Source organism: Sturnus vulgaris, chromosome 8 (genome assembly GCF_052056855.1).
Source record: "Sturnus vulgaris isolate bStuVul1 chromosome 8, bStuVul1.hap1, whole genome shotgun sequence".
NCBI classification, from domain to species: domain Eukaryota; kingdom Metazoa; phylum Chordata; class Aves; order Passeriformes; family Sturnidae; genus Sturnus; species Sturnus vulgaris.
In genome coordinates this window covers 32,187,456-32,259,544 of record NC_142250.1, presented here as the reverse complement: position 1 = coordinate 32,259,544, position 72,089 = coordinate 32,187,456, and the positions used below count along the sequence as shown (strand labels likewise).

Below are 72,089 nucleotides of genomic sequence, written 5' to 3'. Positions count from 1 at the left end.
TGCCACAGTGAAATGAAACCTTTCACGAGAAAGTCCCCAGAGGAAAAATTAATTGCCCTGAACATACCTGCCTGGGACAAAGCATGTGTCCTCCAAGGGACAGAAAAGCCAGACCCTGCATCTGCCCAAGAAGTCTGAATAAAAATCCCTGAAAACGAAAATTAAAAAGTAATTACCTGAATAAGGGTCATAGAATTAATTACTTTGTAGATAGGGCCTATTAGAACAAGAGAATATCAGGCAGACACAACATGTATGACCTGCTATAAACCAACTAAACCACAACTGCATGTCAGAATGTACCATTTTATCTGCCTGGTTTTCAGAGCATTGTTAGTGCTAGCTCTGCTCAATGGCAAACAAGTGATGGCCTCACCTTCTGCATAATTGGCACATAATGGGAACTGTCAACTGGGAAGACTAAACAGCTGGGAGCCAGAATGGACCATTTGCCCCATTGCCAGCTGAAGTTTGGAGAGGGGAGGTTTTAAATATATTTTTGCACATTTTTTCCTATTCAATCAACATTTTTTTCCATAAATGCTTGCAGGTTAGAAGGACTTTTGGACCCTGACCAGACAAAGCTCTTGACTACTTGCAAGTAAAGAGTTTGGAAGTCAACAGGATTGCTGACCTATTTGAGAACTCAAAGGAGCGAGGGAAGCAAGATTTGTAGGCAGAGGTAATGTATTTTATGAGGAAAACTGATATCACTGGAAAAAATGGACAAGCTGTCATGGACACAATTTTTAAGTGCAAGCCCTGTCAAAGGTTTTAGTTTCTGGTGCAGATGAATTATTTGGTTTACCCCTTCTGTTGCTTTGAAACACCTCAGGGCCAGTTTCCTTCCATTTCCAGGCACTTGGCTGTGGTGCCTTTTCTCACAGCCTCATCCATGAGATCTGAGCTGCTTTCTAGGTGTACCTTTATTTTTTCACATGGCACCTGAGGCACCTCCTGAATTATGTGTCTATAATTCAAGGGGATTTAGGACACCTGATGTGTCATGTAATGCTACACAATTACATCCCAGATCCTGGCTTTCAACATCTAAAATCCAGCAAACATAGATGAGGTGATTTCAGGCACAATTCCTTTGTGGTTCCATTATGGATTTTTTTTTTTTTTTTTTTGGACAAAGATTAGCTGTAGCATAAAGCAAATCTAAAAAGAAAGCAAAGTGGCTCTGGATTCTTTATAAACTCAATCCTCTAATCCACCCTCACATAACCTGTTCTGTCACACAGCCCTTGGTGTAGGTGTGTAGATGGGCTCTGATGACTGAACTCCATTGTGTGAACACCCACACAGCACAAGCAGACGGAGCTGCTGCTGCAGCTCTTCCTCCAGCACAGCAATCGAGCTCGACCATCCCTACCCCACCCACCCTCTCACCCCCTCTCTGCTCTCTCCTTTACCACTCTCCAGTGCCAGGGAGCTGCTTCCTGCAGGCCAGAGCAGAGTCTGAGCTGCACTCCCTGTTCTGAATTTCTGAATCTGCTTCAGAGATGGGCAAAGGTCCTCACTGGTCCCAGGATGCCAGCTCTGCAGGTGAGAGTGGAAAATGTGATGTGATATGCTTCATATTGCACAAACCCATGAGCTGACAGCTCTTTTGAAGATGAGCAAAAGAAGAGGGTGGGGATAAAGATTTCAACTGCATGTCCTCCAAATATTCCACTGTGTTTGACATACAAGGTCTTCACTTGGTTCAGCTCATGATGGGGATATTGAAACCCTACTGGAATATATATTATTTCTACGAGTGCTGCAACTTTGCAATCAGATAACCTCCTATACTCATTTTATATGTCTCAGACTTCACAATATGTGCCAAATGCAGAATCTCTGAAAAACAGAGGACTGGTGAACAAATGCTACTGCCTTAATAAAATAACTTGTGCTAAAGAAATTTAACAGGTTGTGTGTTGAATGCTTGAAGAAAAAACAACAATTTCCACCCACCTAAATACAAACAGAAAAATTAGCCAAAAGCTTCATATTCTTACACAAATCTACTTTATCATTAAGAAAAGATACACAAAGAAAGATTCAGTCCCTAACAGGATGCAGCTTATGAAATGAAGAGGTAGCAAAAGGGGGACTAGAAAAAGCAATATGGCACAGGTCAATGGCAATATATCCCTTATATTTGTCTAAAGGAAACCTTATTGGAAATCTAACTAAAAATTGTTGCCAAATATCCCATTAGCTGATTCCAAAACCTGTTTCAACAGCTCAAACATTTTTCATATCACTGTGACTGCACAGGTGCCTACAAAGGTATAATTTGAATTTGTTTCTTATAAAACAGCTCATAAGCAGAAAATACCCTGGTTTAGCCATTATCAGGCATATTTTTCTAGGTGCCCATAATGGCAAAACCAGCATAAGCCACTCACATCGTTAAAGCTTTGGGAGCTGACCAGGCTTAGCACACAGGCTCTGTGAGACCATAAAGAAAATGTCTGCAAGCAAATTCCTATCAAGAATGAATCAGAACTCTGTGTAAAAGGTAATTTCAGCATCTCTGGCCTAGCAAAGTATTGCCAATTTAGGTATATAAGATAGGTATATATACCTATATAAGATAAAAGGCCAACGTCTTTCTACTTAGACAATATTTCCAAGCAGAAAAAAACCCCTTAAATTATGTTGTAGGAAACCTAGGTGGGTATTAGTCCTTTTTGTGGTTGGTTTTTAAACAAAAACTAACAACACACCCTCATTATAAAATTCACAATCGCATCATTTAATAGTTGCTGCTTGTGCCAGCTCTCTGGATTAGTAAATCAAAATAATGAAATTGTGAAATATCTTCCTACTATCAAGAAAAGAAAAAAAAAAGTTTTAGGGTTTTCCCAAGCATTTGCAGTGATGATCTTGCCAATCAATTCTTCTTTGTGAGCAGAAAAGAGCTAATTATATGACTTTTAAAAAAAAATTTCAGAACAAAGAACATATAATAATTATTGGTCCTGGAAACTTAAATATAGAATATGCTGTAATCCTGAGTTCATTATGACTTGAGGGACTGGTAATAATAATAAGGCATTACGCAGCCCTAAGGAGCTTCATATCTAGAAGGTAAATACTTAAAAGCCCTGGTACATCAGCAAATCCAGAGGCAGGAGCAGAGATTATTATGGTTTTAGGTGAGGGTACATTATAATTCTTGTTTTTAAATCAGCTTTAAATCTGATTGCAGAAGAGCTGGATTTCAAAAAAGAGCTTTGGTGTGCAAGAACATGGGAAGGGCCTGTATTTTGCTTTCTACTCATTGTTTGTTGGTACTCTGGGGTTGAAAAAGTGCCTGAAAATCATTAAGAATTGAACAAACTGAAGTTAAAAGCTTTGATCATAGAGTTGAAACAGGCAGCAGATAAGTGTGTTGTGTTTTCCTTCATTGTTTTGCCCTTAGACCACAATATTTGAAATTTAAAGTTGTTGTTTGCTGACTTTTTTGTTTGTTTACACTTTCTGTGGATAATGTTTTGATCAGCTCAGTTCACTTTGTCATAGAGGACTCTCGCTGCAAAATAGCAGCTACAAAGCTTCCTTTGTTTTTGACAAGCTGAAATACCTGTGTGATTAAAGCTATCAAATGACCTCCCTACCCTTAAAGCACTGAATGGCACCTAAGCCATAACTCAGTAATAACATATGATCTATATAATACACCTCCAGTTATAGAGTCCCCCTCTAGTTACTCTGGAACCCTAGTAAATAGAATATTGGTAATTAAGGAAGGGTTGCTCTGGGGTGTTCTGTCTCCTGAAGGGCCAGGCTGCCTGTGCTTTGCTTTGCCCCTGAGCAACACAAATCTTATGGAGAAAAAGGAGAGGAGAAATCACCTTTGGGGCACTCCAGCTTTATTTCTTGAAAGTGTCAGTGATTTCACAGCCCTGCTCCAAATAAAATGCAGTCTGGGGCTGGTTACATGTGCCAGCCACTGGACTACAGGAGAGGGGGACTAGGGGGAGTGTTGCTGAAAATAGAAACTTTGGTTGGAAATGAATCCTAGAGAGCTGATGTTCCTTGGAGTTGTGTTTCTGAAGGGCTGCTTTAGCACGCTTGGCTGCTGTAACTCCTCTCATTAGGATGCCACCTCTCCACAAATGCCTGGAGTAGCACAGGTCACAGAACCCAGCAGTCAGCATAAATACTCTGTTTCCATAATTCCTGACAATCTGCTTTTGGATTTAGCACTGATGAGTGACCAGAACTGACAGGACATCTTCTAGAAATGAGACTGCTCCTGCAGCAAGGGGCTCTTGGAGAAACACTGCAAAGTTAAGGGTGGAAAAGTCAAGAAGTTGAGAAAAAGCATCCCAAAGAAGCCCATGAATTGAGGGAAAGGTAATAGCTGGATTAATGTTCAACTGCTTCATTTTGGGGTTTGCCATGAATAATTAAGTGTAATTAATAAATAGTGCCCTGAAGATAGGATCAAACTGACTTTGGGTGTGGTGCTTAATCCTTCCTGAGTTGGAGAGCAAGGCCAGCAGCCTATAATGGATTTAACTAATTCTCTTAATTGCAGCTTCATTTGCCTGATCTTTCTAAATGGTATTAATCTAGTGATTTGCAGAATAAGCACTTGGAAAAGACTTACCAAAATCACGGTAGGATCTCAAAGATACATTTCTCTTCTTAGATTTTCTTCAGTGAGAGATTTCATTGTCAATGCAAATTCTATTAATTTGGCTAAGCGTTCACAGTCTTTGTTGGCATAAAATAAGAATTTAAAATGTCATTAACAAATTCAACCCTTAGAATCAACATTGGAAATGACAAATTCTGCAAGACTGCTAATTAGTTATTTACAGATTAAATACTTCTAAAAGGCAAAACTGCAGCATTGGACTCTCATTTCTGCGCTGGGTACTGAAGCACTGCACAGATTTCTGTGTCTCACAGAAGGAAACACATCCCACGTGTTGAAAACCACACTGGGAGACAAGTAAATCACATTTCTTTATCACCCTTTGCCTGGACAACAACAAATCTGCATGAGAGGCCTTTAGCTCTGAGCAAATTCCTGCTAAAAGAAATTATAGATCATGTCCTCAGGTTTTCTAGATCTGATCTGCCCTCTGCTCCCATCACACTCCACCACTCAGGTGTTCCCTTCTCTACAGAGCTCACTAAGTTGAGCCCATCAGAGCTAAAACAACAAAACCTAAAGATGCAGAGGTTAAATCCACTGCCAACAGTTTCTGTCCTTGGGCACAACAGAAAATTCGTGTTATTAATAAACTGCATAATAAGCTGCAGTTCATGTGGAAAAAAGTGAAGCTGAGTGAATGGCTTTGACTTGCCAGAGGTGACCAGCTGTGCCAGTTTTGACTCTTGACCCATTCTGGGTTTGATTTCCTCCCTCAGTCCTGCAGAGGTAACTGCTGTCCTGCTTGCCTGAAACTCAACAGCATCATTGGTGTTATCACCCATGAAAATAAATGGCAAAATTCCCACTGGCCCAGTGGTGCAGCATCTGCCAGCTGAGTTCAGTTCTGCTCATGGCAAGGATTCCTCTAGCTTTTAATTACAGACTGTGAATAAGAGAAATGTAAAACTAAATCAAACATAGGCAACATGTGCTGTCCAACCATACACAACACTCTGCTGGTTTAATGTGGGTTCACACCTCCCATCTTTTTCCTCCCCATGATTTGCTGCCTCCATTGCTGTGTTTTGTCTTAAGCTGGACTGTAAATTATTAGGAAAAACATGTTTTGTTTTTTCCCCTGTGTTTGCACAGCATTGAATGCTGAGAATCCAAAGGCCTGTCACCCTACTGTACTATTAATAATTAAGATCAGTAATTATTTCATTCTCATTATCAAATCAAAGAAATAAGGCTGCTTCAAAGCTGCACATGTTGCAAGTAGCAAAGTGCATGTGATATCCATGGCCCTTTTGCTGCTCTTAGCTAGCCACTAACTCACTTAATTTTGTGTAGTTTAGCACATTACAAGATTGTTCAGGAGTGCCATAAATGATGTCAGGCACCATCAGAAACCACTTCAGAAAATCATTGCCTGTAGCCAGATCAAAAGGTGAACACCTGGAAACTTGCAGTTCTGGGAAAGCAGAATAAATCTTTTTTCTTTTCCCCTTTTTTCTCTTTTTTTTTCCTTTCTCTTCCTCTTGGAGATTTGTTTCTTTTTGCCTTAAAGAATTTGAAAGGTTTATTTACAGCTTTTCAAATGACCCCTAATCTATTTAGAAAAACATAGCATGGCAAATTCATCTCGGGTGTAACTCCATTTGTTGACTTAAGCAGACTTGTGCCAGAAGGGAGCCTGGCCCAGGAGTTTCTCTGCAGAGGAAAACAAAGCATTTGAATACAACACTTAATTGGCTCCTTGAGTCCCATCACAGGCTGTCCTGGAATATATTTATTAAAGGTAATTTTTTTATTGTGGTAAGATTGTATCAGTAACTGAAACTCATGGTATTAGTTTTAAACCTTGTTCTTGTTCCCTAGGCTTTGCTGCTCGAGGCTGATAATTTTCACAGCACCTGACAGTGTTTAAGGAGACATTGTATTATGCAGTTGAGTGAAATCTAAGACCATAAATAACTGGGAAAGTTGCTTATTTTGTCAGATATCAGCAGTATAATTAATTACAATCCATCAGGGTCAACTTTCAAGAAGTAATATAAAAAGTTGTTTACTGTGGAACTGTGGAATTTAGAGATGGGCTGGGAGCCTGTTGCAAAGATACACAGAGTCCATAAGTAATATTAAAATGATGTCTGCTATATAATCAAAAGCTAACTGATTTGTTTAGGCCTACAAATTGCTAGCATTCTTCTCTTGACCAGGTTTTTATATTGATTCACTATTTTTACATGAACTTGTTATTTTTCTCAGCAAGTCCCAAAAAAATGAATACTTTTATGAACACATAAACCCCGGAAAAAGAATCTGGGTAACAAGAAGTTTATCAAGCAGTAGCTGCTGCTTTTCTTGCCCTAAGGATAGAGCATGAATCTGCCTGTAAGAACTCTCTCCATATGTTGTATATGGAGCAAGGGGAGAGTGGAAGGCCACTAAAGGGAAAGGATTGGCAAAAAGGATAAGGAAAAGAGGTTAAGGAGAGGGCAGGGAGAAAATTTGGGAGGGGGAAATATATTTCTGAAAGCAGAAATCAGCAAGTGTGACTGGGAGGTTGAGACAGAGCCAAAGCAGCAACAAATTGATCCTCTTCCCTTCTTGGCTGGTGACTGGATATGATGGTCATGTAGCATTAATCCTCCCTGTCCTGTCCCAAGAAACAATCCTTAAAAAATCCAGGGATGAAGCCAGCAGAAAACTGGTGAACAATTAGTGTACATTTTGGATGAATCAGTTGCTTTGCTTTCATTTGGATGCTAATGATGTTGTGATTGCTTTAAAGCTGGGTTTGGGTTTTCTCAAGTACATAAAAAATCTGCACAGTTTTAATTAATTTGCTATGAACAAGCTCACTTTAGAGAGTAGCATTTAGTATATTGTAGAAGATTTCCATCCCTTTTTTCTGTCTTTAATATACCAATTAAAAGTTGTGCTTGCTGCACTGTTTTGGCCTTACACTGTGATTTTGGTCATATAGTTTAACAATTTATAAGAAACTCCTGAGGCCACAGAGCATTTGCAAACATACACCAAGCTGAACTGATGGGGAGAGCACTAGGAGGGGAATTTGTTTCAAAAATAAAAATGACCTTCCATGTGCAAACAAACTCATTTGCAGGAGAAGGACTAATAAAACAGAGCCTTTTAATGAGGCATCCAAATAATATTTTTACAAACCAACTTCTCGCTAAAGAAGCTGTTTGGGTGTATGCACGTGCATTGCTGCTAAAACCAATTACTTTACTACATATGCTAATAATACATATGTATGATTAGCAAATGCATAGGCTAATAATTCAGTCAGGGTAAAAATGTTAAAGGAAGAAAAAAAGAGTAGCATTTTGTAGAATGCTGGTTTGGTTTATCCAAGCAACTTGAATTTATACACTACAAGGAAGAAAATGTTTTCTTTTTCACATATGAAACAGCACATAATTTAAAAGCAACAAATATAAACAGCTCCAATCCCAAGCAATTATTTGAGATAAGAATAAATTAAATGCCAAAATTATTTCTGTATAGATATATATGATCCAGCATCACTGGGATTTTAAAAATCCTTCATAAAAAATGGCCTTATGAGAGCAAGGTCAATCTCTGTAGCAACAATGATATTATAGACATTATTTAGACATAGAATTACCAAGCCAGATAACTTTTGGTTTTGCTGTCCTCTATGCAACACACTTACAATCCTTTCTACAGTTCCAGGTTACAAATGGCAAGCTTAATCTGAAGAGAAACATTTATATATTTGATGTTAACTGCAATAACAACTCTATTCAGTTAGACCTCTTAAACCTTTTAGTAAAGCAGATACTTGACACAAAGTTTTTATTTTATTTTTTAATAGATATATCTCCCAAAAGCTTGAAGTAATAAATCAGACTATGGAGTAATATTTCTCAGTATTTGCCACATAGTTTGTACGTATTAGTGTTGCATAATAAATAGATGTTTAAAATATTTGTTCATAGAGGTCTTTCCTTGAACTTAAGCGTAAGTTATCTAAACAGTTGAAAAAAGATTTATAGTTATGAAGAGGCCTATATGTCAAGCAAAGTTTTATGATATGTTCCATAATAAATTAGCAATAAATGGATACAGGTGACTGTGGAATTTATGGCCTTTAATGTTTTAATGCTTCACTAAAGAAAAACCTATTATTAAGGTCCTAAAGGGTAATACAGGAATACCATCTACAAATTGTCAAATTAAATAGTTGTTGCCAGGTATTTGAACAGTGGAACGTTTCTGCTTGACCAGCAGAAAGGGTGGGTAGCAAAGTAAGAAAAAGGCCAGATAATTTCTGAAGTACAGCTGAAGATTTCACCCTGCAAATGCTACTCACTGGAAATGATGGGTCTGATCCTAAACCATCTCACATTTGAAAAACCTGTCATTATCCAGGTAATCTAAGTCTGCTTGAAGGGCTCCAAATCACTTATACAGGTAAAGGCTGAAGGTTAATGGAAGGCTCAAAGCCAGTGAGTGAAGGTTTGCTTGGCAGAGACCTTTTCAAACGTTTCTGTCCACATGAAAACTATTGCTGAATTCAAGAAATAACGCATTGTGGAAAAGAAATGGATTTCATTGATGTAACACTGTGACCTCAGATAATAGTAGAAAGTGCCCTAAAACACAAACACCAATTTGTTGCTGCAGATGCTTGTGAACCTCTTTTAAGTAATTAGACCCCAGTCAAAGGATAAAAATATGGATAAAATTGATGAGAACCCAACCAGAAAATAAACCAAACCCTTTGAGCAAAAACAGGGATGGTAGCTGGTGAGGTAAAGAGAGAGAGATTTACCTTTGAAGGGAAATCAGACCTGGCAGTAAGGAGTTAAGAGCCCAAAACGACTTGGCAGTGCTGCCCGATCTCGGGAAACAGCCCCCCCAGGGATGTAGCAGAGAGCAACCCCGTCCTCAAAATTGCTTTTTAAGATTAAGCATATCCAAGCCATTAGCAGGATGTCTGCACGTTAACACATCAGCACAAAGATAGGGCCAGGGGGAGGGGGAAAGAGTTATGCAAAAGTGCTCTGCGACTGCCATTGGGGCAGTTCATCCCTAAAAGGAAACACATGTTAGACAATCCTCTGCCTAATAGAGTTGGACAGTAATTAAAAAATATCTTTTATTTGGAGAGCTGGGTCTTGAAACTACCAGCTCGTGCCATTAATCTTTTTGATGTACTGCAAAGATCTGCAGCAAAGGTCAGCGAGCAGGAGCTCTGCCATTTGTAGGGGGACGAGCTCCCTGATGGGACAGTGAACTGCAGAGCAGATAAAGCCATTACACCCAGCTATCGGTTACCTGTGCCTCACAAAGGGACCCTAGGGTGACCATGACCTGCTCACATCCCCATCTGCTCTCCTATCACTGAGCCATACCTTGAAAACTACCAGCAGCTCCTCGGAAATAAAATTCAGATGAGGCAACTGCACAAGGAAACTATTTAAATTGAATGGAAAGCAGGAAGAGGGCTCATTGCTCTCAGGATGCCTTGATGTGCTCCTCAGAGATGGCAGAGCCAAACTTACTGTAAAACGAGGTGTCTAAAATTCAAGTTATACCACACTGACTGTGCCACAGCAAACCCAAAGCTGCACTCTGTCCTCTCAGCACTAATACTGCTCTGCCCCACCAAATGTTTTCAGCAGTCCCATTTGCTCCAGCTGGGGAATCTTCAGCTCTAAAGAACCTTGATGTCCTCTACCAGTAAAATTAAATCCCCAGAGTGGCTACTGCCAGAATAACCAGGCAGAGTTTGTGGTCAGGGTGAAATCTATCCATAGCCAGAACAGGCACCAAGCAACTGAGGAACAAATAATTCAGTTCCATAGCAGAGGGCAGTGTTTTAGCCAGCCTCTGACACTGTCTCTGAGGATGTGCCAGATTAAGCCCCGTTGTCATTCAAATAATCTTTAGTTTAACTCAGTAAAGAGAGAGGCTTTCCCCTGCAGATAGGGATAATCGTTAATTAACCCATTAGTCTTGCTCACTTCACAGCTCCTTCTCCCTCCTTGCTCTACTGTCCTGACACCAAGAGATGTTCTTCCTTATTTTGACAGGGCTAAGAACCTTACTTTGGGGCTTTTTTTAGATTTTGGGGTGTTTTAAAATAGAGTTTGATGAACACCTGTGATTTCATCTGGAAGTTGTTTTTATCCCGGTGCTGTGAAAAGCTAACTTCCAGATCACCCTCCTGTCCATGTGTCTATCACATGTGTTCATCTTGTGCTGGGCTGGCCAGCGTGCTTGGGTTTTTCCCCACTATGAACTACGAGCTTATCTGACCCTTAACAATGACTGCTGCAGGTGAGTTGTAAAGCTATCTGCTGTTCAGATAAAACTCAGATACTATCTACAGGCATGGCCTCTGTTTCCAGAAACCTTCTGTTTGCTCTGTCCAGAGGGCCAACTCTTCCCAGGTTATTGCTTCCCAGGGAAGGCTCCTTCATCCTCAGGGTGAAACTTCTGCAGGGTCTAATACTATGTAAACTCTCAATTGTTGCTGTTTCCTTGTGCTTTTTTCTGCCATTCATCAATTGCCCTAAAAAAATTCTGTATCACTGTAAAAGGCAGATTATCAAATAAAGATCTCATGCTTATTTTTTTGAATGCTGTCTCCCTCAGGACAGAACAAACTGAGATGATTGTGTGAGCAGAGGATTAATTTGGCTTGATAAGTGTCCCCAGATCTGGCTCTAGGGTGTAATATCACCTCTCTATTGTCTCTGTGTCCATTTCTGCTCAGGAAATATAAGAGAATTACATCCTCCGATACATTTTTTTTTCCTTCTTGGACCGCAGACATTAGCAAACTTAGATCTTTCTATTCCTTTTAGGTTAACCGTGTCTTTTATGCCTGATTTCAGCAGCTGTGATCAGCCCACATAGAGAAATATTCTGGAAAGATCAGTTCACAAGAACACTCAGCTTCTGGGGACAGGATAAGTAAAACAACTCTTGTGCAAAGACAGTTGATATTTCCTAAATAAAAAGGTAACAAAAAATAGGACAGATTTCTGATTCATAATAATATTTATTTAATGGACATATTTAGCTGGCATATTTGTGCAAATGAGGGACAAAACTGCACTACTACTTCACCACAGCTAAGGTTCTTCATTATAACTACACACTTCTAAATAATGATTTTTGTTTTTTTCTGCCTCTATCCACTACTGCAACATGACAAATATTATACAGATATGTTTCTTGAGGTTTCCAATGTATGGGTATTTTAATGGCATCTACAGTAGCGTTCAAATGAGGAAAAAGAAATAAAATTTATGGATTTCAGATGCTTCTTCATTTAAAGCAGACTGAGAAAACAAGGAAGTGGGGAAGTGATAGGTGTAATGCACCACAATTGCTCTGCATCTGGGATTTTCAAACATGTTTAAACCATTGGAATCTCTTCATGCATTCAGGCTCATTTCAAAGAGCTTTGAAGAGTCTCCCTTCATACAAATCTTGTGCATAGGAATGGGTGTGAACCAAAGCCCTGCTCTGGATATTCCTCTGCCAGTCTGTGGCTCTGCATCCCCTCCTGAATTTTGCAGCTGAGGTCACTCCGGTTATGTCCAGGATTGAATATTCTCCTAACCCCTGTAAGGCACCATGTCAAGCACTAAAATGATATCAGTGACGTCTGAGAGCTGCAGGGGAGGAAGAAGGGATGCCAACCTTCAGCTGCAGCTTCCAGACTGGTTTTGGAGACTGGGATGCAGGGGCAGATGATGTTTGCAGCAACTCCCAGTGGAAACTGCAGCATTGCTTGTCATGTACTGCAAAATGGAATTGCTCTGGGCTTGAGAAGTCTGTACTGAGCCAAAACCCAGAAAAAAAAAAAAAACCTGAGTAAAAATGCAGGAGGTGTGTGGCTTTCATGCCCAGGTTGCTGCAGCAATTGGGACCAGAGGGAAAGGGTAGCACTGTCTCTTGTAAACACAAAGGTAAAAGGAGCTGGATGAAAGCAGGAGATCTTCTGTAGGAAGGAATGGAGAAAGTGATGGAAGGAGCACCAGACAGGACAATATACAAGTAAAGGTGAAGAAATTCAGATGGAGATTTTTCTCCTAGGGACAAGACAGGACTATACAAAATCAGAAATAGTGAGAAGAGGTTAAACCTGCTGGAGGGACAGGGTTGATATTGACAATATGAGATCAGTGTTTGAAAGAGTCACTACAAAAGATGGCACAGATATCATGTTGTTGTAAAAGAAATAAAATTTTTAAAAGGTATGTCAGTTAATATGAGTTTAGACATTACAGGAATCTCTGTAGAGTCTGTATGGAACAAAACAAAACAAAAAAAGAAAAAAGTTTTTAAACAAAAGAAAAAGAAACCAAGACAGAAAAGTGAATGAATCAACCTCAGTCTGTGAAGTTGCTGATATTTGACTGGATATCCAAAAAATGTAAAGGTCCATTTGCACATACACCTTCAATATAAAGCAATAGTCTAAGACACCTGGGTACCTGTGTGATTTCCTGGGTTAATTTATTTATAGTCTATTGTTTCACATTAAATATTTCCATAATAATAATAATAATGGAGTGTGACTTTTGGTATTCCCAAAGGTATGCAGCAAGCTGAGCTTTATATCCAAATATATATGTCTCATTCCATATTGGCTTAATGGCTTCTTTCCCAAACACAGCAATGCCTGGTTCAACAGCATTTCTACCCTGATTTATGTAATAGCCAAGTTCAGGAACATTTCTTTCTTTTTTCTTTTTTTTTTTTTTTTTTTTCCTTTCTTTACAGTATCTTCTTTTTTTTTCCTTCATTTCAACTCAAGAGGGTCTCAGGAAAAAAAAGGAAAGGAAGTTATGCTAAAGAAATTCTATTTCCCTTTTAAAGATACATGCATAATCTCTAGCTAACGTGCTTATTGCAAATTCAGGCACACAAGATCAAAATTCAAAATTATTTTCACTTTCAAAAATAAAATCAACACGTAAAAATCTCTAAATCACAGCAGAGAGCACCACACCTCAATAACCTGATTCATAAAAAGCTGAAATTCCACCACTAAAGGTCCTGGGTGGTGAATCTAGCCCAAGCTTTTGTCTGCAAATTCATTTGACCAAACATCCCCACCTGGGGAGTGGGAGATTGAAGCAATAGCAGAAAGTCACCTCTCCAGGAACCAACCTGACTGCAACTTGTCTGGTGTTGAGTGTCTGGTTCTGGTTTTACCCCTGTAAGACTGAAGTTAAACTATATATTCTTGCCCTCTGTCATCTGACAGAGGAATGTACTCAGCCCCCTAACATTTGCACTGCTTGTCTTGCTGCCATCATTAAGAGAACCTCCTGCCTTGTAAAAATGTAACTACACGTGTTTCATAAAAATCGATATAAAAATAACAACACCGGGGTACTTACATCTTTCTGGAACAATTGAATTCTGAAACAAGCATCTCTGGTTCTTCCTCCTGCAAATGGATCAAATTACATTTCACTAGGTAATAAAGTGTGGTACAATAGCCTGCCCAATCTGTTTTCATCTTGTCTGGTACAAAGTTTCAGATATACTCACTCATTATTCAACCTAATGGGCTGGGTTTGGCATATATTGAATGTTTGTGCTCTCCCTGGAAGCTGCAGAGGTTAACTGCTCCTAACAGTCTCTTTCCTTCCTTTCTGGGCGTTTTTTCTCCATGAACATTTGAAACAACAGAACTAAATGTCATAATACCCTAGGATGAAGGTGCTGGTACAGACCACACTGATGAAATAATGGTAGCAATTTTTTTGTTCTAATCCTTGGTCACCTCAGTGGAACCTGGTCCATACCTGGAAACATTTTGATATGTATCAGGGAAGCAATCTACTCTTGCCAAAATGCTTGCAGAATTGAAGGTTCACGTTATTAAACATTATTATAATTCACTTTCTTGGTAGTGTTTGCATGATTGTGGCTCTCCATGAGAAAAAACAAAATACTGTCAGAGGCTGAGCTGGAGATGTTACACCCTTCGTTCAATTATCATTTCAGAGGAGGAAAAAAAAGTCTTTCTAAATACAAATGACTTAATTTAATGTTAACTATGAGCTAAATAATGGTCATTGTAATCCTGTAAGTGGTCCTGCTGCAGGAAGTTAAAAACAAAGTTACTTCTAAAAACAGAAGCTTGAAAAACCTATGCATATAATTTCTAGTCTCTGCAGCAAGGAATTACACAAATTGCTAATCAAGCACCAAAATGAATATACTGTTGATACAGTTGAAATGTTTTCTTTGCTCTCCTTTCGTGCTATAATATTTTTCTAGTCCCTGCACTCAAAGTAGATACATCACATTTTGATGTAGTTAGGCTCTTTTCAAGGTGTGAAATTGGTAAGTACCAACACCAAAGGAAAAGAATTCTTTTAATACTGCGCTGTGCCACTTGAAGCTGTATTACCCTTTGGCTTTGAGCCAGCAAACTCCAGTGAGAACTATTTTATAGCACATGACTATAATAAAAGATATTTAAACATGGCCTAACAATGGATTAAACTAGTAAGACATAGTTTGTGTTAGATCCCAAGGATGAATATCAAAAATAGAGGCAATAGTTTTGAAACAACAGCCAGCAGTGAAAAGTTTACTTCTAATATAAACCAGACAGTCCCCAAAATAATTTGTGGTTTATTTAATTCTTACCGTTCATCTTGTGTTCTTTTGAGTAAGCTAAAGTAAGACACCCGCGTAAAAGCTCCAGCTGGTTTAGATTTTGATTCTGGATCTCTAGCGAGCTGAAAAACTCTAATCTGCATCTGCAAGGGTGGGGAATCGTTTTTGTAAACAAGGGGAAAAAAGGATTTGCTGTGGGGGGAAGGGCAGCTTAGAAGAAGGTGCATTTTGAGTGAAGAGAGAAAAAACAACCTCGTTAATATATTATAATAAATTACTGTTTTGTCATTATCTGGTTATATTTGCACAAACATCAATTGCATGTGAGCCCTGAAAAAAGAATGTTTCATTGCCTTTAATACGCACTGCAGTGTGCACCCATACAAAATCATTACTGTAACAAAACCAGCTGTGTGTAATAGAAAGCAAATGATTTACAATGTTACTATAAGAAACTACTTTATTTCATATTATCATAAAAAGAACAGCACTGAAAATTTGCATGACAAACACAAGAATCCAGGAAATTCCAAATCTAATTCATTTTTAGGTTTTAATAGGTATTAACTTATGGAGGTGAATTGTTAAGAACATTTCTTGCAGAATATTTCCAGAGAGTTTAGCTGCAATATTGGAACTTATATTTAGTGAAATGTGAACTAGCCCAGTAGATGAAGAAAATGCATAAGCTTTAAATTCACTGCTGGACCTAAAAAGCACATTTATTTTTATCACCCATGGTTTAGGTCTGTCAAGGATCTCTCAAGTCAATGGGTCTTCAGTCCTCTGAACAAAGACTGCTGGATTTGATGCTTCTCTAAAATTTCACTTCTGTTACCAACCTGCACAGTGACCGTGTTTTAAACCGTTGTGAAATTTTAACAAATAAACATGAGCAGTTTCAAACCCACATTCTGCCTGGTTGTATGGAGGGGTTGGGATACTCTGCTGATTTAGCAGATTGTGAAGGATCAGATCCCAACTCTGTCTCACACAGGTCATGAAACAAGTTCCTGTTGTGTCGTGGAAGGGAAGCCTATTGTATGCAGCTAGGGAAGGAGATAACAGCTGTTACCAAAAAGGTGGCAGGCATGTAAAGCAAAAACTGAAGTCTTGAACAAATGAAGCTTTATAAGACCCAGGCAGAACTCAAACAAATGTTCAATGAAAGTCACTTTTATGGCTGTACTTTGGTTTATCGCAAGGCAGTAATAAATGTGTCTCATTAAAAGCCAGTAAAAGAACACCACCTACACCACCAATTGCTGTAACTGCAGATATAGCAGATCTGGAATAGTTACCTAAAGACCCTCATTTCCTAGCATTTAATGCTTCCCTGTCCATATAAACTAGCTTTCTATGGATTTAAAGACTGTTGGATGCTAAAAGCAGCAGCTGTTGCTGGGAAAACGACACTTTCAAAGCCCTGTTTCTTTCTCAAGGTGAAGTTAGAGGAAGGTTGAATGAACATGGAACGCTCCTTGGTGAAAAAAAAAAAATTGCCAGAGGAGAACATGCCAAGAGAAAAACAAGCAGTTCCCCCATCCTGGCTGGAGTGTGAGTGTTTTGCCTCAGCTTTATTGCTCAGCGGGTCAAATTCATTCCTGGTGAAATGGCAGTTCCCATGGTGAAGCCGCAGGAAAATTCTGAAACATTCTGGCACCTGTCAAGAAATGGGGATGTGAAAGTGGGGGGAGGAACTGGCATGTAGAAGCTGGGATTAAGGGTGGGAGCCACCACATAAAAGGTTATTCTTGTTCTAGTTGTTAGAACTTTTTTATTGCGTAGAATTTACATACATGCTTATTAAGTGGTTTAAAAAAGAAGCCTGACAGATATTAAACAGCATGCCACACTCTTTATGCTGCTGCCATACAGATGTGTCCAAAGCATAAACAGACTTACAGTCAGCACTTGATTGCTCTATGGGAGAGTATCTCTGCAGTAAATTTCTCCAAACTTTTCAGGACAATTAAATTGAGAATTGGAATATTTTTTTCTCTTCCCCCACAGATTTGATCCATTGCTTGATCTCTCACTGCTTTCCAATTATGCAGGGAAAATATATAGCAAGTGTTTTAATACCCTAGATTGAATTTCCTAAACCTAAGCTAGCAGCAGAGTCACTGGGCCAGGGATTCTGGCACAAGAAGTACAGCTGTGTGTGAGCTGGTGGGAAAACTACTGGAATATCATGACTAGTCTTGGTGTTCACACTTCAAAGAAGCCATGGAAAATTGAAAATAGATCAGAAAAGAATGATTTCAAGATCTGGAATATCTGCCTTGTAGGGATAGATGTTTGCAGCCTAATCTGTTTACTTTATCAGAAGAAAGGTTAAAAGACTTGATCAATATATTAATACCTACATATGGAGAAAATTTGCAATGGCTCCATAATTTAAAATATAAAAATGAATTAAGACCTAGAAGCTGGAAATTGTGAAATTCTGATTAAAGATAAAATACATCGGATTATTAACAGTGAGATTAGTTAGTATAAGGTAAAATTTTACAAAGGGATTTTGGGTTCTTCATCCCAGAATCTTTTCAGTCAAGACTGGATGTCTCTTTGACTAAGGACTGCTGGGAAGTGACCAAGGATATGCTGGGGCAGGTCAGTCTTCTTAAACTGAACTAACTGGCAAAGCCAACATCACTACAATGAACCAAGGTAAAACCTACCTGAAGAGTTCCCTCTTCACAGCAACACTGATGCTCTGGGGAACCATGTCACCTGTGTTTTTCTTGGTGAACTGCCCCCTCCTTCCATCCTGATTCCTTTCCTGTCTGTACTTTCCTGTAGAAAACACAACAAGGGACCCAGGTAATCTACTATGTACAATCCCCCGGTGCCATGCACAAACCAACTGCTCTAATCTTTCTTTTACCTCTTTGCCTCCTTTTTTCTCACACTTAAAATTTCAGGCTTGCCACTGGATAAAAGGTCTTCTTTGGGAACATATGCTGGATACTGAAAAGTTGAAATGAATCTCTGTTTCTGCAGTTTAAGTAATTCCAGGGATGACCCTGAGAAGTTGTATCTTGGCTGGGATGATATTTAAGTTAGTATGTACAACTGCCTCTGAGTTTTGCTGAGTAAAGGTTATTTGCTCAGTAATATTAGTCTTCTGCCTCTTTACTCAGCACTGTCCAGCCATTACCATGCTGCTCAAACTCGGCAGTGGTGCAATTATCAGCTTCTGTGACCTCTTGGTACTGTCACTAGCAACAGAAGGACCCAGGCAGCGGCAGGACACTGCACAAAAGACCCTTCAATAAATAAACACCAAGAATAGCTGATTGCCAAGGTGAAGCATTTAATCACATAGGCTTTTTTATCACTGGAAATGAAGGCAGACATGCTGTTACAGTAATATGGGGAGAGAAAAAATGAGATTGAGCAGCAGCAGCAAAGAAACAAAGGAGAAGCTGAAGGAAAACAAAATATGGAGATGATTTAAAATCACTTATGAGACCTGTGCCTGCTAATGCATTTTTTCAAATGATTATGACTTACAGAAAATACATTCAGACATCTTCTTCTCATTAGAAACACTGAGTTGAAAAAGATATAACCAGTATCCCAGTGTGTTCCCCTAACATGAGCTTTTGAACCACAGCTACGAAGTTGCATCCAACATTGGTATGCCTTAATATCATATGTTGCTGGATGATGAGACATCTGTGTTCTTATATGGACAATCACATCACCCCAGCACCAGCGAGTGTTTCTAGAGAACAATTGCTGATGTGTTAGCATGGTTTCTATCTTTCTATTGAGACTGGTATGCTCCATCTTTGACTTTGTAATTTTCTAGCTGATGGGAATTTCAAAAGAGCTGCTGTAGAGAGCTTTTATTGTTACTTACTGCTTTTTCACATTTAGATAGGCAATGCTGTCAAACATAACAGAAAGCGAGATGCATCATTGGTTTAAACTGTGAAGATACAGTGAAAACTCTGAGGTAATGACAAATCACTTTTCCTAAAGCACCTCCTAAAGTGGTAGTGAAGAGGCTCAGAGGGTGATGTCTATATCCTAACACAGATTTTTTTAGTGAGGTTTAACCAGAAAGAACTCTGGTTGCAAACGTTGGGAAGCAAAGACAAATAATATGAAAAGCAAAGCAACGAGAGATTTTAACAGCAGGCAACTGTTCTCATTTTTATTTACTCAGACTCCAAAACCAACTAACTCTGTCTATGTCACTTTGTTTTCACATGCAGGTATAATTCTGAAGTGAGAGTGGACAAAGTGACAGAAGAGCCTCAACAGATTCCTAGAATAGGGGAAAGGCCTTCAGAGCTGCAAATAATAACCAGAGACTAAATTCTGCTCTCCATCACACTGGAGAAAATTCAAAGTAATTACCCCACTGACTTCAGTGTAGTGATCCTAGATTTATATTACTGTAAATGACAGCAAAAATTGGACCCAATATAGAAATAATTTATCTAAGGCCCTAAGTATAGTTAGTTGCACAATTCAATCTGTAAATAATGCCTCTAATGCACATATGGCTAATTTACATCCAGACTATGAGAACATAGCCAGTGCTGATTTCCAGGATGCTTAAAGCACTAGGCAGTGCCAAAATAAATCTGCAGTATTCCCAGAGCCCTCACAATCCTTCCAACTTCTGGGGTTGGGAAGAAGATGCACTACATACATTTTGGAAAAGTGAAATTCTATCTGCTACATACTAGTTATTGGATAATTCTTACCAAAAGGGCATAGAATGCTGTTAAGCACAACTCCATGTCTACTTGCAAGGGCTCTGCAAGCTCTCTCCTCTCAAGAAGTTAGTTGTTTTTATCTAATTTGTTTCTTACTGAGACCAGAATTCTAGGAGCAGCTTGAGTTTTCTAAGAATAAACCACACTTGAAAGATACAAGGGTTTTAAGTAACACTGGAGAAGAGTGCTTGGAGAACATATATTTAACACACATAAAACTTAACCACAGCAATTTAAGTCAGATTCCTTCTCTAATCACACATTTATGTTAAGACCTTGCTGAAGCCAAATTAAAATTGATACTGCTAGGAGGAAAGATGGTAGAAAAATCTGAATTATTCACCAGCTTGGCAAGAGGAAAAAATTCTGCCAAGATACCAAGTATTGTTCTGGGCTCTGTATGAGAACTGCAATGTGACATGTGAAGAGTTAGAAAATCCATGCCCCTTGGAATTCAGAGGAGACATGTAAAGTCCAAGTGTAACAAACACATCAACCAACCTTCCTTCCTTCCTTCCTTCCTTCCTTCCTTCCTTCCTTCCTTCCTTCCTTCCTTCCTTCCTTCCTTCCTTCCTTCCTTCCTTCCTTCCTTCCTTCCTTCCTTCCTTCCTTCCTTCCTTCCTTCCTTCCTTCCTTCCTTCCTTCCTTCCTTCCTTCCTTCCTTCCTAACTAACTAACTAACTAACTAACTAACTAATTGGTTGGGGTATGAGTTTTTTTTGTATCATTAGAGAAGAAGAATTCTCGTGTTCTGAACACGCAGGAAGTGTTGAGACCCTGTGGTTAAATGCAGATTAATCACGGCTGCCTCAGTGCTGCAGGTGGATTCCATTAGACCCTTCAACAACAGAAGAGACACAGGACAGTCCTCTGGTAGAACAAAATCCCTGGGAAGAGATTTTGGGGGCAGCCAAGCCTGGGAAAAAGCCTTGGGAATGAGCAGGAAGTTCAAGTGTGTTGTTTTAGTTAAGACCAGACTTCAACGAGGACTCATTTAGGCACTCCTTTAAAGGAGTACACCATGGTGGGTAGGTGCTTTACCCTCCTGATGTGACTGCTAACTTGGTGCACAAAGAAATGATGTAAATATAGCAAATTAATCTTTGTACAAATAATTCCATTTAGTCTGTCCTCATACAGGAGCCTAATGATGTTGAGTGTGTGGATCCTATAGATCCCTTTGAGGTCCTAGAGAGGGAAAACAATTAGAGAAGTTCAGAACTTATCTTACAAAAAACTCTTTTTAGAACACAATTTTCTGGTATTTGCCAAGTTTCCCCTTAAGGGAGTTGATAACTTTGGAGAATTTGTGAGGTAATGGTCTCTGAGATCCTTAGAGATCCACAAAAAATAAATGGCCTAGAGAATAAATGCAGGAGCTATTTAAACACAGGAAAAATACCTCTGAAGAAGCCTCATACTCAAACAATTATAAAGATCTTTAATTTTTTTCTTCTCCTGATTCATTAAGAGACCAGAAAGGTCATAATTTTGAAGTTGTCTTTTTCTAATGTTTCTTAGGTTCTGTCAAGCATAAAAAAATATTATTCACTGCAAAGATGACAAGATTATCCTTGATTCTCCCTTATATTACTTATTTTCATTTCCAATGCATAAAAGTTCTTTAAGAGGTTCAATCATTGGACATACACCTAAAACAAGAAAAAATGTTTATATTTAAGTCTAAAAATAGATGCCATATAGCCAACTTCAATTTCTAATTTAACTCTTGAATTTGAACCTCAGTTTGTGTTGATATGATTTTTGAACAGGTACTTCTCCAATGGTCAGTTTGGAGGTTTCCATTAAGTTTTAGGTGAGCCAAGGGCAAATCTGAATTTAGTCCTTCAAGGTTAGTTTTAAAGGAGTTTAGTGTCACTGGTGCTGTCCCCTGTGGAGGTACTGCTGATGACAGTCTGAATTCTAGCAGGTGTGAGGCAGGGTGTACCCCACGGCTATATCAGGTTGGAAGTGCTGAAGGAGTTTGCATGATGGGGAGGCTTTGACAGAAGAGCACAGAAGCTGCTGAGAACGAGGTGTTTTCATGTTTTTAAAAGGCTGAACTGAAATCTAACCCAGACAGCTGACTAACATCTTGAGACACAGGCAGTTTGGGTCAAATCTGGGTGACTGGCAAGTTTAATTATAGTATTTGATGACTGTTTTACAGCATTTAAGCCTCTTTGAACTTCACAATGGATGAGAGTGTTGAAAGGCTGTGAAACATGTTCAGCTAAAAATGAACAAAAAAGATGATGCTTCCAACACTCTTAGTGGTACCTGGCATTTATTTGAAGTCTGATACTGCACACAGGACTTCCATATCCGTGACTCCAGATTTCCGGTTGAAAGTGCTGGATTTCTGTGAGAACAATGGACAATTCTATGGCATTTGCCTGATTTCGAGCCCCCACTCCTCTTTTCAGAGACACATTTCCTTTGCTGTTTCTTGTATGGCCCAGTTCCTTGCAGTAATGCAAGAAAGAGAGGTGAAGAGTGAGGCAGGGCAGACACAAACTGCACCCCAAGCAGATAAACCCACAGCTGGCTAGAGAGAACAGCACGAAAGAAATGGCAGTGGCAGTACCTGAGAGCTCAGGACCACTGAGTTGTCTGTAGAGCTTTCAAAACCTACCAGAGAAAATTCAGCCCTAGTGTTGAGGCCAAAGGTCTCCTCCTTCTGAGCAGATGTTCCACAGGAGTGAAACTGAAAGGTAAAAGAAAGCACGCAGAGCAGGGCAGTGGCCTCACTGACCCAGCCTCAACAAACCTTGAGCATTTTGGGTTGCAAAATTTGGAGTCAGAACAGAAATTTCATTAATTATTCTTCTAGCTTTTAATAATTACATCAAAATCCTTCCAGTGTAATGAATTCTTCTCAAACCAAGAGAGCAGACAAATCCAGTAGCTTGAGAAAAAGCTTCCAATTTACAGTAGTTTGAGCCCAGCTATTTTATTTCTGCAGTCAATTAATTCTAGTGAATTCCTGAAGTAGTCACTAATTGAAAAAATAATGACAGCTAAGATAAAGCTAACGGACAACAATTTTCAGTCTCAAAAATTACACAGTCTTTCCAGAAAACAGTCTGGACAGTTGCAACAGCTACTGAAAGTTATTCAGCAAGGGAGAAAGCAGAAGCTTGTCACATGTCGAGACACAACCAGCCTATTCCTCACAGCAATGTAACGTTCAAAGCTAACACATCACCCACAATCTGCCAACTAAGAATTATTCAGCAAATAATTTTGAAGAGGAGATAGCATTTTCATTAAAAAAAAAAAAAAAGAAAAAAACCACAACAAAATGTTTCCTACTTCATAAATAGAAATCAGGGAGAAATTAAATCACCAAATTACCTGCTACAATTTACCAGTGTAAACACAACTGCTTTGATCCTCTTTAGCAAGTACACAACTGGAAATGAGAAGCAGAAAGTGGAACTGTCACAGTGGCATAGGCAAAAGGATTTTCTTGCATTTTCTTTTGAAAGGGCAGCCAGAATATCAAGGCTCATGTTTAATCAGATGTACTGTAGGCTCAGGAGGGAGAAATGAGAGGGAATTACAAATTACTGAAACAGAAAAAAATCCACCATAGTTCTTTGAATTTCCTCTTTTAAAAAACCCACAATATTGATCTCCTGGGTCAGAAACAACTAGAAGAATGTTAAATAGAGATAGATGGCACAAATGAGCTTGAGGGTTCTCTGTTAAATATTCCATAGATATCCACTGTTGTTCTGTGATTAACTGTTGTTTCTTAAACTGGCTCTCATCACTATCTGCAAGGAGATGGGGTCTTGGAGTAGCCACCAGGAACACAGGACAGCTATTGGAAATTAGAAATGCAGAAACAATTTTCTAAGACCACATATTTTGCCTTTGATGGCTTTTTCTTCATCAGCAAGAATTCTGGGCTTGCTTTTCTCAGCTTTCTCCAAAGCTACACAGGGAGTGGCAGAACAGGGAAAAGGGGCACAGCACAGAACACTACAGGAGCTACTTACCATCCCCAGGGAGAATCCTTTTTACCACAGTGTAGCACACAAAGGAGCTACATTTGACTGCAAGCTCCAAATATAATGCTTTGAGCCCAAAATCATCTAAGAGAAACTAAGAACTAGAAAATTCCTGATGAGACATCCTCAGAGTGAGTGGACTTGGACAGAAAACATGATACAGAAGTAACAGTGAGTTTAAAATATTATTATTACAGAACAACAATGGATATCTATAGTGCACTGAAGAAATGGTACAGTCCTGTAACTAAAATGGTGCATAGGAAATTAAATGGATTTTCAAATATAATATTCACTAAATCATGGACAGTGATCAGCAAAACCTACAGTGCATACAGGCACTGAACAGTCGTGGTGGCTTAGTGAATGAAAATCTGAGTCATTTCTGGATTAATGCTCTGACATAGTGCCAGGGGACACTGTGTTGCTGGAGATATCATTATTTCTCTGAGACATTTTGTCATTTATATCCCACGTTACATTCCAGAAAATGACAATTACCCTATTCTAAAGAGGACAAAATCAAAAGGCCAGCTTTCAGCTTGACCCTAGAGGGGTGTAAGAGGGAATAAAATATATCTGGTGCACCTTTGAGCAGAATTCTCTTCAAGCACAGGGGGGAGGAGTTGAGGGGGTATCTCCCCAGTGCCTGCTCCACCAGCTGAACAGAGAGGAGAAACATGAGAAAGGGGAAAGGTTCCACACTCCTCTTCTCACATGCCAGATTGCACATAAGGAGTAGAGGACTAATAATCTGTTTATTTTTGAAAGTAGGAAAGGCAGATTGGGTATTGCAGTGATATATGGTCTGCAGCAGTACAAAAGTTCTTCCACCTTCCCCTGTTCAGCTGTGTGCACATGTATTCAGCTCCTGTTTAGAAAGAGATAATATTAAGAAATTAGAGACTACCAATAAAAGGCAAGGAAAAAGCACAAAACCTGCCTGTTGTAAAAACTCATAAAAGTTTTCCTAAGAAACAGCATGCAAGACATGATGTTTCACTCAAATTTCTATTAAATAAATACATTCTGCCTACCTAAAATTCATTTCTTGTTTTGATTTGATGAGTTCATCATGCTTGGTTTCTATTTAGTGCAGCAAAGATTATTCTACTAAAACAGAATTTGTATGTGGTAAAATTAATTTCAGAAATATTCTGATGTACATAAGTTTCTCTGGTTTCCAAGAAGAACCCCGTGGCTTTCCTCCATGTCCTAAGTCTCCTGCAGAACACTGGCACCACAATCCCTTCTGGCTCTTCCAGCCCGAAATACTGTGACTCTTTCCCCAAGCACAGCAGCTCCTCCTGGGAGCTTCATTGTGAAACATTTGGGAAAGACACCTGAGGATGTGGAAGAATGACAGCTGCAGAGCAGAGGAAGGGGTTTTCAGGTGAGGGGGATGGTGATTTATCCCAAGGAGTTGACCTGCAGCCTTAATTAACCATTCATATCTCAGCATCACAAAGCAAGGCAGACAGCCATAGCATTTGTAATGCTTTCAGAAATTACCATCCTGGATAATCCATTTATACATTTTTGCCTAAATATGATCCCAGGACATGTATTGAAGTTACCATTTCCAACTGGCCCATCTATTTTCCTATGAAGAAAAATCAGATACAGTGTGGAAGAGCAAAGAAGTGCCAGCTCTGTGTTAACTATAACAGCATGCAGACAGCTATCACTGCCAGCCGAAAATTGAGCATCAATTTTCATCAATGAAGTATTTATTAAAACTGTGTACAGAGATGACATGAGCTGGGACTGAAGCTAATGACACTGTGTAGACTGGTGACCCCCCTTTTCAGACCCTGCATGATAACTTGCTTGGCATTAGGTATTGTGGGCAGCATCATACTTTACTCTCCCTAAAGGCCTTCACTTTTAAGTTTTTAATTTCCTGTAGGTCTCAGCAGTATGAGAAGGTCTCCCAAGGTTATTTTGCTCACTATCTGACCTGGCTGCTGGTTTCCTTATTTTTTGTGGTTTGCAGGGGTGGAATACACAGCCTTGCAACCCCAATTTCATTTATTTATTTATTTATTTGTTTGTTTTAGAAACTACATTAATACCTGTGACTGCACTTACAGGTGCGCATGTAAACACGTGCAGTCTCCAGGTGTACCATAAGCAAAATTATATGCCCTCAAAACATGTCGTATAATATTTTTATGAATATGTTTTATATTTTGCAATTTTCACTCTCCCATTTAAATCCAACAGATTTGCCAGGGCGGGTGGATGGGGCTGAAAAATAAGGAAGTTCCCGAAGCGGTTGGCAGCAGGATGGGTTCCACTCCCGGCCGGCTCCATGGCCGCCCCCGAGCCCCTCATATTGCGAATTAATAACAATAATTGACGCCTTCAGCCAGGTTCCCTCCTCTCCGCAGCTCCCGCAGAGCTCTCTGCCCGCTCTAGAAACAAAAATAGCGCTGAATTAATTAACGGGACGGGGATCTCAGCCGGGAGGGGGCCCCGGGAGCCCAGCGCTCCGTCACGCCCGGGGGAGCCGCGGCCTGTCCGGCCCTGCCCGCGGGCAGCGCGGGTGCTCGGTGCTCCGGGCAGCGCTGTCCGGGCGGCGGGGAACGGCGGCGAGGGGAAGAGAGGGAGGGCGGCGGCGAACCCTGCCCTCTGCCCTCTCCGCAGCATGGGGAAGGCGGAAGCGACGGAGCCGGCCCGTCAGGCCGGGCGGCGGCGGGGGGGCAGCGCGGCGAGAGGCTGAGGCGGCCGCGGCGGCGACGGGCGGACTGACGGAGGCAGGGAGGGCAGCCCGGTACCGAGCTCCCCGCCGGCACCGAGCCGCCACGAGCGAGGGGAGGCCGCCGCCGGCCTGCGGGGCCCCGCGGCGGAGCGGCCCTGCCCGGGGGATGCCCTGGGGGCGGCGCGGGGCCGGGCCGGCGGCAGCGGCGGCGGCGGGCAGGGCCAGGCCGGGCGCGGGAAGGGCGGCGGGGCCGGGGCTGCGGCGGGACCTGCAGCCCCCGGCCATGGAGCCGCAGGTGGGGCTGCCGGGGAAAGGGGGGACCCGCGTGCTGGTGAGGGCCACCCACGGCCAGCAGCGCTAGAGGAAGGACCAGCCGAGCCCCTGACAGGTGTCTCCGCCGTAAGTGCCCTTACGCAGTCACTCGAGGACTGACGGACTTTGCGTTTGTTATTGCTGCTGCTGCTGCGATCTCCAGAGATGATGTTGGCAGAGCAAGCCCAGAAGTGGTTCCCAACTCACGTGCAAGTTACGGTCCTTCAAGCCAAAGGTCTGAAGCCAAAAGGTAAAAATGGCAGCAACGATGCCTACACCATCATACAGCTGGGCAAGGAGAAGTATTCCACCTCGGTGGCTGAGAAGACGCTGGATCCCATCTGGAAAGAAGAGGCCTCCTTCGAGCTCCCTGGACTACTCATGCAGGAGAATCCAGAAAAATACATCCTGTACCTGATTGTCATGCACAGGTCGCTTGTGGGGCTGGACAGGTTTTTGGGACAGGTGGCCATAAGTCTGAATGATATATTTGAAGACAAGCAAAGGCGGAAAACAGAGTAAGTCATGGTTGGGTTTTTTTTTAATTATAATTTGTATTCTTTGGACAGTTGGACTTGGGGAGGGTGGGAAACAGTAGCCTTATTATGAACGTATGTACTTTGAAATGAAATTAGTACGTTAGTCGTTGATTCTGTGTTCACATCTCTTAACCTATACAGTTATGTCATTGTGGCCTGACCTCTTCCAGAGAAGTTTACTGTAATCAAAGTGCTTACTGTGCACAGGGAAGGACTGTCAATAACATTAACTTTTCTGACAAACTCTTGTGTGTAACATGAACTCATTACAGTGTGTTTTTCTAAGCAGTTTTCTCTGTTCTGCACAGGGCCATACCCCCATTCATCCCCTACTTCAGTTTGAGCCGTGCGTGAGACTCAGATGCCCTGAAACCTGGTGTGGTTCTCTTTAAAATTGTTTTCCTTCAGTTGCTTTAACCACGTGTGTTTAAATATTTTATATTTATGTTTTAGTGGTCAATGAGCTGTGACTTAATGAAGGCTTACCACAACAGCACAGTGCTTTGCTCTCCTGATTAGTCTTAGGCCATGATCCCACAGGCTCCACTGTACAGCAGGCCTCAGCTGAGAAGACTGAAGAGAAATTTCAGATCTTGTGGTAGCTTCCATCCCTACCTATGCAAGCCTTTGTCAAATAAAACTGTTTACCAGGAAGTTCACACACTGGAATGGAAAGAAAGGAATTAAAAACAGCCCAAAGCATCATAGCAATCTATTAAGTTGAACTGTACTTATCTGATTCTCTGAGTTTTTCAACTCAATGAGTAATGTTGTTGTAATTCCTAGACAGGACATGGTTGCACAAGGTATTTAGTACCAGTGTAATTTATCCTCCATGTGTTTGTGTAGCTCAGACTGTAGATATGAGGGTACTGCAGGTATGCCTGTGACTCCTTGCTTTGGGTTTGGTTTAGATCTGCTTGTCCCACAGAAGCTGAATCAGAACATGGAGACCTCCAAGTGAGCTCTGTGTTGGCAGTGACATGTGAATGCTGACAGAACTTTCTGCTGCGGTTATGAAGATCCTGTTCCAGGTGCCTTTCCTCCTCCAGTGTCTCTTCAGTCGAGTACAAAGGCTCCTGTGCCCAAATCTCAGCTGTTAAAATTAAAGTCTGGTATCCATAGTGATGGTGGGTCTGTGGTGAGGTGCTGGTGTTTGCGTCCAAGCCACTGAAAGACTGGCATTGCTTGTCTTGCACAGTCTCTAACTGTGCTGGGGTTGAACCTCCAGCAACATTGGCAGCTGGAGATGGAAATTTGTATGGTCAACACCAGGCAGGGTTTCTTGGTCAGACAACTGCTTCTGCTGAAACCGCCTCAAAACCTGGTCCTGCTTAAATGCATGGTCGAGGTTGGAGAGCACCAAAGACAAGTCAAAGCTCTCTTTGCCCTGGTGTTTGTTTGTTTTTGTAAACTGTATTTATTACAAAGCCCTATGTTCACAAACCATATGATAGGAAAGAAGTCTGTGCAGAATCTCTTGTGGGTTCACTGTCTGGAGTATTACACTTTTTAATTGCTTACCTTTTGTAGGGACAAACCAGTTATCTTGATGCAATACATGGAAAATGCCTGTAGCCTTAGGGTCTTAATTTCTGTTAACAGTTGATTCGAGAAGTTTCACTGCTCTTTAGACATGTATCTAAAAAGTTCTTGAATCATTGGTTGTAATTATCTTGCAAGTCAGTAGTCAACTGCCTTAGTTGCAACACCTAGCAACACGGTGAAAAACAAGGTGAATGAATGAGGGAGGAATGCTACTAAAAGTAAAAACTGTGACTCTAGATAGAAATATGTGTTCAGGAGTAAAATATGTAAATTATTCCGTTATTACTGTGAGTAACAAAACTTCTTTTCCCTAGAAGAAGAAACATAGGCTCCTGCACCAGTTTTAGCAAAAGTAGTACTGGAGTCTTGCAAAATTATTCCAGAAATTTTTAAGTGGGGTAAGTAACACAGTCCTTGTGATAGTTAAACAAACATTCAGATCTGCAGTATTTTTACGGGAAGTTATGCTTAGCAGGGCTCCATAGGTGTTCTTTATTTTCTCATTTCTTTCTCTGAAGTGTGAGAGAGGAACTCCTGCTATGTAGCCGTGAAGCAGTTCCACCCAGAGCAGCGCTGAAATCACCACGGCTCCCCGGGAGCGCCGCGAGCTCTGCTGCACAAGATGGGGGCCTATGGGGAAAGTTTTACAAACAGCCCAAGTCCTTTCTTCTGAAGTTACTTGAGCATTTAAGATTGCAAATCTTATTAAAAGTTGATGGGTGTTAGGCTTCTAGGGCTGAACAGCCGTACTTGTAAAAGTCTTATGTAAGTGTAAAAGTGCGGCTGGGCGGCAAGTGGGATTTTTGGCAGCGCGTTCTCGCTTAACGCCGATTTAAATTCTTACGAGGAAGGAGCCACTGAAAGTCCAGTTTTCCCCTTGGTGTCTTTAGGTGCTTAGAAACCTCAAAAATGTCCTTTCTGAAACTCACTTTCGAAAACAAGTGACACTGAGTTCCTAAGTTCCGATGTTTTTGAGTTTTCGTGGTTGTGTGCTTTGTGTGCCCCTGTGCCACGCAGGTGTGTCGTGGCCGTCTCCTTCAAGCATTTGTTGGAGATGTGGATGCAAGATTTGTACGTGTGTGTGGGATGAGGGCAAACTTTCAAGAATAGATTTACGAATGCAATCTCAAACAAAATACTCTTTTTTCCTTCCTCTTTATTAAATCCTTTTTGATAGAAAATACTCCTAGTCCTATGTTGGCAGTAAACTAAAGGTAATATATTTGGACCTGAAGACCTTCTAACTGTGGCTATGGTGTGGGAACTGAGACACCCAGCACCTTTCAAAACCAAGGCCAATGTCTTTGTTACCAAAGCATTCTGATGGTTGAAAGCTATATTCATTGTTTCAGAAACACTAATCTGTTTTATTAAGCAATGTTTTTACTTTCAAATATGTTCAACAGGCTTGTGCTGTTATTAAATCCAGAGTTATTTTCTTATGTTGATGTAACCTTAACATTTCTTGCTTTGTTTGGGGATGAATGAGATCCAGTTATTTGATGAAGTGTCTATTGGTAATATTTCTACTTTTTAATATATTTAATAGCTTCCTCTTTCCAACACAGCTGTACATATGGTGCTGTAAGAGACAGACTCAAGAGTCACCAGGGTATTGCAAAAAAGATATTTAATATTCTGCACAATGCTGAACCCTGTCAGCAATTCCCTAGTGCTTTTTTAGTAAGGAGGTATGAGAAGTGAAGGCTACCAGCTGATTCTGAATTCCTAGGAAGACCATGGGGTGTGTGACATTTGGCTTTTAACATATTTTTTTAATTTAATATTTTATAATTTGAAGAAATAAATTTCAAAAATCATTAAAGACTCAGGAACATTATGTTAGGGAAAAATAATCTTTTTTTTTTTTTCTTTAGAGCTCTTTTTGTTACTTGTCACATCTTAAGACAAATACTCCCCACAGTAATGTTTTCAGGCAGAGACCTCATGATAGGATTTGTCTTGTGTTCTAAGAAACTTGCTCTGGCTCAATTCTTAATGAAACAATGTAGTCTATTTACTATAACTTAGTAGGGAAAATTTTGTATACAGCATTATACAAAGTCCTTTTCCTTTCTGAAACTGACAATTTTTCAAATTCTTAAAAGTAAAAATTTCTGGAACAGTTAGATCCAGCTGCGGCTCACATGGTCCCTCACTAGATCTCTTCCAGAGACTTCATCCAAAGCATCTGCAGGATCCCAGTTCATTTTCTTTCTGCCTTAGTGCAGAAATGCCCATTGTACTCTGAAAGTTCGTAAATTTGTGTCTCTGACATCTCTGCTGTAGTTGGAAATGGACAGGGACTTTTTACTTCTGCTCTTTTTTCCAGAGCTGAAAACTAGGCTCCAGATGCTGAAAAATTTTACTGATTTTTTTTTAACAGTTCAAAAAGCTTTGGAAAAACTTCTTTAATGGAAGTGTATTTAACATAAGTTTTCAAATGTTACATTTCTGACATGGCTTTCATTTTCTGCAACAACATCGCGTGGGTTTTTAAATTCATCCTAAGAAATACATGACATTTTTTTCCGTCTGCTCTTGCAAAATAAATATACCTCTTCTACTCTTCCATTTGAAATGTAAATTATGATCAATGAATGTATTGCTTTAAAGCATATATACTTTTTTGTAAAATTTCAATTCAGTTATAATTCACAGTTGCCTTAATGCTGCTGTTAATCTGATTGCATAGCATCAAAACAGATTCTTGAATTACCATGGGATAAAAAAATGCTCATTTGCTGACATATCTTAATTTACTGAAGCATTTTTCAGTTGTTTTTTGCAATGACTGAACTTAGATTTTTTTCTTCCTGTGGGCTAAATGAACACAGCACTAGAAGAACAAATTGCTGTTAACTTTCCCGAAGTTCCTTATTTCCTCAGCTTTTGCTTCATCCTTGTTACTCTCTAATTCCACTCTGTTTATTGTCCATTCCTTTATGAGCTTTCCTGGACGGTTCATTTTATTGTACATTCAGCTGATTTAAGATGTAACACTTGTTTGGAATGCTGTAAATTTGAGGAGGAAGGTGATGTAGAGTTATTATTTCTTATGGAAATGTTGGAGGAGACATCTTTTATTTGTGATTTAGTTCCTCCTCTCCCTGGGGTCTATAATACCTCAACAACACTCCCCTCCACACAACACAGATTGCAGAACTTGTTAAAAAAAAATGCTTGCTTGAGCATAATACAGTGAAGGAAACTTGGCCTTTTCTAAAGATACTTCTCAACTTATATTGATCATAAAAAAAGGAGTCAAAACCAGCTTCTCAGCAAGCAAAGAGAAAGAACTCATGGTTGACCATGATCAGTACCCCTGTGTTGTAGGCACCGACTTTAGTGCTGCTGAGCTTCCTGGAAGATATGCAAATGGTGTGACTTTTTCCAAATTAATGTGCATTCTTTCTTGGCAGCCTCAGTCTTGGATATAAACTCCCTCTTCAGCTGCCTCTGCTCTGTCCTCTCTCTCATCTGTAGCAGCATAAGCAAGAGGGAGGCTTTAAAATACATCTGGAATTATGAACAAGCAAACTACTAGTAAATAGATAATATATGGGCTCAATACTTGTTAATGAGTGGGAACCATTTAAATAATATTTCTACAAAACATAAAACACTATTATTTACTCATTTTTAGTCTTAAATTCAGTTTAAACAAGAAAAATGCATTTTAAAGGATGAGCTTCAATAATAGTGGAAATGGCAGGGCGTAATAGAAAATTATTGTGGTTAAAGCAAGAGAAAAATCTTGTTCCACTCAAGTCAAAATGGGAAGAATAGTAAATGAGAAATTTGTTAAAGGCACAGAAATAAAGGGCAGCCTGGAGATTATATATGGATTATCTTGTGGTACCACTCATTAAATGTAAAAAAAAAAAAAAAAAAAGAAAAAAAGGAATGTGAGTAGTGAGGAACAAAAGAGAAAGATAGTTATGGGAGAAAACAAAGTTTTGCCCAGCTGTAGCTTTATGGACTTAGAGTGATATTTTCAAATTATTTAGTAATATTCCCAGCATTTATATTTTGACAACAAATCTGTGCACATCCTCTCAACAAGTCATAACTCTGAGTCAAAATGTCATCTGGATTGAAATGCTTCTCCATTTTCTGTGCACACAAACACACACTCAAATAACTGGCCTTAATTCTCATACCTCCAGTTAGTGTGTTTCTAACACAGAAGTATTCACACATAGTCTTTAGCCAAAATAATAAGTAAACTAAAAGCAATTTAATGACTTTGATTCCAGTTAGCAAACCCCGTAGTGAGGGTGTTGTGGTACCTGTCAGTTCCCATATGTTTTGTGGTGTTACAATGTCACTCTGTAGTATTTATTTTAAACTGCTTTGGATATCTCATTTGTTGGCTTCCAGAAAGTAAGAGTATTCATCTTTGTGAGTGTCATCACTTATTTTAATAAATAATTTGTTTTCTTCTTAATTTTGCTTCATACACGATGTAGTCTATGCTCAGCCCCTTGCCTGAATTTTCCTGCTTGCTGACTTTTGGGGCAGCCTCTCAGTATGGTACTGGATTATGATTTATCACAAAACGTACTTCTGCATTTTTCAAAGTGCATACGCTGCTAAATGAAAATGTCAGATAGTTCTGGGCTTTGGATGTTTTTTTTATCAATTAGCTGTGGACATTTATGTTAGTGGGCTTTTCTGAAAAAAGTTTCTTCAGTATATCTAGTTGGACAGTAGTCATCAACTTTGTTTTTGTGACAGCTGATGGACATGGTCTGTCATTGAGATTCTGATGGTCTTTTATAGGGGTAAGTTTAGAAGTATCTACCTGTATAGAAAATTCTCATTTATATGTAGAAGATCATGATTCTGATTTTTGCATGTAAAATCAAGGTCAGAAGCCGTGGCAGATGCTGTGGTGATTATGTGGCTTTTTGCAAATCTTCTTCGGTAATTTGTGAATTGAAATAAAGGTTTGGCAAAATTCTTTGGGCTTTTCAGCAAAGGAAAACTAGATCAGCTCAACAGATAATTACTGGTAGAGTGAAGGCAAAGTGGTGTATTTGAGAAGCAGAAAATGGGATAATTCCTTCAATACTTTCCATCTTTGGCACTGTCCAGAAGACAGTCAGGAGATCATCTATCATGCACAGGATGAATGTGCTGGCTGGAACAATTAATTCCTGTTGAAATTGGTAGATAAGTTACCCAGTGGTTTTGAGGCTGTCAAAGCATATAATTAAAATGTAATTGAAATTAGCTAGTGCTTTTTCTTACCCATGCTGTCAGCCCATCCTGCTCACTGTTACATGATGAGCAGAACAGGCTGAGTGATGCTTCTTCAGAGGACAGAGAGAGATAAGACTTGGAAGCGTCAGATTCTTTGGCAGATTTGAAGGACAAATAGAATCGGAAAAGGGGAGGAAAAAAAACATCTGAAAGTCAGTAGACCACTAGCTATTTAAATGAAATAGACAGGCTGGAGTTTTGTAACTTGCTCATTTATAGTTGCTTTTTTCAGTTTTCACCTTTTCTGTCTGCCTTCCCCAAGGTCAACTGGTAAGACTGCACAAGTTAGGAGAGTTTGCTTTTTCCAACCCTAATTGTAGGTGTGGCCAAAATCAACTAATTTTGTCATGGGTAGAAGTAGCCATGCTGCTTCACATGGGGATTTAGCTTTTCAGGGCTGCCTGGTCAGCAGGATTTTTCTTATTTAGCCTTGCACACTGAGCTTCTCTTTGCACATTCATGCAGAGCAGCAATTTATAGAATACTTAAAAGCAGAAATTAACAAAAACTTGTGCAAGACAGGCAAAGTCCATTAGCACACTGAAAAACAGATGAGAGAAAGAAGTGAGGGTTGTTCTGATGGAAGCCATAGGGAAAAAGTCAGAATTAGAGGGTGTATGGAGGACATTGCCCTACAGAACATTTGAAGGTGAGAGCAAGAAGAATGAATGTGATTCCAAAGGCAATAGGGCTTCCTTTGAAGTTGGGAAAATTTGCCAGACTTTGTACAAGGTCTGTTTAAATAAAGACTGTCTGCAAGACTGGATGTAATATTTGGTTATTAAGTAAAAGGGCATCTGCTCTCATAAAAGCCACCCTGTTTTGTTCATGTATGTTATTGGCTATTTTCCTACTTTGTACAGGCTTTCTATAGAATAAGCTCGTGGCAGCCTGACAAATGGAGCATTTATTGTGGCTAAAAGTACTGTAAACAAAACCAAAATAGCAAGTTTTATTGGCTTTTATAATACATTTCAATTCTTTAAATTGGCAGTAGTATAGTGGAATTTGGTGTTTTAGGACCCAAATGCTGTTATCTGAAAACAGCGGACTTCATTTCCCAATTCTTTTTTCTCTCCTGTATAGCGCTGGTTTTTCTATTTGCTGCTCACGCCCATGTGTTGTCGAAACAGATTCTAATAAGAAACATTTACAGACTTAGTTGCTCGTTCACGTGCAGCTCCACATAAATGCATTGCCTGCATTTGTTCTCATCTGTTTAAAAAAGTAATTAGTTGCCTTTGAATTTTGAAGAAAATCATGATTTGAGTCTGCTTCTCATATTGTCTCGTTATGAGCTGAAGCATATGGAACCTTCATTATAAGTAAAACAAGATAAACTCTCCAAGGTAACAAAGAAACCTCCTTGAAATGCCTATGAAAATTAAATATCTGTCTTTCATACAAAGATTTGATCCAGCAATCATTATTCAAATAGGAATTCCACTGAAGACTGGAGGAATTTTTCTGGAGTAAAAGAGTTTATGATTAAATTCTGTTGGAATCAGTAGCAGTCTTGAACCTGGTTCCAGTGGGACCTTCTGTTGTCTTCCTAGAAAAAGGAGAGTTTGTTTTCCCAGCTGAATTTATTTTTAATGTCAAGTTCTTCAAGATACACTTTGAAAACAAATGTAGAAGCTATGAAGGCAAGGTATTACTTGTGGGCTTCTCTTTAAGAGGAGATAAATGTCAAAATAATACATGGCATTTGCCCTTAGCAAATGCAATGACACAGTGTTGTTGATTGAGTGATAAGAATGCCAATAATTGAGTTAAATGATTTTTTAAAATAAAAGACGTTCTTCCCCATAGCAAAAGCTTAAGAATTTATGTCTTCTTGTTCTAAAATGAGTGTCACGGATCACTGTAAGGTTTCAATCATTCAGAAGCAGAAACAGAAAAAATCACCAATTTTATCAGAGATAGAGTATTAATGTTTGAACCGTGTGAGGAGAGGGGAAAAAGTATTACAATGTAGGCTGAGCCGTTAAATTTGAGTGCCAGAAAGTGAAGTCCTTTCTGCCTCCTATATTTCTCAAAATACTCATAAGCCTTATTTGTGCTGGTGTGTTTGTTTAGTGTGGCTGAGGAGCCATGGGAAGACTTTCTCAGGTCCAGTATGGTTTTTGTTCGGGGGTTTTTATCTGCAAAGGAGCTGTCTGAGCAAGGCTTGCTCATTATGGCTGTTTATACTTTTTTAAAGGGAATATATGTATATATTTTCTTTTAAAGAAGAGTTTTAATGAAAGTAGGCTATCTTGTCTTCCAGTTTTTGCCATATTATGTAGCACAAAGGCAATTGACTTTTGGTTCTGTTTTTGTTTTCTGTAACAACTCTATAGATGACTTAAACTGTTTCTGGAATCAGTTACCAAAGAAGTGAAGCATTATTAACTAAAAGGAAAAACGATCCATCTTCTTCAGACACATATTCCAGGTTTTGTATTTCATTTAAAGTATATAAATGAAGTTACCTCATAACAGAAGAAAAGCTTTTTTCCTAAAGATTTAATTATCCTTCTACTGGTTTGAGCTTCTGAGTCTACTGGTCTGGATTCATGTTGTTCATGATGACAACATGAGAGGAGATCTGATATTTTTTAATTATTTTGCTTTAGTATGTAATATAAAATCTTGTGAACATCACAAAGCAACAACAACAACAGCAACAAAAGGCCTAATATTCTTTATCTTTTTGTCATGTCTTTGGTGTGTTACTTTTGGAAGTATTTTCTCAACTCAATACATGTAATCTCTGCCTGAACATTTTATTACAGCTGTCACATTTAAAATATATTTCTGAAATCTGAAAATGAATTGAGGACTACTGTTCTCCTTTCCTGACCTTTTTTTCTATATGTGGCAGGATTGAATAATGTATGTATAACTGTACAGTATTTTGTATCTGTGTTAATAGGCAATTTAATTTCTTAGTCTCTCCAATTCAAAAGTTACTGGTGGTAAGGCACTGTTGTGTGTCTGTGTGCATGGATTTCTCCTGACAATGTGTTTAGAGCACTTCTTTGGAGCTGGTGGATCTGAAATATGCCCTTGTGACCTTCTGAAATAGGGAAGGGCTCTTGGTGATGGTTGTGGAGAAAGGATTGTGTGTTGGTCATTCATGTAGCTGAAGCTGTGGAGGGAAGCTTGAGCCATAATTCTGCAGATGCTTCCATGGGACAATGGAGCACAATAGGGAATGAATAAGACACTTGGATAATGATAAAGCTTTTGCTGGACCTGGCAAAGAAGCACACTTGGCTTTTTGAAACAGATGATCACACCTTTGATCTCTTCTCAGGGAGTGGGGATTTATGTCATGGTTCCAAAGGAAATATTTCTGAAGTTAATCCTGCTGGTGACCTGCAAAAGAGAGGATGCTGTTGGATGCACCTACGTGCTCACAGTTGTGCTTGTGGAGTTACTGTCAGCATCCAGAGGGGAGGCAGTTGCAGAATTGAAATGGTAGCTGACTGTTCAGGGCTCTCAGATACTTCTTAGCCAGCATTTCTGCAGTTGTCATAAATCTTAACCAGTGCTTAGAAGGAAGGAAAGAGGGGAAAATGTTTGCTAGTGTGTAAACCTGAGCAAAATCTAAGGCGAAAACGTTACTAGGTCAAGTAGTTGCCATATAGAATACATTCATATAATCTCTACTGAATAAAGGACACTTGAAAATTATTTAAAAAAAAAGAAAAGAAAATGTATCTGTATTTATAATTAAGTACAAAATCTTCTTCATAAACAGATGGAAGCCCTAAACTTTGATGATGTTTGGTCAGCTTCCAGAGTTGGTTTTGATTTTGAAACAGGTGAACACTGTAAAGAGCTTCTTCTTCCTTAGTTGTTTTCTCTTTGAAAACAAATATAAATGAAGAAGTTTTTCATTACAGGAGTGGTTGAATCTTTGATATAGGATTTGGGTTTTTGCACTTTAAATTGTTCTAACCAGATGCGTTGAGCAACTAACCAGTGTAATGATAGCCTTCAGAAAACACAACTTAATTTGCTCTTTCTCCTTTAAGGTGGTTTCCCTTAGAATCCAGACAAGGGAAGAGAACTAAAGACAGAGGAGAAATAAACGTCAATATTCAGTTTATGAGGAATAACATGACAGCAAGTATGTTTGATTTGTCAATGAAGGACAAAACCAAATCCCCATTTGCTAAACTAAAAGACAAAATGAAGGGCCGGAAAAACGATGGGACGTTTTCAGACACATCCTCTGCAATCATCCCAAGCACTCACATACCTGATGCAAATCTAGAGCTGTCTAGTGGTGAAGTGCAAATGAAATCAAAACCAAAAAAACCTTTCCTCTTGGGACCTCAGCGGCTGTCCTCAGCTCACTCCATGTCAGATCTAACAGGACCACACGTCTCCTCAGAGAAAATGAAATCCAGCACTGTTGGCTACACCCATCTCTTCAGGCGTCAGCTGGAGTCCTTTGGTTCAGTGGATGAAGGGGGTAAGTAAAACTCATGACTCTAATAGCTCACTGCTCTTAGAGCATTCAGAATCTGTTACTTTAGTCTATGAAGCACTTACAAGGCCAAAATGTTAAGAGATATTGCTGGCCTATTTTTAACGCTTTCTTTAATTGTTGGTAACTCATAACTGCTGTTTCTGAGCATGAGAAATAACTTGCAATGCTCATGATGTATGATAATTTAGCATTTTCTCTTATTATGTCCTCATCTGGGAGTATATTGCATTCCAAAGGGGAAGAGGCAAAATAGCATCTTGTGTGAAATAAGTCCAATTAAAAAGTCAAAAACTATCAGCAAATTTTAAATGTGATTTATACAAAGAACTGAAAATACTTTGCATTGCTCAAAGTTATTATGCAGCCACATGCTATTGTCTCCTTCTGTAATGGCACACCAGTCATAGCTGTCTTCTCTGTAGAACTTTGTTTTCATGCAGGAAACAAAAATTTCCTGTGGTGCCTATCCATGAACATTTCTGAAACATGAAATCGAGGCCACAGCTGTTAGGTTTTTTTTTTAATAGCATCGTTGCTCAATACTGTTCTGAACTGAGGCTCAATTGCAAAGCTTGGAGATCTAAGTTAAAATGGGTTTTCTGCATGTCATAAGCTGTGATATAGTGTCTCATTGATAATATACTAATGACAGATTATTTGCAGGGAGTCTAAAATCTCCACACAGAAGGACATTAAGTGTTGATACTTCTAAAATGAGCCAACTTGACAGCACAGTTGATGAAACTGCACTTGAAGCACAAAATGACCCATTTAATGTGAGTGCTTCGTTACCCCAAAAATTTGCTACACTGCCAAGACAGAAGAATCCATTTGAAGAAAGCCCAGCAACGTGGGATCAAAACATAAGTCTGTTTTCCAAACCTGTCGAGATCAGAAAAGAAATTAAAAAAGAGAAAAAAGAGAAAGTTAGTCTTTTTGAAAGAGTGACTGGAAAAAAAGATAGCAAGAGGTCAGATAAACTTAGCAATGGGGGATCAGAGAGTTCTACTGACTTGAAATCACCGGGTGCATTTGGGGAAGCTCCTCAGGAGAGTTTTGATTATGATTCGACTAATCCGTTTATGGCAAACTTCAAGCCTACGAGCGTGTTGCCATCTTCAAGGTAGGTTTTTGCTGTATTTCAATCTGATATCTTCAACATGTTATATAAATGAAAATGTGAAGTGTTGAGGAACACAATCTTTGTACTTTATACACGTTTGTATCAGTACTGTTCTGTTTCTAAGTATGTTATGAACTTTTTATATCATTTGATCGTTTCCTACTTTGTTTTGAAGTGACCTTTTTGTTACTAATATGTACTGTGAAGGTTCATGGGTGCTTGTGGAAGACCTTGTTTGTGCTTCAGAAAGGGCTCTCCCTGAAGTCCTCTGCTTTAACTGAACGTTTATTGCTAATTTATTACATTGCCCTAAGTCAGGTTCTGAGAGGGAAACGTTTCAAGTGTAAGGGGAAGAGGAAACTGAATAACTAAGAGTGGTGCAAATAGGAGTAGTGAAAAGAAATCCTGTGGATGTCACTATTGGGAGAAAAGAAAAAAAAAAGAGTATTTAGGTTGTATATATTAGAGTACAAGAATTAAAAGACATCCTGTTTCTAAATGGGAGCACCCACATGAACTCTTATCTCACCTGAATTCATTTGGCTCGCTGCAGCTTTGCTGAGTTCTGTGTATTGAAATTGTTGCAAGAGGCAGCAGTTTATGTCTTGAGCAGAATGAATTACAGGACTGATAAGGAACTTTGATTTAAATAATCCATTTTAATCTTTGTTTGTCTATCAATGCTTTTACTTGTTTTCCTTAAGAAAAAGTGAAACCCACAGTTAGTTTCCTTCCTGGGTTTTGTTTGCTAGTGAGAAAGATAGGTTGTCTCTTTATACATGTATAAATATATTTATATATATATATTTATATACACTGCCACCCACATATACTGTTCACAATAGATAAATGTTTAAGAAGTTAATTAACTTTCATTCCTTTTTTTAATATATAAATGCCAGAAATTAGCAGTCCTTGCTTTTTCAAGGTAATGATTCATTTCTATGTAATGACTTCAATTTGGTAGAAAATGCATTTGAAATTAAAATGCTTCTAACTTGAATCTAAAGGCTGTAAAATCAATCACTGTTTTAAATTGAAAACATGGTTCTAAAAATTCACCTTTTGCTGTGTAATAATTCCTTAATTAATGACACAAGAAGCATTTCTTTTAAAAAAAAATCTTTTTTGTTATCTTGTTCTCTTAAACAGAGGGATCTTATTGTGTCCCAGCTCAGTTTTTCTCAAGGGTTAGAATGCATAGACTCCTGATTTAAACTTAGAATCATTTTCTTAACAAAACTAATAATGGATGTGAATTAGGGAAATGAACTGAAATGGAATTTGTTGCTAGAAGCTCATCCTACATCAACAAATTTTCTTTTTAGTGCCTTCAATGGGTCCAATCAGTTCCTAGTGTCTTAAATAGCATGTTTATAGACAATCTTAGAATATTTTTTATTTAATGAATTATTTCTCTGGATTAGTGTAAGGTTAGGTTGTAGCTTGGTTTGTCAGAAGTTAAACTTCCATTTAAATAAGCTGCTTTAAAGAGAAATAATTCAAATAACAATTAAAATTGCATAGCATTTAATTTTTTTAAATGAAACACTGTATTCAGGCAGATGCTAGATATAAATAGTGAAATCTTTTGAAGTTCTTGAAGGCAGCAAATCTTGATAAATATAAAACTTAATGGTAATCATGATGGACTTTTTTTCTTTGTTTTGTAATTAAAAAACTCATCACAGTGCCCATTCAGAAGGACTCTAGTCATTTGTTTCTGTCTTTGTATGAGAGTCCCTTTTACTAGTTCTTGACTTTTATGTAAACATAAACTTTTGATAAGACAAATAGATACTATTTTATTTTCAAAAAGCCAAAAATAATAAACATTCTGACCTTTTTTGTGAGACAGCTATTATGGCATAATAGCTAGCATGCAATAAGTTAAGTTAGAAGCTCTTGATTTTTATATGTTCCATTATGATGTTATGTGCAAACCTTTTAGATTTAGTTTACTTTCAAATGTATCTTATACAATTATTTTCTTTTGAAGTAGAAGCTAATACAAAATGTGCATATTTAATAAGTTTACAGTTTACCTTTTATCTGTAGAGGATTTCTCAAATGGAATCTATTTTTAATTTTTTGAACCAATAATGCTGAAGAAAGAATTTCTGTGACTATGTGGGCACAAAATAAATGAGGCTGGGTAGCAAATTTAGTATGCAGGGAGCTTGGACAGGGAATTTAGTCTTTGGGTTGTGTCTTATTTATTCAGCATGCTGTTTAGCTCTTTTGGATGAATCCCATTTCTGCTAGTAGACCAGGCAGTGCATTTTTTATTAAGGTGTGTCCAAAATCAGTGTTCTGTTGTGGAAGAGGTGTTTGCTTTGCAGGTGAATCTCCCACTTAACCCCACTTAGCTAAGCCTTGGTTTGGGTGATGGAACATCCTGAGCTGGATTCCTGTCTGATGAAATCCCACTGGAGGATGTGTTCCAGGAGCACACTGTAGCCATAAAACATCCAGTCTGTGGGACCAGGCTGGACACAGAGCAAAGTGGAAGGGAAAAAACCCAACCCATAGCAACCCTCTTTCCCAGCCCGCAAAAAAAATCAACCAAACCCAGCTCCTTCATGTTTGTAGTGTGAGTGTCACGTTCTCAGTGCTGATGAAGCCACATCTGTAACCTTAGTGGGAGGCTTTTCAGTGACTTTGGTGAACTTTGGGTCGGGCTTCAGTCCATCCTCATTAATTGTGGTTGGTAATGTTGACTGAGCAGTAACAATGTGGAGAACAGCAGCTCATAACATCAGCTGGGTGAGTGCTGAATAGCCCATCCTTGAGTGCTTAGCTGGCTGTCTGCATGCTCTGTCACTAATTACACTTACTTACTAATTAATTGAATGAAAATAAGTGCATCTTCCACGTGTTGCACAGCTGCTGATCCAAAAATTATAGAAGTGGTTCAGCAACGCTTGTAGGATTTTTTTTTCCAAAAGCAAGTATGCCAGGATTATTTGAAAATTATTATTTATTTTTATTGCTAATATTTATTATTGTTGTTTCAATAAGGTTTTAGAAGTATTTTGGAAAAGCAAAACAAAACCAATTTGTTTTGCATATAATACTTATTGACAGGAAATCACAAAATATGCACCCCTAATTTCTGTTAATCTCTGATCTGGCAAAGGTTTGTTCCCTGGCTTTGGCTAAATCTGTAAAATAGGGATGATACTTTATCTCCTGCAAATGCTGAGTGGATAAATGAGTATTTTTAAAATGTTTTTATAGATATGATATTGCAGTGTTACATAAGTGTTAAGACTGGGGCTTCCATTGTCTGTTGTAGGCATAGTAGAGATATTTATGAGCTGATTATGTGAAAACTTAAAAATGCAGAAGTCTCATAGTGAAATAAAAGATGCTAGTTTTGCAAATACTACAAAATCTGTTCGTTCCAGAGGTTTTTCATCATACAGCTAATGAAGAATTTTTAAGGAAACCATGTGTAGTGCTCTTAGCCAGCATTTACCAATAATACTTTTGGTTTTGTACCTCCTAATGCACTGTTTTGAAACTTTTACCTAATATTACCTTAAATTACACTCATTCTTACAATTACTGCTATTGTCACGGCTCTCAGGAGCTTAATTTGCAGTCAGAAGCCACGTGGCTTTTGTGTTGAGCACAGTTAAAGAAACTGAGGGTGCTCCTGGAAAACAAAGATTGTTTTGTGCCATAACCAAAGCTTGTGCATCGTTTTTCTGAAATTGTTTTTGTTTAGGAAAATACATGACACTACACTACAGGCTAATAAACTGATGTGAAAATTTCTCAATTTACACCACTTGACAAGTGCTAAAAGAAAAGCATCTTTAATTTTAATGTGTTATTAGGACCTTTTTAGAGAGATTGTACAAGTTATTAACAAGGTCCTCTGAGACAGGAGACGGGTAATTAACAGGACCTACAGAAAGGGAGTGTAGGTAATTAACAAGATCTTAGGCACTGGACACAGGGAGACAAATAGTCCAATATTTAAAGCTGACAGGTTGTTACTAGTCAGATCAAATTCCAGATCTGGGAAACTGGATTGGTAAGTGTTTGGAGCTTTCTACTAAACGTTATATAAATAAAATATATACACATACACAAATAATGTCTGTGTCTATATATACACACATACGTATACATGAATAGAGAGAGGCATTAAAAAAACCCTTCTAGAGTAGCATTTCCTTGACCTAACTATTGTTAAACTTCAGAGAAAAGAAGATAAAGCTTGTGTCTACATACACATTACACTTTATCTCAAGTTGTGGCAATAAGTGTGCTACATTCTAAGCAACTATGAAAGACAGAATAGTGGAGGAGAAAGAAACTTGTGTCTTACTCGGATTCTCTGTAGCAATTATGAATAATGCTCATATTTATAATATTAGTCGCTGGTGAATTGGAGCATAAATTATGAAAATATTACTTTTTTTTTCTGTATTCTCTTACTGCTTCAGCAGTTTTTCAAATTTGCAACTCAAAAAAACACCAACCCAATCCTTCCACTCTTTTGCATCTTTCTGCTTGTAATTTCTGAATGTCGTGATTTTCTTGAGCCTCTCTCCCACCTTCATCACATGTGGCTGCTAGAGCTGCCTGTCTCCTCCATGTCACAAATCAGGGACTGCAGTTTTGTTTTTCCCAATGGAGGCAATGTTTGAAATAAGCAATGTCTCTGCATTTTGATATGGTCATTATTAGATTTGTTAAAAAATGAGTGAGAAGCCATGAAAACAGGAGGCTTGTGATAACAGCAATGTGTTTGGATCACATTAAATTGTTGAGTCTGAAGAACAGCTGATGTCTGCTACATTTCAGCAAACATTACCATTTTGAATGTGTGATGGCCAGGTGGTTAAAGGAGCTTTTGCAACATCCTAGCGTTCCTCTGGGTTCCTGCTTGTCACTTGAGCTGTGACAGCAGAGCAGGTGCCTGTCTGGAGTCAGCTGAAGTTCTAAAGTAAAACCTGTTATCCCAAACCACACTGAGGGTGAGTTATTAGTGCAATAACTTCAGCATAATCAAAGTCACTGCTAAATGGTTTCAGTCTTGCAGAGTTACTGGCAACAGCTCCATTGGAATGAACCCCAAAAGTTGCCTGATGAGAGCAATGGATTGTAGTGGCTGTGTGTTTCTCTGCCAAATAGGAAATCCAGTGTACAATGCAATTCACTCTTTCTACTTTTCACATGCCTTTTGCAGAAATGTTACTCTCTAGATATTGCTGTGCTTGCTAAAGCAATAAGGTCTGTTAAGACATTTTAGCACGTTTATTTCTCGGTTAGTAAAAAAATGACATCAGATGAACTATGGTATTTTCAGCATTTTGTTTCCTCTGTCAGTGTTTGCATGTCCTATTTTAAGAACAGTGTACTTCTGCATTGCTTTTCTTGAAATTAATAACTTTTTTTCAGTTCTCTACTGAAATTTGACTAGACTTTAGTCAACTGTGATGTACAGTCTAGGTAGAATATTGATGGACTATGACAGTGCTTTAATTGTACTCTTAACTGTTAATATTTGTTAATTCAGGGTGGTAAAGCTGTCAGTGGAACATTATTTCAACAAGATAAAATACATTGCTGGTACATGAGAGGTAAAGAAAGATTACAAAACAAGCAGAAGTCATGCAGAGATTCTTAGTCTGTCCAGCCAGAACTGTTATAATCTGATTTAAAAGATCAGTGCATGTGATAAGAGAAAAATGAAATCTTTTGGAAAGCTCCTACAAAGCAATGGTCACAGCATTTGAGACAAGGTGGGCTGGAGCAAGCAATTCTTTGAGGGATATTGTAGAAATACTTGGTATTAATCTTGACTTTTGCAGACTCCTCACCAGCAATCAGTCACTCCTAATTAGTTGACTGTTTTAGGAATACTGTTAGGAAAGTTCATCCTGCTGGCTGCATGACAAGATTTTTTCAAGCTTTCAGTCTCTTGGTGCACATTAGGGCATGTGAAATCTTTTTTGAGAGGATGCATGAGGCATATCATCTTTCCCAAGGGAAAATGCACTGCCTGTTCTATTTCATTTTTAAAAAGAGTAATTTCTTCTATTGTTTCTTTATTAATAAATGCAGAAACTATGTAAAAGCAATGCACTTTCTATTTCCTGTTTCATTATAAGAACTAAGGATTACTTCTGCTCTTTCAATAATTATAAAATGGATCTGTAAGTTTCAGTGTCAAATTTATTTTTAGGATTCTTTGATTTGTTTGTTTGTTTGTTTGTTTGTTGTTGATTTAGAGTTCTCTAATAATAGGGTCTTCCAGTAGAGATGCTGGCACAACTTTTAGTCTAACAGTTCTTTAGTGGTCGTTTGAGGAAAAAAAAACCTTTTTTGCTATAGCACAACTCCTAGAAAAAGGAGAAGTATTTATATACTTACAGTTCCAACTAATCAAGAAAAGGCAGTGATAGACACAAAACCTGATCCTCTTTTTGTGTCCCCCTGGGGTTACCCAGGCTCCAAAAGGCCACAGAGCATGCCTTGACAGCAGAACAATTTATACAGTGAAGTGTCTTAAATGATGTTCTCCAGAATCTAATTGCAAAATAAATGGTAATGTGCTTATTCTGTTCTTGTTTGGCTGCCAGACAAGACAGTCATTGCTTCTCAAAATATAAAGTGAGCTCTGCATTGCCAGGCACAGCAGGCTGACAATAGTCTATGGAAGGCTAAGTTTCTGAATTTCATTAACTGTATCTGATTTTATTAATTTCTTTTGTTTTTTGGTTTTTTTTTTCTAGTGCAATAGTAATAACCTAAATGGCATCCTAATATTTCAAGATTTTGATATATTTTGTGAGAATCCAAAGAAAAATTGCTTAAGCACTGTAGTAAGAATCAGTCCAAGACCAAGAAATAGGGTAGGAATAGGAATTTCAGCTTTAATGAAAAGTGAATATGGCAGAGCTTTGCTAATTACCTGTATGCAGACATTCCATATTAAAGGAGAGAAACTGAAAGCTCACACTTAGCTCATTGGTAAAATGGATATTTTACAGAATGTTAACATAAATTCTAATACTTTGAATAGTGATGATTAATGTAAATACCCTAATTTTAATTTCTAATAGTATACACTACTATCATGTAACTAATAAGAATAGCAAAAGATAAGTGAAAAGCTTTTGCTCCTTAAGAAAATATTCCTTCCATGGAGCATAATTTAGGAGTCTGATTCCCATTCATTATGTTGCCAGACTAAATGGCACTAAAATGTTTAAATCAGTTCTAGGAAAGATTTGATAAAGATTGTTTTAATCTCTAGGCATTAGGAAGAGAAATATTTAAGCAGCCACTAGACCTGATGTTTGAATTTTTAGCTACCTTTAAATTTCAATAGACAAAATTATAAGATGCAGTCATAAACTTGAGCTTGTGGCACATCCTGAACTCAGCTCCACTGTATTCTTCCTATACAAACTGTAAATTATCAACATGCAATGGAAGTGTTTAATTACCATTAAAAAAAAGTGTTATATTAAAAAAAAAAGTTTCATGGAGTTCTAAAGAAATGTTTTTAAATAGAGAAAGTACAAAATAATACACTTGCTGTGGTTATAAAATAGTAACCGAAACCACTCTAAAGAACCAGCACTGCAGTATATTTGTCTCCATTATTAGTTTATACTATTTTTATTTCTCATCACTTTCTCCCCTGAGGAGCAGGACAATAAAAATGGTTCTTGTCTCACATGAGCTAAAATTGAAATCTAAGATAATAAAACCCCAGAAATTCAAACAAACTACTATTCAAGGAAAATCTATAAAGAAAGTCCTATCCAAAGCTGTAAAATAATATAGCACAATAAAATAATGGATATGATTTAATCTAGTAAAAATGTCTGTTATATAAAGTAACTGTCAAGGACACTAATTGAATTCCCAGATGAGTGGAATGGGGGACAGGAATTAATTGTTGTGCTGGATTGGAGAAGTCTGTTCTACCTAGAGAAGGGTGATGTGCAGGTTGGGTAGCTCAGTGTCACTTCCATGATCCTGCTGCAGCTGATTTTTAATCTGTGCTGGTAGGATTTAGCTCCCTTTTAGCAGCTCCTGTCTGGAAGGTGATCTGAGAGAATGAAAGTTTATTACTTATAAGAGACAAACTGGTAAAAATCAGTATGAGACATCACCTGGAGGCACATAAGGCACATGAAAAGTCAATTTGTTAGAAAATAAATGCATTTTTTATTTGTAAGCTGAGCAAATTTAGTTTGGGAATAATTTATAAACAATAATTATAGAATCCCACAGTGCCAGTTTTTCACAATCACTGTTCACAGTAAGCCTCACTCAAAAAAAAAAAAAAACCTACAAAAATCCAAAAAGATACTTTTTCCCCAAGCTGTGAACATGTGAACTTCTTTCATAGCAGGAGTTCCCTGCCAGTTTATCCAACCCTAGAAAAAACCTCCAGAGACTGGATTGTAACTAATACTATCACTGTGAACTGTGACTGTAGCACAGGAGAAAACAATGTTATTTTTATTCTTGTTTTTGATCAATGATTTCAGAATGCTTTTAGGAAGTCAAGAGAATGGCTGCTCAAAGGAAGCTTGTGATGCTTGTAGAGCGTGGGCTGAAGTCCTAGAGGCCTGTTTTATATAATTATTGCCAGTAATCAAGTGAGGGGGTCCATTATTATGATGAAATTTAAATTTCAGAATAAATGCTCTCGTGAATTTCAATACACCAAACAGACAACTCCATTAACTGTTTGCATTCATAATTTTAAAGGATTTTGTTACCTGCTCCTCAGACAGTGAAATAGGAGTGCAGTGGTGAGAGTCTGCATCTGCTCACACTCACCTCGGGCTGGGAGCACTGGCAGGAAACCTTGCAGGGCTCTGCAAGGCTGACGAGCTCCCACCTTCCTTAGCAGACACTTTGACTTAGAAAAATGTCATTATATGCAATCTCAGCACCTGTTTCTTCCTCGAGAAGCAGTGTATTTTCTACAAACCTCCTTAAAGTATGAGTAAGAGTCTTCATAGCATTTGGATTTTTATTGGGGAATATTTTAATAGCTTTTTTTAAATTATTTTTGCAAGTGTATTCCAATTTCTTCTTGCAAAATACGCAGATGTTCTCTTTTGTAATTGCAGATATGATGTCCCCAATTTTACAGAAACGATTGCAGGTTTTTACTGCTTAAAAAAACCCAAACAAGTAGTCCATATTGCCAGTGATTTATACTTCTAATTTTGAAACGCAGCTTCTCATAGTCAGAGCTGCTGCTTTCATTTTAAGAAAGAGCCCCAGAATTTATTTCACAGAAACTATAAAGTCATTCAAGGCAGTGAAAGATCCTGCTTTTTTAACCTTTCAGAAAGTCGCCCAGTTGAGCAGTCAGGCCGTATTATTCTATATCTTGTCTAACATGAGGAAACAGTCCCCAAAGAAAGATATCCCAAATTAACGCCACACTTCGTTAAATAGAGACATTCTTGGTTTTCACCAAGCTAATTCGATCCAGTTCAGTTAACTCATTTTTTTTGTACTGGGATCACGGAAGGCAGCCATGAATGGGGCGAGTTCATCATGAGTTTGACACATCCGTGCGAGGCTGAAAGGAGGCTGGGAGGGAGGGACCCTGCCTTTGGCTGGACACACAATACCCGATGAAAAAGGGCCCTCATTCAAAAGGGGTCTCCAGCAAACGGGGCAGGCTGCTGGGGATCACTGTTACAAACAGGTGGAATGGGAATTAGCCAGCCTTGGTTCCTCAGGCACCTCTGGGTTTCTGGTTGTGACTGTTCCTCTAATCCAAATGCCCTCAGATGGTTTGCAGGGCTTCTGTGTAAGCAAAAGTTTGTCTGCTTTGGAAATTAAAAATCATGTACAAACTAAGAAAAAAAAATAGTAAAAACAGAGAAATTTTAAAATAAAAAAATTCTTTACAGAAAAAGATCATTTATATTTTACATATTTTTAGTTCATAAATTTGGCACTTCCGCTTTTACACCATCAAATACGTGGCTTATAAATTTAGACAACAGAGTGGCAAACAGTCACAAAATACATGTTCCCTAATAAAAAAAAAATCTTTAAAATTAAAAAAATTTAAAATATATATTTTTTAGCTCTCAGTCACACATCACCCTCAAAGCCAGTATATGCAGTCTAACAAAACAGATTCTGTGATATGAAAGAATGTGTCTGCTGTGGTGCTACCAAATAAATAATATTTGTGAGCCATACCCAGATTCAGAACACATTTTCAGAGAATATTTTCACTCCAAACTTGCTGTAGCAAGTCCATTAAGAGCACAGCATCACTGATTTTTGAAGATATTTGCTAATAGTTACACCAGCCTGAGTGGACAGTTTCTTAAGCCTGACATTTAGAGAGTGACTGTCTTTATCAGTATAAACAACATTATGAAAGAGCTTTGCTTTCTGGATATGCACAATAATCAATAGGTTTATAAAATAATAGATTATTTACTCCATTTTATGTACAAAATAAATGGAGCTGACAGAAGATGGCTTTTTAGCCCTAAGCTGGTGATCTCACTAGAATTTCTGCAGGAACTTTGTTCTCTAGGAGCTGGGAAATGAAAGCTGGGAATACGTGTTAGTCTGTAGGGTTTGGTTGTTGGTTTTTGTCATCCCAGGGACCTGTTTCTAGGATATTTCATTTAAAGTAGCACTCCATGCTTAGAAGCTCAAGCTAAGTCTGGAGATAAGAGGAGAGATAAGGTAGCCAAATCCATAATAGCATTTCTTGCATTTCTTAATAAGTTATTCAAATTTCATGACAAAAAGAATGCGAAAAATACAAAGAATTGTGAACAAAGAATATATTAAAATTTCTTTTAATTTCTAATATTTTCATTTCCTAAGTTTAACAAATCAAGAAAATAAACCATATTAAATACTTCTAAGCTGTGTGTTTAATGCAGTACTGTATTCTAGCAGATGTTTTGGTCAAATAAATTTGCACTGCTAATATTTGTTTGGCATGTTTTTCCCCCACAGTTTTAATGTGAATCCTTCTGGCACTGAGGATCTCAGGAAAAGAACGGTGAGTTAAGAAATGTTAAGGAAAGCCATCAGTAGATGACAACTAATTGGTACTTGTATAAGCTTATAAGCTATTATTCTTTTTAAACCTCTTATATGGAAATGATGGGTTTGTTTGTTTGTTTGTTTTGACATATCCAGAAAACCTAAATACAAAAGTACAAGCTTAATGTAAATTTGGAAATAAAGAAGAGTTTTGCACTCAATATGGAGTTTAGCTGTGATATGATGAAGAAGGAAATACGTAGTTCTTTGCACAAAAAGTAAAAAAAACCTCCAAAATCAGGTGAGGAACTCTGCATTAAGCAGTGATGCATTAATTGACCAGACAGGAATTTACCATCACTATAATCAGAGACTTGAGGACAATCTTCAGAAAGCAGATCAAAATTGAAATTATGACCTGATATACGGTAGGATTAATAATACACATAATAAATGAACAGATGAAAACACTAAAAAACAGACATACTAGAAGTATTATTCAAAATGCTCTTGTTTCTAAAAGTACTGAGAATAAATTGTGTACTAAGAAAAGACAAAAAATAATCCACAGATTGCCTGAGCAATCTGATTGTCTTTGTTTGAAGGAAAATGTGGTCTTACTAGAATTTGTTCTGTGAATAGATGACATCTTTAAAAGTGGGTTTGTTTTCAATCTCTAAAATATATAGAAAACAAGTTTCACAAGCAAATATGACTTTGTACTGTTTGTTTTCTGCTGGTTTATGTAAATGATTTGTAATAACATTTGATGTTATTGTAAATGCCCAAGTTTTTATAATGTAAGTAGCTGGTGGGAGATGTCAGAGTATTTGAAAGCTGCCTTTGATCAGATAGTAAACTGAATTCTACCAGGCAGTTACTTAATCTCTGACAAAAAGAGACATCAAAAAATTGATTTAACTTAGCAGCCATTGTCTGTAAAGTAACCATAATTACAGTTTATATGTGCTTGCAAATGTACTACTGCAAATAATGTAATTTATTGCTGGTAAAAGCATCGGTTTAATTCTTTTAAGAAACAAGATGTGAATTGTTTTATTTAAAGGATTTAAAGGTGATAAAAGAAATCCTTGATGATTTTTCTTTTGGAATACCAACCATCCTAAATGTCAGTCGTAGGATTATGAGGTGGTGCTCATTTAATGCAAAATACAAATTAGGTGGGGAAGAAACCCTATCTGAACCATAGTTTTGAATGAAACCATTTGAATTTCTTTTTAAATATTCAGGATTGCTTTCTAAGGTGTTTGAAGTAATTTATTATTAGATTCTGTAATATTAGCCCTCGCCAAGTTATTATATTTCTTCCTTGTGCATATTATTTAGTAATTATGTTTGTATGTCTTCTCCTCTGATGCCAACACCTGTCTCTGAAAGCAATGTTTAAATGGGAGCAGTAGCCAGTTGAAAGGGCAGCCTGAGCTCTTTAAGGCCTAATTAAGAACTGAAAGGAAGATGAAGTAAGTAGGACAAAAGATGTGAAAGTAGCTTAGATGATATTCCCAGAGCAGAATTCCTCATTAGAACAATGAGGAGATGATCAGGGATTGCCAGGCCTTCATTTTATGTAATGTAGTTTCCTCTTCTGGTAGTGTGTACCCCAACAGGGTTTTGTAGCTGAGATAATAATTCTTTGCATGGTTTGTTTAGAATCCATTTTTTTCCCTTAATAATTCATTATGAGATTATTGTTATGCATTAAAACTGTGGTATCTATTTTTTGTCAAGAAAAGTGTTTCTTATACATTTAAATATCACCTACTGGCTCAAGCTGAACATATCAAATCTTCTTATTTTTAACAATATTAATTTCTAAATACCAGCATACTTCAGCTAGTATTTTCTTGCATAAATAATGTGAAAGGTTATCTCCCCCAAGATGTGTATGGAGCAGGTGTATGATAAAGTATCTTTAAAGCATATATATTGCACACAACTTTCCAGTTTACTTGATTGCATAATTAAGGTCATAATTGCACCTTAATTCCTGTTCCTTTGACAAACCAGAAAATTAGGCAAACCCTCTATTTCAGCCATAAAAGTGTTAATGGTATTTTCTCCAGTGTGTACAAAAATTTAGTAAAGAGAATAAAATTTAATAAAGAGAAAGTTTTACTTCCTTCTTGTAGAAGAAAATGTGCTAAAAATATGACCACAAAGTGAAGTGATTTTCTCCTCTATTCTTGTTGAAAATCGATTACTAACCAATTTATAAATTTCATCAGGTTAGCCATTTTAATAAAGTGGGAGTTGCTGATTACTTACAATCCGTTAACTTGGCATGTTTAAAATACTGAATATACTCATAAATGTGACATTAAATGTCTCGAGCGCAGAGAGAAATCCTTAAAAGCACATATTTTTGAGAGCTACTGTTGGAGTATAATTGATGGAGAGAGGCTGATCTGTCACACTTCAGCCTATTTGCAGGGCACCATCACTTTTAATTAGGTTCCTTTGAAAACTTTGGCCAGCTGCATATTTTAATAGGTCGACATGTGCCAATGTGCAAATATGGATCTGTATGGAAAGAAAAGAATGGGGCATGGAAAAGGAATGAGTATGACTATTATGTGGTGTTCTTCTTAGCTGTGCAAGCTTTATAATTTTTAATGACGTGCTTCTACTGTAAATAAAAGCTATCTCATGTGCCCTGTTAGAAGTGCAGGATTTTTTAGGTTCCATATCTTCTAAATGTCTTCATTTCTGAATGAGATGAACCATACTGCTTAACATGTCTAACAGTGCTGATACTTTTATAAAGCAACACAAAAGAAAACATTCAGGTTTACAGTCTTTTGGATCACATGTTGTCCTTTTTAAGATGACTAATTTGTCCATCTCTACTAATACCTGCACTTACTGAGTCATCAAAAATCATTACAGAAACAATTCTGTTTTCCTTACTGCTTAATTCTGGGCCTTTCCTGCTTTAAAGCAGGCAAGGTCTTTTACAAGTACACATTTATTTCTGCCTTAAGTGCTCTGGTGCAAGTAAGATGCAACCTTTTACCTTCACCTGCGATTTAAAATTGAAAGTTTTATGATGTGATTCAGAAGCCAAGGCCTGGAGAACCACTGGTGACTAAAAATATGAATATGAAAGACAGATGAGGGCTGATGTCATTTAGAGCTGAGTAAATGCTTTGCTGTGATGCTCTCCAGAGGCAAAGACTCATAGAAGTTACAGTGGGAATTGAATTCTCAGGGCTTTTCTCTTGTTATATAATTAAGGTGGCAGGTTTCCCAAAATGGACCTGCCAGCTGTTCAGTGCTCATATGGTGACTAACTCTGACACACTAACTGTGTGTCCACCTCACTGAGAAGATTTTTTTCTGAGATGACAGAGTGGGAGATGTTCATCCAAGTGGGCAGCCCGTCTCCAGTTGTCTGCTCCAGTGGGGGTGTTGGAGGGAAAAGCACTGAGCAAACAGAGGTGTTGCTGAAAGAATTTGCTTTTCATGTCAAGAGATGTACATGAGAAACATAAAAAGCGATAACAATAAATTTTCTGGGAAAATTGAACTGCTTAATAAAATCTGGTGTTTTCTAAAATCTGGAATTTTCTTACCTACAGGAAGGAAATCCTTTTGATGCCACTGCAGGGTACCGAAACCTCACTTATGAGGAGGTTCTGCAGGAGCTGGTGAAACACAAAGAGCAGCTCAAGAAGAAGGACACCCACATTCGTGAGCTCGAGGATTACATTGACAATCTGCTGGTACGAGTGATGGAGGAAACCCCCAGCATTCTCAGAGTGCCATATGAACCTTCTCGGAAAGCTGGCAAATTTTCCAAAAGCTGAGATAGTGGTACTTGAGGGTACTTTCTGCTGAATGCATTAGTGGAAGGAGATCACACTTTAATATTTGACTTCTCTTCATTCCTTTTGTCTGAAGAAATTCCAGGAAAATGGAGAGGAGAGACAATGGCGTGGGTTGTTTTCCTTTATGTTTTTTTTTAATCCAAACACTAGCAGGGGCTGCCAAAAGTTGTTTTCTGTTAGATTACCTAGGTAACTTTTTTTTTTTTCTTTTTGAAAACACCTTTAGGTACAGAATACTTAAAATAGAGTTAATAATACGTATTAAATATGTCCATGCAGTTTATATAATAGCTTAGTGTTCACCATGTGGCAGTTTCAGCTGGGAAGCCTGTGCTGTTATGAATGTTTTCTTGAATGATACTGGTATTAGGCAAATATATTGATTCTTTTTTTACAGCATGCCATCAAGACCACTGTTTCAATCCAGTGTAGTACTCTACTAAACCTAAGTGTGGTTTGTTGCAATGGAATGTAGTTCTGCACATATTAGAGGAAAACGGTGATGCACAATCCTTGCAGAGTAAATGCTGTATTCTATACAATGTGCTTTTTATATAACAATGTAAAAAGAACCCCGTGCCATTTCTGTCATGGCACATGCTGGAGCCAGTTATTTTACACTTAAATGCTGAATTTTGTGTATAATGAGTGAACTTTGGTAGCGAGCTCATGGCATAAGGTTGTTTTGAGGATCTTTTTGTATGAAGTTAGTGCATGCCTTTTTATGTGTTAAAAGTACTTTGAACAGTGTTCACAGAGTCAGAGGTACAACTCAAGTATAGAATAAAGAAATGAATAATTTCGTTCAGTCAAAGTCTACTACGATGAAAATGTAGCAGAAATGGAGAGGCTGACTTAAATAGACACGAAAAATCAATTAAGGTTGAGTTTTACATGATATATGTGTCTTAACTTTTTAAATCTTACGACAACAAAGTAGATGCCTTTAGAAATAGGTCATGTTGCTTAAACACATAGAGAGTATTGAGGCTTTTCCTTAAAAATGTCTGTATTCCATGTAAATAGTTCTAAAAGTCGGTTTTCTTTGAGGCAAATGAAAGAAGAATGTAGTAAATATCTTCTTGGTCATTTAATAATTATTTGTAAAATGATGTATGAAAAAGGTATCTGTTCTTCAATGAATTGGAAAAATATGTTGATGAAGGTATAATGGGATAATACTCTAGGAGAACCCTCAAAATGTTAAGATGGATAGATTTTAATTTTAATTTCCTTAATAAGAGTCTTACTTGGATTTTCTATTGCTGTGAGACAGTAAAATGTTATTTAAAACGTACAGAGAATATTTTAGATTTGGATTTAAGATAACTTTCTTTTCCTCTCTTTCTGCACCTGATCTATTGGGTTTTTTTACAACACCGTGATATGGCTGCTGCTGAGGTGACCAAAAAACTTGAAATTAAATTCCAGTTTTTGTTGTTGTTGTTGTAAAAGATTTTAATGTATTTTCATTTGTAAAACTGCAGAAATTGGTAATATCTTGAATATTTCTATGTGGAAGGGTTGAGAAAGTTCTGACTGCTTTTGACATCATTAATGTTGTAGGACAGCACAGAATTATTCTAGATATGAAAAATCTTCTTTGTAAAAATATTCTCAGATTTAATTTACTTATTTTTTTCCTTTTTCTCCTTTCTTTTCTTCTTTTATTTAGCAACTACCTCCCAACCCCATTTAGTGCTGTCCCTAAAATGTGTGCAGCCAGAGTTCCCAGCCCACCAGTGGGATCCCTTAGTGTGGATCCCTGTGCCTGGATGGATCCTGAGAGATCCCAGCCCTGCCCAGCTGTAGAGCTCTGCATCTGCATTTTGTAGTGCAGAAACAGAAATCCATCCCACACCAGGCAGTCTCTCGTTTGTCAGGATAAGGATGTATCAAGTTTGGTACCTCAGAAACCACGTGAATGTTCTTTTGACCCACTTAAGATCTCCATGACTGTAAATTTGTTGTAATGTATTCAAAGTGCCAAAGGTTATGTACTGGTTTATGGTACGTTTGCTGTTGGAAGTTGGGGTTTACACTCAATTAGATTTTCATTTTCAAATTACACCAAGATGTATTTCAGTTACTCGGTATTTCCATAAAAGTTCTTAAACATTTTGAAATGCTTGGCTGAAGCCAGCGGTTTTCTCATGTTGTTGATGGGGAAATGTTGTGCAATTGTTTAGAATTCCACACTCATTTTCAGCTAACTGGTATGAGAGCATCTCTAGTATCCACAGTGCTTAAATCATCCCCACCAGTGAGGATTAACAACTGCACTAAGCAGACAACGTGCTCCAATGACTTCTCACATGCAAGCCAACTTACAATTATTAAAATGAAACTCTACTATATTTAGCACCTCTGAAATCACTTCTTTTAGAATGTAAATGTAGAATATCAAACTGCATAATTGACTAAAAGCAGATCATTTGACATATTTGCATACCGAGAATGATAAGCAGATTAAAGGTAGCGAAAAGATCAATTTTTGTGCATTAGTGAACAAATTTAGTGAAGCTTTGAATGTGCTATCTAGTCTTTATCTGATCTCTAAGTGAATAAAAGCACCTTTTGTTTCTAACAATTTGTCAAGAAAGAGGGGAGAACAACAAACGCAATATAGGAAAAGGTAAAGTTACTGAGAGGCAGAATGGAACATCAACGGTTATGAAGATATTTTTATAGAGTTTATAGGTAAAAATACAGGCTACTTTTGGAGCAATTCTTGAAAGATTACATACATGTAATTTTCTGCTTAGAAAGAAAATTTTAGCATTTTCCTGTGTTCCGAGATTATTCATAAAAAGCATCTTCACCCCACATGTGTTTTTTGAACCATGCAGCTTTAAATGAAAACTTTTCATACAGAGTAATCTGTACGTTGAAAACAAAGGAATTTCTGTTTTTCCCGTAGGATAAAATTGTAGACTTTCTTGCAGATCATTTTAAACCCATAAAAACTTGCCACTTGTGGTCAGTTTTTCTTGCTTTTTGAAATATAGGGATGAAAACTTTGAACATCTCCATATTATTTTGATATTTTCTCTCATAGATTAGCATAAGAGTTCTCCATGCATGCATTATATTTTGAAATTATCCTGCTCATAGCCATGTATTTTGCTTACTTGAAAAGGACAAATATGAAGGCCATACTTTAATGTTGTGACTCAGAAATGTAAACTTTCTGCCATTAAAGAAGGATGTTTAATATTTATATATGTTACCTCTTGCTGCTGTATTTTACATTTAGCTTGGTTTTCCACCTCCTAATGAATGTAGCATTCTCCCTAGATTATAACTGCATTTATTGCTGTTGGCTCTGTGTCAAGAACTATTTGTAATTTTCCAGCTGTGGAAATGTTGCCTTGTATTTAGAAAGGTTTCATGATTTGGAGAGCTGATGAAAATCATGCCCATTAGATACTAGCCTGCATTTCTTTCTGTACAGGATGCCCTTTCTAAGATGCATCTTGAAACAAACAGAACTGCTGTCTTAATGTGTTTACTGCTGCACTGGGGGTTTATTTATGCTTCCAGCTTTAAAGAAAGATTATTGTCCTACATCAAGTATGTAAAGTGAGCTCATGCTTTTCTGCTCTTTCTGTACCATTGCTGTTGTAGCTATGCTGGAGGCATTAGCTGGGCTTTGACAACGGTGACTTTAGAGCATGTTGACTAACTTCCTCTTCTTTGAAGTACTTGCTGAAGGATTATAGCACTGCTGTGTTCATGATGCTAGATTTAAGGGTCTGTCAGCACTTTTGGTATGAAACCCTATTTTCAGGGATTTATAACTTACGAATTTCAATACAGTCACTGGAAGTATTTAATATGCAATAGGTAGCACTTTAATCTGTTTATGAAGGGGTTTGAGATTTGTTTCTGCTGAAAAGGTTACAGTCTCCTAAAGCATGGTGGGCATTTGCTTTATCTTTTATAATTTTTATCTACATTGAAGAAGCCACTGTATGTTACAAGTGGTCAAGCCATTCCTATTCATCTTAGAATCTTCCAGATGTCTTGTATTAGAGTGTATTATAAAAAGCTGAAGATCCAGGTTATATAGGAAGTCTGTAAAAGATAGGAACATTACTTATAACTTAACGGTTTTATTTTGTCTTGTGCAATCAATGGTAGTTTGTCTACATTTAATAATGGTACAGAGTCCTAACTATATGCACTTGTGAGAACTATGAACTTAGAATGCATGAGAAACCTTTATTTTTGTTCCATTATTGCAACTTCAGGTCCTTTAATTTTGATTAAAATGTTATCTTAATATTTTAATTTTTGTTCTTTAAATAAATATTGCATGTCTAACACTAATAAAGCACCACAATGCACTACTGCAGTATTTATTGAATTGTGACATGAATCTGTGTTATGCAAAGCATGTGACTCCTAAACTCCATGATGCTAAGGCTCTCAGACCACAGAGAGGAGTATTTCCTTCGGGACAGCTCTGAATGAATATCCCAGATGTTTGCAGGGTAGCCATTAAGGGGAATCTCTTCAGTAGTGTGCAAAACTTAGAATTAGTGAAAAAAGTTGTGTATTCTTAAATGTCTTTATCTGTATGTCTTTTTTAGTATGGTATCTGCAATCCCTTTAAATGCACTGTTCCTCTGATGCCATGGCTGTGTAAGTATTACCAGGAGATCTTTGGCACTGCAGGCCAGAACAGCATTTAGCATGAGAACAAACACTGTGCAAATTCTGATATGGAAAACATGGCACATAGTTCTCTTAGTCCTTGACAGAATAAAATCCCAGCCAGAATGACAGAAAACTGGAGCATCCTCCCCCATCACCCAGAAGTATTTTTTTCAATGCTCCCACAAGTTTTTCTCCTCTTCCATGAAGCAGCAAAACAGCAAAGTCTGTCCCCTGACAGCAGCAGGTTTTCTGGATGGTGAGAAGGTATGGGAGAAGAATCTTCCACTCAGTTTCTTGGAGCTTTGAATTCCACAGGGATGTGATTCCTTCCCTCACAGCTAATTTGCTCTGTGAGCAGGTCCTTTAGGAAGCCTAGAAAGGGTTCTTCTCTTAGAGGTGTCCACGAAATGTGGTGGTTATGGGAAATCACAGCCAATTTGTGAGCTGCCCATGGACTTCCACACGTGTTGTTATGCAGATTCCATCAGCTGTGTCTCCCCATGGCTCACAGATTTTGCAACTGTCCTGGTGTGTGAGCTGAGGAATGAGGACAGGAGGGGAAGGCATGTTTCAGAAAGCACCACACTGCCTGCTAAATACCAGTTCCCATCTGTAATTCACATCTGGTAACTAATCTCAGCTCCTGTGCCCGTTTGAAAAGGGAGCCACCCCATTTCCCTCCCTCACAAGCATAATGTTTGTTAGCTGATACCAGCCACAATCCTATTGATGATATGAGAGCCCAACTTAATTAAACAGCTTCCAGTTTCCCCAGCATGAAGTTGTCTTTGGAGTTTTCATTATTAACTATCTCAACCCCCCAATAAAGGTTTTCAAGGATATTTTAAATATAGTTTAGCAGTTAAAGAACTATTGAAATGAGATGTAAACTAGAAGTATCATTAAGAAGAATTCTCTCTCTAGTTGCACTTATTGAAGTTATTTTTTTATGGAACCATAGAGAGTAAAAATCAGGATTTCATTTCCCTATTCTAATTTGTTTTTATGGGAATGTTGTGCAAGTTCTGGCTGCAGATCACTTGGGATACATTGCCCTTTTGTGTAACACTGGGCATGTTTGTAAAGTTATAAATAACGATGATTTAAAAAACACATCTCTTTTTCTGGATTAATGAATTAAAAGTTGGATTATTTTGTTGGATTGTTGTGTAATAATTCCATTTAATAAGAGATAGGAGTAAGACTATCTCTTAAAGGAAGCTGTTTTCTCTTTTCTCTACTACTTATTGAGTAATTATGAGAGAAGGCTACCACACTGAGTGCAGCCCAACCTGGAAACTGTGTGGCAGTGATTGTGTAATGTTTATATAAATACCAGCCAGTATATTCAGTGCTGGAAGCCAGTGGCTATTACATGGGGATTATTGCAATGTATTTATAATGTGTTTTTACAGCATTTAGCAATGTAGATCTGTCTTTGATAAATGGATGATGATTTAGGACAGAAAAGTACCCTCCATGGCTAAACACTGACATGTTTATACTTTAAAAGTAAGCAGCTTAAAAAGGTTTTAGGGCATGCAACGTTTAAATGAAGATGAATACTAAAAAGGGGAGAAACTTTGTGGGATGTATTTTGTTTGTTTTAGCCCAAACAGTATCTGCTGTGTGTCATGCAGGGAATGAGTAGAAGCAACACTGGGGAGATTCCATTGCTGGGATCCAAAAAACCCAACAACAATAAGATGTTAGTAGGGCTAGGAGTCTGATTTTAAGGGATCTATTTGCCCAGCACGTGCCAGGTTCTGTTTGTAACAGGAAGACGTAACACAGCATCCCTTACTAACAAGATTATTGGCAGGGTGAAAACCCCCAAAAAGTGGGAGTTTGCCAACGGGATGAATTCTCAAAGTTTCAGGTTTGGGGCAGAAGCAGCACTGTCACTTCTGCTTTTTCATCCCCACTGACACTTGGTATTAAACTCAGGGATTGAACAAACCAAATTCCTAAGAAAGTTAGGAAGTGTCTGAGGAAATTTGGGGTATGCAGCATGTGGCTGGCCAGGTTTCCTCTGCTGTTACTTGAAGTTGGTGTCTGGCTCAGGGTCTTGTGGAGTGGCCAAAATGTGTCGTGTCACCTCCTCTAAATCATTCATCTGGGGCCTTCCGAGGTGCTGAATGTCTCCTTCTCCGATAACTTGCTGCTCACATTATGAATTCCTTGAAAATTGACTCCCTGGGACATCTTTACAGGAGACATCAAGGGTTTCCATTTAAATTTAATGAATATTGTGTAATTTGCCAAGGACTTCTACAATGCATTAGGAAAATCTGCCTCTTTGAGACCAGAGCTTTGCCAAAATAATGGCAGCTTAATTGCATCCTTTAAAAGCAACTGCTGACTCTCCAGCTATGAGTATTTTCCATTTCCTAATAAAATGTTTTCCCATTAAAGCAGCTTATTTCATTAACTTATAATTCATAGCTTAAATATGCTTATATTTTGCTAATTGTAGATTACTTAGTTCTTATTTTTGAGGAACACTGAAGCACAAAATACAGAATGTCAGGGTTTTTTTTAAAGAAAAGTCTTTCCTTGTGCATAGCAATTGCATTTGGATAAGCATTTTAAATATGCTATTTTTAAGGAGTTTTTACATGCTGTTTTAAACTAAATAATTAAACTTCTGTAACAAGAAACAATTTGAAGTGTTCATGCAATTTATAGTTTTAATTCCTTTATAGATATGTGCTCCAATATTTTATAGTTTTGATTCAAAAGCTACCACAGTTACATATTTTAAATTGTAAGGATATATTGTAAGACTTCAAAATATTCTTTTCCAAAGTACACAAAGCCAAAGTATCTAATAGACTCTTTTGTGTTTTGTAGAGGTTAAAAGGAAGCTCTGGGAGAAGTAAGGTTTTCCTAAAAATTTGTACAAGCCTTTGTGTTGAACTGCAGGGCAGCTCAATTTGGGTACATAGCTTCAGGCACTCCTTTATCCAACAGGATAACATCAAATTTGCTTTTTTTCTTAATAAATCAAGGACAAGAGAGTAGGAATCTGCTTGCAGCAGGTGCTGGCTACTACGTGTAAGGACCAAGTTACAAAATGTGGATGCTTTGTGAGATGTGGTCTTGGCTTTTTGGTGTTTGTGAAGCAGATGGCACATGAATACCAGACTTGTTTATGTTTCCAGGATCAGATAGAAAACTTCCTATTTTCTGATATTTTCAGATTTAAAAACTTTTATGAATTTTTTTTCTTAGTGGCCAGATTTTATTTGGCTACAATGCATATAACATTTCACTTGATTAATGTGACTGCTGTTTGAGACCCTCTTGTAATTGGCCTCCTAATCCACACACAGAGTACTGTGAAATAGTGTGAATTTGAAGTTGAGAGACTGATGAAAGGAACATCCATCAATAGTGGGGAGGAATGAAATAATCCTAATTAAAAGCAAAAGAATTGTGTGATCTGAATTAAGATTCAGTTGTTGGATACCGAAGAGTAGGTTTTTTGGGTTTTTTATTATAACTGTCCAGTATAATTGCTTTGGAAAAAACATTATGTGTTGTATTTAATGGTATAAACTTTATTAGCTCTTTATAAACTAAATATTCAATAAGGGTCTTTTGCTTAACCTTTGTTTCACTGGATACGATTTCAGAGGGTTTAAGCAGAATTTTATTGCTGGAGTTGATCAGCACAGTTATATTTGCTGACAGGCTCATGGTTATTCTTTTATCTGTTTCAGGATTTTCTGTTTAGTTTTAAGCACTGAACATTTCACCACAGTCTATTTAGAGCATTATTTAAAACTTGTTCCAGTTCTCTTCATTCTTATGCACGCCCATGTGTTAAACTACTCCAGAAACTGGCTTAGCTCTGACCATATTTGGAGGCTGTTCCTCTTCTTTGCTCTTGGGCTGGTTTGGATGGGGACTTGCGTCTAAAGTAACAAATGAAATATGTGACGAGAGCTGACTGCCAAAACCGGGATCAAAGCAAGTTTCTGAGGAGCTCATTGGAAAACTATCCTGAACTTTGGAAGGATGACTCAAAGCCACATTCTAAACAGAGCAAACCACAGTGAAATAAATGGCAAGGTGAGAACAGATTTCTTGAATAAGGTATGTGTCCCCCTAAGACCAGAAAGTCACTTTAGTCCTAGGGGAAAGGAAGCAAATTAGCAGATGGATTTCAAGTATCAGTCAGGATGGGCTGCTCAGGATGTTCTTTGTCTGCAAGCCCACAGACCTTTGCAATTCCTGTCTGGGTTTACTACAGAGAAGTGTGTTAGCTACAGAGCATGCAAAATGAAAGGTAGCATTTGCTGATTGAGTCATGTGGGACATCACTGACTTGTTTGAAAAGTTGCCAAGTCTGAGGGTGTGTTCTGTTAAATACATGCAGTGTGTTCCTCATCTGACTTAGAACTATGAGAACATTCATCTCTGATTCATTAGATTTAGGCATTTATTCATGTGAATAGAGAAGAGACTTGAATAAGGAAGATTTCCCTGAATCCTTCACAGTAACATGTAAACTTGCAAAAAACAGCTGCTGTAACTGAGTAGAAGGCTGTGCTTTGTGGTTGGGTGTGTGTTTTAAAAAGCTGGCATTGGAAAAAAGGGAGAGTTCTGTGAGAAACCTAAGCCTCTCACACAATCATGGCATCTTTCAAAATCATAAGACTTTAAGATGTTAAGAAATAGCTGGAGAAAACCATTCAGCAATGATGGTCTTTAGCAATTGGGAGCTGGAAAGAGAAATGTTAATTTTAGAGGGAGAGGAGAGGTTTGGGTAGCTGCTGTGTTGAAGATTGATCAAATGCTAATACATAAGGTAGTTGTAGAAGGGAACAGCAGCTCTCTCAGAATATAAAAGGTGGAGAATGAGCTTGAGCTTTCCAGGGGCAGGGGATGAGAAGCAATAACTGCTTCCTTCCAGGAGGCCATAACTGGCTGGCTGCAGTAAAGCATTGCTCTTCAGGAGAGCAATGGATGCTGTGAACACAAACAGTAACAGGTTTCTCAGATTTTCCTAGTGCCTGGGAAAAAAAATCACACAAATTTTCTTCCAACGTAAATTGTTTCAAGTACAAGCCCTTGGACAATAGCAGATACAAAAAATATTCGATATTTTCTTCTTTATTTGATTCTACCATTGACTTGTCTTGGAAAGAAAAATTGTGGATTTTAGTCTGACTAAAGGCTAATTGAGTAGTTCAAAGACTGACATATAAGCAAAGAGTAATGCAGTTATAAAGGGGAGATGTCAGGTTAGCAGAGTTGTTATTATTACAATTAAAATCTTTCAGTGCAATGGTGGTCTTCTGCCAGGAGTGCTTTTTGTGATGTCCTGGAGCTGTCCTTCCCTCAATAAATCCTCATACAAAGCAGCTGACATTCTAGTTTGGTAAGGGTTACTGGCATGGTGCTGGCCAGCTGGAATTACCACTCACTGCAGTCCCAGGTACACAGTGATGCTTTCTCTGAAGTATTTTAGAAGGAAATGCTTTCTCATTAGAGCAAATTGAGAATTACTGCGGGATAAGATCATCACGTTCTAAAATATGTAAGATTTCATCTTTTTCTCATTGCTGGCCTAGGACTGGTACTTGGACATCATCAGTGTCTGAAAACCTTTAAGTAATTTGTAGCCCTTGCAGTTTGCATGGGGAGAGGATCTCAGCATGACACACTTGGATTATTGTTATCTGTGCATTATATCAGCTTGTGTTATAGAAGCACAGAATGCTTTGGGTTGGAAGGGACCTCCAGGTCATCTATTTCCAACCCTCCACTAGAACAACCTTGAACACCTCCAGGGATGAGGCAGCCACAGCTCTGGGCAGCCTTTGCCAGCACCTCACCACCCTCACAGGGAACAATTTCTTCCTAATACCTAATCTGTCCACTCCCTCAACTACTGGATATTAATTATTTAGGCTATTGGAACAGTGAACCTCCCTGCTTCCCACAGGTATAAAATGTGTTTATTTTGATGTGGCCCTGGAGATTACAATGCCTGTTGCTTCCTGTGAGAAAAACTGGCAGCATATCTGCTAAAAAACATGAAGCTCTTTTTTATCAGACCACTGCTCATGAGCAGCAAAACTCAGGAGGCTTAGTTCTGGGAAAATCTTGCTTTCTTTTATTTTTTCTCCAGACTCCTACTAAGTATAAAGTTGTGGAATCCTTAATAAATGTAATTATTATTTTCAAACTTTGGCATTAGTACACAAATTTGGCATTATAACTGGTCAAAAAGAGCTTAAAAGGCTACTAAATTCCAATATTAAGAGTTATTCCCACTTTGCCCCTGTTTTAATGGCTATATTAGATCCAGGGGAGTGGACCCTTATCCCACCTGTTTTCAAAGCAGCAATTAGCTTTGCTGACAAAGAGGAAAATTTAGGGCTAAACATAAATCCTGGTCCTTGGGAATGAAACATTTTGGCTTGTCTGATATTAAAGTTGTACAAAATACAAGGTGTTTGTAGCCCAGGATTTTTGTGAGTTGGCAATAACATCAGTCTGTTGCTTTCCTGAGTCTTTTTCCTCTTCTGGCACACAGCTAAACAGGCAAAGATGTTGATTTGCCACAGCTTCAGTTGTGAATATAAGCTTTTCCTTCACCTGTTTGATAACACTTTTACATATTGGTGCACCTGTACCTGTAGTTGGCTTCAAATAAGTACAGAGCATGAATTTTGGCAAGTTGTAAAAATTAGTTGAATAATAATAATAAATAAAATGGCATTCAGCAAGCATGTTGTGTTTTCATTACTCATATAATAGCTCACTGGAATTATTTTCCAGAGACAGTTCTGTATATTCAAGTATGTATCAGAATAACTGCACTTTTAAATCAAGAGTCAAGTAGCTACTTTGTATGCTGTGCTTATCTTAAACAGAGTTTGATTTAAAACATTTATCTTCCCCAGTATCATCTCCCATGTCAAAGCACATTTAAATCCTGCTCTGTTCCTAATATCACTGGTGTCTAAAATGGTATCTGAGAACAAAAAAGTTTGATGACTGCTCTGTTGTTTGCCCACTTTGTAGTTATTAGCTGCTCTGTCGTTGTTTTGAGTGTCACTGAAGCTGAGAAGGAGAAGCCTCAGCAAAGTAAACTTTTAAAAATTAAAGCCAAGGTCACACTCCAGGGTTAGCAACACGAGGAGACAGCAATTTAAGATGGGTCCAATTATGCAAAATCATGTGTTGAGTTACAGCCTCGAGTCTCCACTGGGACCTGGGAGGTTGCCTGGGTAAAAATATCAGAGGAATTTCGGGGGGGTTCTCTTTTGTTTCTCTCTTTATCTTGAGAGAGAACAATGCAATCTGGAATAAAAGCTTTCCTTTTGAGGTTCCTGCAAAGGAAAACTGTAATCCCAGGAATGTTTAGTAAGTGCATTTCATTGAGGGCAGCAAACCCAGAATAAGGCTTGGGAGACATTTGGCACCTTGTTGCATTTTATTGGTGTGCACAGGCAGAACATTGAGACAGTTCTGAATCCAGAAATAAATCGAGACACATCAAGTGACCCACTAAAGCAGAGCAGATTTTACTGTTTGTGTTCTTAATATTTAAACCAAGCACCATCACAGCTAGGTGTTTCTTTAGATCTTAAAAGAAGGTCTTAACTTGCCTTCATTTTTAATTTATCTTTTCCTTCCAATAATTGGAAAGCACAAGCACACAGTGGTGCCAAGTGGTGACTCCCAGAAAGGCTGGGAATGAGGAGATCAGGTTCACTTGGATGATTTGTGTGGAAGTTAGAATGGTTATTATTTTGCCAAAAAAATCTCTATTTTACTTCTCTTTTTCTGGGGGGTGAAAGAACATCGTGTGCTATGCTTTTAAAGAACTTATCCCCAAGCAAAACACTGTAGGAGATGTTGTAGTCATCCTACTTCAGAAAACATCAAAACTTACCACCATTACATTTTCTCCAGTTCTCTGTGAATCTGAGGTATATAGTTTCATAATTTTGATCATTTGTATGAAAGCATCCTTAATAAGAGAAACAGAGAGATTATGTTAATAAAAGAAGAAACACAGTTCTGAATATGTTTAAACAAGTTTTTTTGCATTGATAAACAAAACTACTGGGTATTTTTTTCAATCACTCAGACACAAGTACTTACTGAAGAATTTATACAGTGCTCAGGGCAAGTTACAGCTGGATCCTCTTAAAAACCTCAGTCTTTTCTAACAAATGACTCATAAAACTAGTGTAGCTCTGAAGTTTTTCAGAAAATATATGTAATTAAAAGGGATTTTTGCCATTTGAACAAATAGTAAGTTATTGTAAATATCTTAAAGATGAGATAAAAAACCTGATGTGTTGTTTTTGCAGAGCATTTCTCTTTCAAAAAAGCCTGAAACTGCGTTTTAAAACTGACAAATTTGCTACAGGAATTGTTCAAGTGTTTTTGACAGTGATGCTTCCTACCAAGCAGGGCTGAGGCACCTGGAAGGAAAGTCTTGTGCATCTGTGTAATCACTGAGTGCCTGGGAATTTGCTGTCCAGTTAATTCTGCAAGAATTCTTCTGCACCAAACACTTCTCTCTTCTTATGCAAGGAAAGTGTACTTGTAAATATTGCTTAAATTCCTTCGAATCACTGACAAAGGAAGTAAATTCAAACCCTGACTCCTTCTGTCACCCTCTGGGATCTTCTCTCATCTTTGGATGTTGTTTTTCCCATGAGACATCTCCTCTGCCTTCCACAGCTTGCAGGGGGACTCTGTTCCTGCATCAGCAGCTTTTCCTTCCCCGTCAGGGTCAAAAGCTCTTCCCTCGATTCCCGTGCCTGGTGTGGAGTCGGTCTGGTGAGGCACTGGGGAAGACAAGGACACAGCCCTAGACAGGAGAAAAAGTTGAATTTAAGCATCTCTCTCTTTCATGTCCAGTGTAGAAGAGACAGTTTGTGCAATGAGGCCGTGAGCAAGTCTAACCAAGAGAGCTGAATAATTTCTTCATGACCAAAGCACTCGGGGAAAAGAAATTCCCAGTTGGTTTAAAAATATCTGGTGACTCACGGGGATGGGATGTGTACCATGGAATAATTCAGGCTGGAGGGGACCTCAGACTGGATCATCTAGTCCAGCTCCCCCTCAGGCAACATCACCTCTCCAGGAAATCTGTGATAATTAAATTGCTTCTTCACAGCAACATAACCAGCTCTCATGTTTGTTTTTTCTTTTTTTTTTTTTTTTTTAATCTCAAAATGCAGAATTGCACAGGGTAACATCTTTTAAGATGTAAAAGCAAGCAAACAAACAAATCCCTTGCAATCCATTATACTTTTACAATGACCTATTTATGTTAACAGGACTATGTTTGTCAGGAATGGGATAATAATGGACTCAATAATGAACTGAAATCAAACTTTGCAGAACTTCCCAAGGATGTGTCAAAGTAGATATAATCTCTGTGCTGAGGTTAAAAGTGACTACTACTTCCAGAAATCTAGGATCAAACTTTAATAAAAGCCAATATGGACTCTAAAAATAGGTAATATTGAGTTTTATGGTTTTATTCTGATGAAAAATAGTCAAGCAATATTAGCAGCAAAATTATTACTGTAGCAATAAAGGCAACAGCAAGTTTATAAAAAAAAATAATACAATCCTGTACGATTCTGTGTTCTTCAAGGTTCAGGTTAGAAAGGAAACTTGTAAAAAGGATAAAACATTATCTAAGTATACTGTCAAATAAGGTTCTCAATAACAACAAGGGTGAAAAAAAATGAAAAGTCACCTAAGGCCTATAAATAGATTCAGTTGTAGAATGCAACATGGAATATTCAATTTATTGATTTGCCTACTGATATTAGAGAGATAGAAATGATAATAATCTGGAATTTGGGGAAATAATTTAAATGTTGTGAGGTTAGCATTTAATTGGTGTTTACCCAAGGGTCAGAGCATGCAAAAGGAGCTGGGCTGACAGAACTAAAATCTATTTAACACAAGTGAAAGAGTAAATTCAGGAGGCAAGTTGGGCAACCATATTCTGGTATCCCCTAAAGCTCTGGATATAGTGTAAGATAAGTAATGCATCACTTGGACTGGCAAAAATCACAGACATATAACATTTATATGGAAATATTATTATTGAACTCTTATGAACCAATCCCCAAATTTGATGTACAAATGCTTGTTAACAAAGTGTGAGTGGCATAGTTAAAGTAGGATAGATTATGAAGTTAAGGAGGGAAAAATGGGAAATTCTGCAACAGGAACAGAAGCAAAAAGGTGAGTTCAGCACACTGGGAGCACCGAGGCTCTTGTGGTAAGAATGGAGATGTTTAATTGATTTAAACCAAAATAATAAAAAAACTAATTTAAATAATATTGATAAACAAGCAGAACACCTTTAAGGCTGCAATAACTTGCATGTATGTAGGCCACAATTTATCTTGTATTTATTATTTAGGCTCTTGTATAGATTTGTTTCAATTTGCATTTATTATGGGCTGGATTATGTTTATATCCTCATTTGTATATAAATTATAATTCCAGTGGACATAAAATCTAAGAATTAATCTTAATGCTACTGAAATAAATTATCCTGGGTAGGCTAGATATATAAGAAAACAATATAAATTCATCTAAATTCAATTATTAAACAAAGGGAATATTGTATTTAATTGGAAAATTGAATCAATTTACTTACATTCATCCTTATCTGTCATAATTTTAGAGATGATAAATCTCTCCCTCTTACACTGTATTGTTATACACAGACAGAAAGAAGAAAATAATATCTCTTCCATTCTGAAATTCCTGTTTGATTTTTTTTCTCAGCTGTGGATGAGCTAATTGCTAATCAGAACTAGTAGAACAAACTGAGGTAAAAGGAAGGCATTTTTATACAATAGAAAAGGATAGTGTTGTCAAAATGTGGATTAGACTTTGACTAACACATAGAGATATTTAGCCAGGACTTCAAATAACTTAGTAACTTAACTTTTCTCAAAGCTTAAAGAAAACTTGTGTGACCACTTCCTAATTTTAAATTTAAAAAATATTGTGAATTTAGTAAATGCAATTGTCTTTAAAAGACTTTTTAAAAATCTAAAATTTTTAGATTACTTCTGTTACTCATCTCAATTTATAGTGGTTAAGTGGGAAACAAAACAAAGAGTATGAAATTTAAGATACCTAATCCAACTTTTGGGGTATTCCTTAATCATCAGAGTGCAGAAATGATTGGCTCCTTCTGAAATGGACTCTATCTAACTTGGATTTGATGAGCTAATATCTTTTTCCTAAAGAAGACTTAGGGTTACAGTAATTAAAAAATTGAGGATTTATTTTGATGCTGCAAGATATCACAAAGTTTTATGCAAATCTGAGTTCCAATTGCTACCAGTCTCATTCCTTGGGGCTGTATAAGTCAGGAAGAACTCCTCCGTTTTACACTGTCAGTTTTTGTGAAGCTTATTATCCCAAATGGCTCCACCTGAAAGTCTCCGTAGTAAAAGCTTGTTATATTTGGCTGGGATCTGAAATTGTCAAAATCTGAGGAAGCCATGGATTTTCATCAAGTCAGTATAAATTAATACAGACTAGGTCTGTCACACTTCAGCCAACAATGACCTTTCTTTACATGTGTGAGCATTCCCTTTCTGAATTCGATTACCAAGATATCTATTTCTTAAGCCCTACAAAGTACTTTTCTTGGAAAAGTACTTTGCCTGTCAATTTTTCAACCAGTGATTATAAGTAGTCATGGTAAATCCTGCAAACCACACTGAGACTAATCCTGGGAGAAAAAGACCTCTGCTGGTGTCAAAAGCAGAGGTACCCAGTATTTCCAAAGAAATGCAATTATAATTCAGTATTCAAATAATACATGCATATTGAAAAAAGTGCAGTATGTTTAGGGAGTTTCTTTGCATTACATTTCCTGAGAAACTATCAGGCTAATTTCCACATGAATTTATCATTGCATATAAAATTACCGCAGTTAGGAAAATTGCTGTTTGATGTATAAAGGAGTGAATTGTTCTTCTGAAAGCAAGATATTATAGGGCTTGGCAGTTGTTACATTAGGGTTTATGAACTGTGAATGTTCTACAATGTTCTCCTGTACCTCGTGGACTTGAACTGTTGATACATCTCCGAATGAATCTTGTAAATGGTGCTCCCCTGGGTGCACTCCAATTTTGGAACCTTTGTTACAGCAAATGGAATAAAGGGTTTGATAATCAAGTAACATAAATGCACCCTGTAGCCTGAAAATTACACCACTTCTGTTTCTCTAGATTCACTTTTAAAATATTTAATTGGCGCCACACACTTTGTGGTTATTGAGTTTTCTTACATTCACTGGCATATGTGGAAAAGTGCTTTTGCCATACACTGCAGATTGTTCATTGATGCAAATGAATTGAAGGACAGTATGAGATGTTGGAGCTGGTGTTTTGATTGATTTAGCCAAAATAATATGTGTATGTATTACTATTTTGTGTATAATTACACAAACACACAAAATAATAGTACAGCTAGACCCTCCTCTCTAATTAAGATGATTCTATAGTTCCTCTTAAAAATGGAAG

General features: G+C 37.9%; 1 protein-coding gene across 1 annotated transcript; it reads left to right on the top strand.

Annotated features, from left to right (window-relative positions):
- Window positions 1-27,067: 27,067 nt before the first annotated feature.
- On the top strand, window positions 27,068-59,236 carry RAB11FIP2 (RAB11 family interacting protein 2). The gene is made up of 5 exons (XM_014872558.2): window positions 27,068-27,557; window positions 38,420-38,862; window positions 39,544-40,003; window positions 50,999-51,044; window positions 54,628-59,236. The coding sequence occupies exons 1-5, from the start codon at window positions 27,205-27,207 to the stop codon at window positions 54,853-54,855; spliced, it is 1,530 nt and encodes a 509-aa protein (XP_014728044.1). The 5' UTR covers window positions 27,068-27,204; the 3' UTR covers window positions 54,856-59,236.
- Window positions 59,237-72,089: the final 12,853 nt, after the last annotated feature.

Bases quoted from the DNA above. Each gene is read 5' to 3' on its own strand.
- RAB11FIP2 (XM_014872558.2), top strand. From the start codon at position 27,205: ATGATGTTGGCAGAGCAAGCCCAGAAGTGGTTCCCAACTCACGTGCAA. The intron at 38,863-39,543 runs GTAAGTAAAACT...GATTATTTGCAG, and splicing joins TGGTTCAGTGGATGAAGGGG to GGAGTCTAAAATCTCCACAC. The intron at 51,045-54,627 runs GTGAGTTAAGAA...TCTTACCTACAG, and splicing joins AGGATCTCAGGAAAAGAACG to GAAGGAAATCCTTTTGATGC.